This window comes from Neomonachus schauinslandi, chromosome 8 (assembly GCF_002201575.2).
Source record: "Neomonachus schauinslandi chromosome 8, ASM220157v2, whole genome shotgun sequence".
Lineage (NCBI taxonomy): Eukaryota > Metazoa > Chordata > Mammalia > Carnivora > Phocidae > Neomonachus > Neomonachus schauinslandi.
Window position 1 is genome coordinate 126,371,907 of NC_058410.1, and position 72,089 is coordinate 126,443,995.

Below are 72,089 nucleotides of genomic sequence, written 5' to 3' on the forward strand. Positions count from 1 at the left end.
GTAAAGGAAATACTGCCTGTTATGAGCTGAATTGCCTCCCCCCTCAGATTCGTATGTTCAGTCGCATCCCCCTAGTACCTCAGACTGTGACTGTGTGTGGAGATGGGGCCTTTAAAGAGGTGGCTGAAGTAAAATGAGGCCCTGAGGGTGGGTCCTAATCCAATCTGACTGGTGTCCTTATCAGAAGAAGAAATTTGGACACTCGGACACGAAGGGTAGGGTGTACAGAGGGAAGGCCACGAGAGGACCCAGGGAGAAGGCAGTCACCCGCAAGCCAAGGAGAGAAGCCTCAGGAGAAACCAGCCCTGATGGCACTTGATCTTGGACGTCCAGCCTCCAGACCTGTGAGCAAAGAAACTTGAGCCTGTGGTGTTTGTTGCAGCAGCCCTAGGAGGCCAATATGCTGCCCCAGATCGCTTTTCTGCGTGTGCCTGACACCACCGACAAGCGGGTCATGACAGGGTTTGGGGAGGGGGGAGGAAATGGCGTGGAGGGGCTCCTGCTGGCAAAGCACGCAGCGGAGGGTCGGGACGCAGTAAGTTCTCAAGAAGTGTCAGGGCTCCTACCGGCGTTCCTACGAGCATAGTTACCCTGACGGTCGCCACAGGAGAGCACAAAGCCCACGTTCCCAAGACTGGGCCCCATGGGTGACAGAGCACATGGCCCTCTGTTTGCCAAGCTCGGTCTGCCTTTGTCACACTGTCTTTCCCTCACCTCTCATTAAACGTATCTTTTTAGAATTCGGAGAAATAAGAAAGTGTTCTCCTTTTCTGTGTTTGTTTGGAAAAGCCAGAGATTCCCCTGGCCTAGGACTAGATGCCTGTGACTTGAGTTCTCTTTGGGGTGGGTGGGAACACTGGTTCATTTAAATGAGGTTTTCGGGGCGCCTGAGGGGCGCAGTTGGTTGAGTGTCTGACTCCTGGTTTTGGCTCAGGTCATGATCTCGGGGTCCTGGGATGGAACCCACAGCAGGCTCTGCAGGAGCGGAGAGTCTGCTTGAGATTCTCTCTCTCCTTCTGCCCCCCCACCGCCCCCCACTCACACGATGCACGCGTGTGCTCTCTCTCTCTCAAAATAAATAAATAAATCTTTTAAATAAAGTTTTCAACTCTGGGTGCCTCACAGTAAAATGGAGGCTGATGGCCTCCGTGCCCATTTAAATGGCAGGAGCCCTGTGGGGGACAGTGAGGTCGGAAGGACAAGCTCATCACCCGAGCTGTGTGGCCTTGAATAAGGCAGCTGGCATCTCTGACAGGAAGCAGTTTGACACAGTTGCTCCTGACAGCCCTTCCAAGGGGCACCTGGGGATTTTACCTGTGACCTTGGGGAAACTTGAACCACTTCTGGCCGTAGGAATCTAGGCATCCCATGGGTCCCTGGAAATGCTTCCAGATGGCCTCAGAGCCACAGGCCTCCGTGGGGCCAGCTTGGGTGACGGCATGGCCCTGAGCGCCAGACCCCAGAATGCCCTGCTGGGACCGTCGGGCTGCTCAGGCTCACCCACCCTCGGATCAGTGAGGCCGGGGTGTCTGTCACATGCCCAAGCAAGTTTCTGTCACAGGGGAACTGAGGATGGGAGTACAGATAAGAAGACGCATCTGAAGGGCGCCTGGGTGGCAAAGTCTATTGAGTGTCTGACTCTTGATTTCGACTCAGGTCATGATTTCAGGGTCACGAGATCGAGCCCCACGTCGGACTCCGTGCTTAGTTGGGGAGTCTGCTTGGGATTCCCTCTCTCTCTCCCTCTGCCCCTCCTGCTCGTGTTTTTTCTCTCTAATAAATGAATCTTTTAAAAAAAAAAGAAGGAGACACATCTGATCAAATGTGAATGCTCCAAATCTCGTGACTGTCTTGACTCCTCAGAGCCTCGGAAGGGCCAGTGGGCTTCCTTCAGCCTGGCTGAGTTCTCAGAACTGTCAGAGGGGTCTCTCCTCAGACTGGCTGTCCAGAAGCACCCCCATCTCCCATCTGGGAACATATGCCAAACAAGGCAGATACCCAGGCCCCACCCCAGACCTGCCGGCCCAGGATCTCGGGCTGGGGTTAGCCATCCGTGTGTTAACGGGCCCTCCGGGGGGTTCTGACCTGCTCCAAGTGTGACAATTAGCCACTTGACACCGGAACTGATCACTTAGCAGAGGCTCAGCCCCCACCCCCTGACCGCGAGTCTCAAACTTTGAATTCACTTGTAGCGCTGGGTTCAGAATGCAGATACCTGGGCCAGCTCCCTGGGATTCTGCGTTAGGCGTGGGGGATGTTCTGGGCGATTGCGAGGCATTTTCTCTGTGCGACTCTGTCTGTGCACGTGGATGTCTGTGTCCTCTCTCCGCTGGACAGCTTTCATCGGCTTCTTTGCCCTCTCTCTTCTGTTCCTTAAACACCATCTGCTTGGCTCCCTGGTCTGTAACGTCCTTCTTGCCTTCATCCTCTTCTCTCCAAAGTCCCCACTCTGTACTTGAAGGCTCAGCTCAAAGAGCGTCTCCTCTTGGAGCCTCCCGTTCCCTCCCTGCCCCTTCTCACCCCCAGCCCCAGAGGTGTTCCTGCGGCAAGTCCGCAGGATTACCGCGATAGGCCGGGCTGGCGTGGACGGGACCGTATTACGAGTCTGCGATTCCCCCAGGGCCTGGCACTCAGCAAGAGAGTCATACTTGTTTGTAGGCCTTTCAATTCAATTTATTTCAGTCCAATTCAACTCAATGCCATTCAACTTAATTCGTGTCAGCATCATGGAAGAGCCCGGGGGAGCCGCTTAGGGGCGCCAGCACGCGGAAAGCAGGCCTCGGGGCTGGTGGAGGGACCCCACTCACTGATCAGGCTTGGGGACTTGCATTCCCGGGGCGCGCTACTCAGCGCTTCCTGCTCCGGAGGCCCTGACACGTGCTAGGTTGCCCAGCCCCCTGCGAGGCCCCTCCTGGCCCAGCTCCTCTTTGACCATTTCCCTAAGATGAAACTGGAAGCTGCTAAGGTATGTGTCGCAACCATCCTGTTCCAGGGGCTGGTGAGCTCCCTTCACCCAGAGCCGCCGGTCTCCTGAGCTTGGTCACCATCTATGTAATGGGGAAAGAGCAAGCTGAGCTGAAGCAATCTACGGCTTCTTGGGTCATACAGTTCACCTGGTCCTCGCTGGCGGGTCCCCCCGTCCCCATCCTACCTGCTGGCAGGGGAGGCCCAATTTACCAGGATCTCTTCACCCAGAAACATCGCCCAAGAGCTGTTAGTCAGAAGCCACAAAGCCCTGGCCCCACAGCCATTCCCGGCCGTGACTTTTCAGCGGGAGCCGGGGGGACGATCCAGCTGAGCAGGGTTGGTGCGGTCCTAGGTGTCACAGAGAGCAAAACGGTGCAGAAAGGATGGCCAGTCTCCAGGACCCACACGTCCGGAGGGGTTTCCTGCAGCAGCCTGGGCGGAGTGCGCAGCCCTGGCCCCTGGATACGGGGACAGGAGAGGTTGATGAAGCATCAGTGCGTCTCCCTCCTTCTGCGTCTGAAACAACAAAGGGAGAGAGTGACCTCCTGAGAGGCTTCAGGACAGCCCTGGGATCACGTCCCTCCCCGCGGTGCAGCGAGGGGCCGGACAGAGGTGACAGGGCTTGCGCCCGCCTTCCCCCCCCGCAAGATGCTTCCTGCTTGTTTGGGGCCAAATATTTCACCCGATCAGAGACCCAGAGAATCTCCCCCCTGCCCAGCCTTCCCCCAGGAAGAAACAAATGGGAACATCTAAACGTGGGGTTCAGACTTTCTTAAATTGATCCATCCTGTGAGTCCCCCAAAGGAAGGATAAACATCGTGCCTCTTGACTGGGATTTAGTGAGACTTCCATGCTTTCGGTGAGAACCCGGCGTACACGGAAATAAGACACTTAGCCATGCTCCACGAGTAACGCATAAAAAGCCACGAAGCCCGATGCGGAGAGAGCTGGGGGGGTTTGCTTTGTAAGTGAACCAGCTCCCGATCCTTTCACTCATCCTTTCATTCACTCAGCAGCACGTGGAGCACCTGCACCGCGCCAGGCCTGGACCCGGAGCAAGAGGTGGTCCTTGCTCTCCCGGAGCTCGCGGGGCGGGGGGAGAGCGGAGGACAGGCACGCCACCACCAGGATTCAGTCAAGTCGCCCTGAACAGGGACCCCAGACCTAACTGTGGGTGCCTGGAACGGGGAGTAGGGAAGGCTAAGGAAGCTTCCTTCGAAGAGGTGACCTGAAAGCCGAGGCTGAATAACTAAGACCCCACCTTTCCCAAGTCGTCAGTACCAACAGGGCAGTAGTGGGACAAGCCAGCAGCAGCAGATGCCTCCTGACTCACTGCACTGAGAAGGTTCCACGTCACTTCTGTGCCGTTCCTGCCAAAAAGGCAGAATCTGAATCTGTTCACAAGGAGAGAGCACACGAGCTCTAGCTGGGGGACACTCTGCAAAGCCCGTACTCCTTAAGAATGCTTTAAAAGTCCGGAAAGACTGAGGGAAGGTTTCAGGTTAAAAGAAATTAAGGAGACGTGACAACTAAACATAACTCATGATCTACGAGCATCCCTGACACAATTCGTGAAGCCGACCGCCGCTTGTGGATGAGAAAACCTCGCATCGGGGTTACATTCCCTGACTTGGATAACTGTCATTTGGTTGTGTAAGAGCGTGTGTTTGTAGTCAGGACATAAACACCGGTGTGTTCGGGGGCAAAGGGGCATGTCTGCAATTCACTCTCAAACAGGTCAGCGCAAGTGTACGTGGGTGCATGTAGATCTATGTGGCGGAACGTTAACGAGTAATGATCAGGGTGAGGGTTAAGGCCATAGGGAATTTGTACTATTTTGCAGCTTTTCTGTAAGTTTGAAATGCTATCAAAATGAAAGGCTACCCCCAAGCTGGGCGCTCAGCCAGCAGGAAGGGGCCGGGTGTTGGCATCCTCCATCTGGGGCGAGGGCCGGGAGGTGGCAAGGGCGTGGTTGCGCAGGGAATAGGCAGTTCAGCCGGGGGGGGGGGGGGGGTCCAAGTTCAAGGTCGGGACTAGTGAGAGATCAGATTCAAAGGTCAGGTGTAGGCGAACAGTAGAGGATTGGGTCTTGGTCCTGCCGGCTGTGGGGAACTGTGGCAAGGTTTTAAGCAGGGGAGAGCGACAGGACCAGGAGGCCCAAGAGGGTGGGCTTGAAGGGACTAAGCCTGGCAGGACACTGGGTCAGAGCTGTCCCAGCACTGTGGGCAGTGGCCAGTAACCGCCCCCCCCCCCCCCCCGGGGGGGTAGCTGTGCTTGTCAAGGGCAGGAGCTGAGCTGAGAGGGGGGTGGTGAGAGGGGGGGGGGGGCGGGTACCTGTACAAAGGGAGTTTCCTGTGGCAGTGACCGCACCAACTGAGACAGGACACACTGAAGGAGAAAGTGGTTTAGGGAGGAAAATGACCAGTTCCCATGTTGAGTTTGAGGTGCCTTTGGGACACTGATGTCTGGCCGGTGGCTCTGACGGCCCCAGAAGAGGTCAGGGGCATTACACTGCCCGGGTCCAAATCCTGGGTGGCCTTACTATCTCGAAAGCTGGGTGACAGTGGGCAGTTTGCTTTCTCGATCTCTGCCTCCATTTCTTTGGCTGTAACACGATGGGATTAGAACCTTTCTCATAGGGCAGGGGGCCCTGGCAAGGACACGAGTGAACACAAGTAAAACGCCTAGAAGAGTCCCTGGATCACAGGAAGTGCTCAAAGGGTCAGGCACCGCCACCTTCAGCCGCCCTCTGGGGCATCCAGCAAGAGGGCAGGAACGATAGGAAGGGGCAGGTGAAGCAGCCCCATCTCCGTACAAGCAGAAGGAGAGCACGCAGGGCCTGGCAAAGCATCGCTGTCTGTGGTACAGTAAATGCCATCCTGCCATTCAGCGAGTCAGGGGCTCCCAGAGGCAACAGGGCAGATGGGCTCATTACTTTGCACCAGGCAACGCCTTCAGGTGGGACCCCTGGCTCTCCTGGGGCATGCCGCAGTATGCGGGAGCACTGGCTACGCTCATGATCCAAATACAGATTCCTGGGCCCCAGCCCAGAGCAAGAGTCAGAAGCGCTGGGGACGATGCCCTGAACGCTGCGCTTTAAGCGAGCCTCGCCCCTGCAATCTTCTGGGCAATTGCATTCACGAATGCTGCCTGAGGGCAAATAACTGTTGCAGTGATGCATTTTGGAGGGAGAGAACAAAGGGCAATTATTTCCATCCTTAATCACAAATATTTTGGACCTTGACTTTATTCAATAAAGTATGTAAGATTTTAAGTAGCTAGGTGTTTCCCATCATCTTAATAAAGACAGTGTTCCCTTGGGGGAAAAAAATGATGGGAATATTTTAGAAAAAAAAAATCCAGGTAGGTTGAAGTGGTTACTATTACTTTTTACTTTAACCTGGATTAAAGATGCCTTTTAACAAAGGAAGGTCTCTTCAAATACATGGACTATCTATCATAAGGGAAAGCAAGCAGATTTTTTTCTAAGATCATCTGGAGAGCAGAACTGGGACGCAGACCACGAGGAGGCTGATTTGGGTTGAAGAAAGAATTGTCTAATAGTTGAGCTGTCCAAGGATGGGAGTGGGCGCCTGGCCCAGCGGAGGTGTCCGTAGAGGGGGTTACGGAAGAGAGTCTTGCACTGGGCAAAAAGCTGGACACTTGACATAAAGGGAGGGCCATATAAATATTCATTGAATATTAGTAACTAGTAACTCCAGTACTATTATCCCATTTTACAGAAGCAGGCTGAGACCAGTTAAGTGGCTCGTCTAAGGTTATCCAGCCACTAAATGGGTGAGCCTTGAGTCCCACATCGGGTTCTCTGCTCCGCGGGAAGCCTGCTTCTCCCTCTCCCACTCCCCCTGCTTGTGTTCCCTCTCTCACTATCTCTCTCTGTGAAATAGATAAAATCTTAAAAAAAAAAATCGAAGACCAATAGCACGGATGTCCGAGTGAAAATACTTGATTAGTTCATCTGAAGTAAACGTGTGTGTGTGTGTGTGTGTGTGCATGCTGGAGGAGAAGCAGAGGGGTGCTTGGCCAGCACCACAGATGACGCACAGGGCTGTCTTGTACAGCATTCATCGTTCCACTGACAGGATCATTCAAATAACTTAAAAATCCGAATCATTTCATTGACATCTTAGCAAAAGCAGTATTTTTCACTTTAATTTGATGCTTCGTTTGGGGTGGGGGGTGGGGTACAGAGGCTGGTTGGGTTGCATCGGCTGGAGCAGTAGTTTGCTTTAGGAGAGAAAAATGCCTAACAGTCTGTCTTCTTCCCAGTCCTTCTTCACCTTTCTAGCAACGCCACGGGCAGCCCTGCTCAGGAACCCTTCACTGCTGTACCAACTCTGAGCAGCAGAGGGCAGCAAAACACACCCATGCAGACAGGTATCAAGGCTGGCCTGGGAATAATGGTTACACTTTCAAGGGTTTTCCTATCATTTGGAGAATTCCAGAAGAAGAGTACTACTGATTTAAAATTATGAAACCCAAAACACAGAAGTAATTACTTACTCCCTTATTACAAACTTAGTAACTAAAAGGATCTCAACACAGCTAGTCTCTTGACATGAAATACTACCTGAACAGGGCTTGTACTTCTATCTTCTTCAGTCTTTCCTCACGGTGATCTTGTAATGGTTGGTGAGCAGCTTTTGAACACCTACGATAGCTTATTGAATTGTCTCAACTTGGTATGATTTGCTAAGTTATACAAAAAAAATTTAACAAAAAAATATTTAAGGTTATGATTCACTCACAGTTTGGGAACTGACTTCATTTTGAAGCTACAGCTGTGATTTCCCTATTGTTTCGCTTCCTTTTCTAGAACTCACCTACGGGATTTCACATGAGCCACACTTACAGAAACTCTTGGGCACTTGCTTGCCAGTCTCCTGAGTTTTGTGTTGGTAAATGCTTCCTGCCGGAGCTGCAATGTACAAGCAAGAGGCCATTCTGGCCTCTTCTCTAGAACCCTCCAGGTGTGGTTGTCTGCCACATGAGCCTGGAAGTCTTGTCGTGTCTGTACAGATGAAACCAAGACTCGGGCACAACAATTCAACCTATTTCCTCCTGGGTTTTCGGGGAATGGTGACCGGGCTCCCACCTGGAAACCTTCCATATCATGAGGGAGACAGGAGAATCATGCGAAGGTTCTGGACACAGACATGTCTGTGCTCTGGTCTCAGCTTTGTCACTTAGTAGCTGAGAGGTTTTTAGTAAGTTACTTGTGTATTCCGGTTCCTCGTTTACAAAATGAGGATATACCTACTTCACTGTATGGCTGGGATAATAATTCATATTTATTAAAACATTTGTCAAGTGTCAGGTACTATTTTAAGACTTGGTGATCTGGTAAATACAATTCTTCAAACGGGGGTGACAGACAACGGAAGAACAAGGTAGTTTCAGATAGTGGTGAGGGTAGATGGACAGTTAGAAACTGCTGTGGCGCAGATGCTTGAGTTGATGCCTCGGACGAGGGGAGTGGGTCGGGGAGGACGGACAGGCAAGGATCACGTGTGGGTGGGGACCTGGGTAGAGGGAATCATGGCCAAGCCTGGGGGCCAGCGGGAGCAGCAGAGGAGGGGTGAGAGGCAGGGGAGGACCAGATCCCTGTGGACGACGGTGGTCTCCATGTTCACGGGAGTGTGACGGGAGGCCAGACGAGGGGCAGGGCTGGACTCACTGGGTCAACGTGGGCACAGGGACTGGGAGGCAAAGGGTGGGGCAGGAGGGGACGCACTCAACACAGTGCCTGGCACAAACTCAGCTGCAGATGTAGTTGATTAATTAAAAAAAACAACTCATGGGAAACTGGAGTTCCTTTAAGGAAAAAAGGAAAAATACTCTCAAGGATATTCCACCAATAATCTTAATTTTCTCTGAATATGTAAAGTCACAATACATCCAAGGTTTTTAAATTGGCTCATTTTCTGAGCTACAGCGAAGCTGCCCACAACCATTGTGATTATTATACTCATTGTAGGAGGCTCAGATAAATTTAACGTTTCCTCCATTATAAAATAGAAGCATTTTGAACATTTTTGAAAAGGAAAAATAAAATCTACCACCGTACCACAAAAACTGCTTTAGCATCTTGTATATATATTGCTCTTCGGACTTGGGACTAATCTGACATTTAATACTGAGTGTTCCAAGCATTGTGGACAAGAAATTAAAAATGCTGGTTCTTACTGTCCTAATATTTTTTGATTCATTTTTTCCTTTAGGAAAGACTAAAAACATTACATAGCTACACTGTATCTCCAAAGTTTTTTGGAGCTCTCCATACTTTTTCTATGAAGAACACATTCAGCTCTATTGCTTACAATAAAATCTTGAAAAGGAAATTCTAGGTACTGACTCATCAACATAGATGAGGAAGTTAAATCAAAGACATCTCTCTCTGCTTGTTTAAAAATGTTTAAAATTAAGATCAGGATATGCGGTCTGTACAATTGCTGGGAACCCAAACTCTCAATATGTGTGTGAGTATTGGGTGGAGGGGTGTCTTACGACCATCACCTGAAAAGTCAACTAGCTGACAAACAGCACAAATAAAAGTCATCTTAAATCATCTTTACTCTAAAACAAGATTTTGTTACTTGAAATGTCAGAATTTTAAAAGCTTTTAGAAAATGTGTGAGGCTTTTTTCTTTTTACAAATCCCAGGGGAAAATTAAGATCAATATTATACTACTTTTTTTTTTTTTTTTTGCTTAGTATTTCGGATTCACTTTGTGCTTCTAACGTTTAAGACCTAGCAATAATATGCAGTACCATTTTAGGTGTACTGTGTACAAATACTTTCAAGACCAGCTTTAACTGAGGGATATGTAAATTTAAAAATGCATTTTACAGGACAGCAGACTAGTTTAGGTGTGTTTTGCTAGACCAATGGAAATAACAAAGAAGAGGGGTACTACTCTTGGGTTTACCAAACTGGAAAAACTGTGATTTCCAGATACTCACAGAGCAGGAACATTTCTCAAAGGCGCACAAAAAAGTTATGGATTAATCAGGCCCACTTTCATTAAGTAGTCCTGAATGACAGCCAGAGAACATCCTTAGCCACCAAATAAAGCCTGAGGAAGAAAGCTGTCATAAATAACCTGATGAAAATATGGCAGAAATCACATTCCAAGTTTGAAAGCACTAGAATTAAAATAGCAAACCCAAGACCTCCTGCAATGAATTAGGAAATATAAAAAAATTATCTGGAACCAAAGGTATTTTGCCTATAATGAATGAGTTCAGATATCTTTGAAGTTCTGAAATTGTTAGATTATGAAGTGGAGAGAACTGCAATCTAATTTAACTCATAGCAGAGCTAAAATTAGTAAGAATTTATTAAATGCTTATGTGCAAATGACTGTACTTGGACTTTTTAAGATTTCATATTGGACAAATGGGAGCCATGTTACTGGAGAATGGCGAGAAGTTAGATTGGGGAGATTTATGGAGGGAAATAAACATTTGTGACTTGTTTGGGGTTACAATAGAAAGTTTAAGTGAAAACCAGTCACAGGCAGTTAGAATGGCACCAGGAAAATAAGTGAGGACTAAGGTAATAAACAGCAGATAAAGCTCTCCAATGCGAGTAGAGAGAGAAGGACAAAGAGCCTGAGTTTGGGGTTAGTCAGTGGAGATAAGAAAAGGAGGCAAGAACATCACAGAAGTGAAGAGGAACTTTTGAGGGGGCTGGTGGTCAGTGAGTTAATTGCACAAGTCAAGGCCAGAGAATTCAGAGTGCAGAAGGATGGCAAATAGGGAACCATGAGATCCCGAGAACAGGTTTTTGGGACAGAAGCTAATTAGAAAGAAATTTAAAAGACTGAAAGCCTAGTGAAGAAAAAGCAGCCAATAGCGTTGAGATACTTTGACAAGGAGAGAAAACAACAAAACAGGAATGCAGTGAGAGGGGCAAGAGTATCATGTAAAAGACTTAAGACAGGAGGGTTTTTGTATAGGTGTGCACAAAAGGAAGAAAGTCAGAGATGGTGAGGACGATGGGAAAGGGGGTGCACATCTGGAGACAGAAGTCTCAAGAATCTGAAAGATAGGATTGATGACAATGAAGAAGGCCCTGTAACAGCTCTGAACGCCTTGTGTAGACAGCCCATCCAGGATTTTTCCTTGAAACCAGACTATCAGGCCATCAGCCACGTGAGAAGTCACCATAGTGACCAAAGGGTCACAGGATCTTACCAGTGGTTCCCGAAAGGAGATTACTTCCAGGTGGAGGCTTCAGTCTAACCAGATGTGGGTTACCCAGGTGGACTTCAACTAAGGAGTCAAGCTAGGCCACTCTCAGACTACCGCGTGGGGTCCTCCTGCCACTACCATCTCTGCAGACGGCTTCAGGACAGGCAGACCACAGCCTGCTCTAGAGCTTGTTTCCCGCTGAGTGGAGACACACAGTGCCGGCAGCTGGCAGTGGCGAATGGAGATACATCACCATGATTTTTGGCCATGAAAAGCTCACTCGATTATGAACAGTTTGAGGTATTAAATACAAGACCTTAAAATACACGTGACTCTAATAATAAACTGCTCAGGAGAGTTCAAGGGATGAAGTCCTGTTTTTATGTGTACTGAGGACCAACGACTTTAAATCTTTTACCTTGGATGATGGCAACAGGTCCTCTTAAAAGAGCCACTGTCCAGAGTATTGATAAATCTATCTTGACTTTTGGCTGTGATAGCACAAGAACATAAGAAGGTATCTACCTCAGAGAAAATATCAAGCAAATCCTAAGCGATGCAACTAGAACACAGGTAGGTAGATTTTGTGTGTGAATGTGAAGGTGCTCCCTGTCCGAGGATTCACAGGTCTTGTTCCAACAAAGCTGGAGACAGCAATGGACCAAATCTGCACCATGGGTGCCTCTGGGCTCCTTGAAGTGGTTGCATCATGGATAATGGGGTTAGCTGGGGTAGTTGTGAGGATTGAATAAGAACGTATGTGGTAGAACACAGAGCAGATGTTTGATGTACCTGCTCAATGTGAACACTATGCTTGATGAAAATATTTCCCACATTCCTTTCTAACATGCTTTTAGAACATCAGCACCTATTTTGACAAATCTAAGATAGATGATCAAATGGATTTCTGAAAATACACAAATAAGACTGATTCTCTTTGGGTAGCTCTGTGTGAAGCTCAAAGAAATTCTGGGAGGAATTTAAAAAAATGTTTGGAGTAGCAGCGCCATCGCTGGAGAACATGGCAGCCGCCCCAAGCTCTGAAAAAGGTAATTCTCAGTTTGATGGGCAGGCTCGAATAGTTAAAATAAAACCCCCCTTGGCGGCCCTATTGCTCTGGTTCCTTATTATATCCAGAGAGCTAGCCACATTACATGTCCATCTTAAGACTTTCACTCTTTAGCTAAAAAAAATATCACTATTTAGCTTTCCTCTACAGAATTTGACTACTATCCATGTTGAAGTCCAAAAAGTACCATGTACACCTCCCACTCATATGCTTCCCGGGATGTTACAACAGTATGGAGCTTTACAACAGCAGTAGCAATCACTTACGTAGCTTCTGATGCGCCAGGCAAAGTTCTGAACGGCTAACAACTCTAAAAGGTAGGCACCCAAAACTGAAGTCAATGAGATGATGTAACTTGACTCTAACCAAGAGAGCTGGAATTTGAACCCAGGCAGCCACAGAGGAGTCCATTACATACCTTAGTTCTTTCTGGGTTTGCTAACTAAATTTAAGAATCATTCAATAACACTGTATTAAGGGTTTGTAGGTAACAATCAATTTGGGACACTTCAAGTATCTCTCAATTTAAAAAGAACACATCAAGACTCCACAGATGAGCTGCCTTCTCAAGGTCACACTTTAGTGGGCAGGGTGGACTATATTCCCAATCCAAAGGCTAGCAAACCATACCATCTTTGTTCAACCTCACAGAATTGCCAATGATACTGGGTTATCACCAAGAACACTTCTGAACACAATCCCATGGAAGAATGACAAAGAAAACTGGCCCACATTTTCTCATTCTTTAAACACTTGTGATAAGGCTTCCACATGAAAACTGCAAACTAGAAACTGGGGATAAAATGCAAATAAGATGCAGAACTCACGGTCCGCAGAGAGACAGACATATCACACAAGGTGACATATCGTTACAGGTACTATAACAAAAATCTACGTAAGGGTTGATCTTCAAGTTTTCTAGAGGATACTGGATTTTCTTTTCTAATGCTCCACGGTGCCTCTTAAGGGAAATCCACACTTGAACAGAAAGAAGACAGAAGCCTAATCTACAATCCCGGTTTTGTGTAGTTGTATAACCCAAGAACGAGTACAGTTGACCCTTGAATGTGGGCTTCAGGGTGCTGATCCCGGCACAGTCAAAAATCCACATACAACTTTTGACTCCTCAAAAACGTAACTACTAATAGCCTACTGTTGACCAGAACCATTACCAATAATATAGTTGATTAACACACATTCTGTATATGTATTATATATGATATCGCTACAATAAAGCTAGAAAAGATTAAGAAAATCGTAAGAGGAAATACATTTACAGAACTGTATTTATTGAAAAAAATCCATGTATAAGTGGACCCATGCAGTTCAAATCCGTTGTTCAGAGGTCAACTGTACTTCACTCTCATCTTTTAACATGAAGATGAATCTTCAACCCTTTAAAACTTGAAAATCCGCCAAACTAGCATATCAATCTTAAAATGTTTTTGAAGACCATGATTTTATTAATCAAGGGTATTTAAAGAGGTGTCATTATCAAGATTAAATAGGGTACTGTGGATAACTGAATTATATAAAAAATTTCAAATTATATGTATACACCAAACACACAAATCGATTTATAACAGCTCAGAAGACTCTTTGGGGTTATTTTATAGTATTCTGGAGTTGAGTGGCATTTATATACTACTGTATAGTACAAGTAAAGATACAGTATATTAAGTACTGAGTTTATTGGACCTTTTCAGTTGCTGAATTCTGGAAAACCAAGTATTTTTAAGCTGCCCAAATGCTTGGTTTCATAAAATTTCCATCTTAAACATGGTGCAGGGGAAAGAATGTGGGAGTTTTAGAAATAGCTCTGAATCTAAATTCAATATGTAACACCTTGCATAAGCTACTTAAATTCAGGAGGTTTTTTCCATCTATAAAGTGAGAATCACCTTCCTTCAGTTGCTGTGAAGGTTTATTAGAAGATGAATGGAAAGGCCCAAGAGAACACAATCCATGGCTGATGTTTAATAAATGAGTTCCTTTTCTACTGCCTTTAAAAAAGCTGCTAAATGGTACCAGAACCTCAAGAAATAATTCCCAAGTCTGAAAAAGGGAAAACTCCAGAACTTCAGATTACATACAGAATTAATTACTATGAAAGTCTAGGCTTTTGTGTAAACAAAGAATAAAATCATACAAATATTAACTGGTACAGTTCTCTAAGAGGCCTAAAGAAACTGTTGAGAAGTTTGCAGGTCAGTTCTGTTCTTGCCTCGTACTATCCGAATATTCCGCTTTATGCTAGTAGTGAGGGGCTGACAGGTCAGGCTGCTCTTCACTAAGCTGGAAATATTAGTTCAAAGTAGGATTTTATTTAGTAAAACTGTAACAAATGTATTATTTTACAGCTATAAGTGATGCTGTCCAAAAGTGTGGCAAATTATTTCAAGTGTACCTGGAAATACAGATTTAAATTTTTAAATTTAAGCTAACATCTAATTTTGGAACTAAAATAAGGAAAAACCAAGGACCTATCAAAATTTTGGTGAGAGATAATGTGTACTGCCAAGTTCAAGGTAAAAAAAAAAAAAATTAAAAATTACATCATTATTTAAATGCACTAACCAAGTTTCTTTTTTCTTCCAACCAAGGGTATGGCTATTATTGTACCAAAAAAGATGAATGCTGTATGAGAGACTGACATATTACATTTACCTACTACTGTACCTCCAAAATAATGTTAAGTCATTAAACAAAGATTTCAAGGTCACATTACCACTATTAACTACTCCGCAACAGAGGCAAAGACAATTATAGGCTAATGCACTGCAAATACACCTTTAAGGCAGTGGCTTTTTAATGTCGGTTTTTTTTTTTTTTTAAGACCTAAATTTGCCTTTTCCTCCTATCAAAGTCACTATCTTCTGAAACTTACTTAAATTTAAAAACTACTAAAATCAAGTCTATGTTCCTTTTCTTCTGACTTCTATCTTCCTCAGGATCTTGCAGGTCCCATTCCCGCCCCACCACCCTGCTCAGACAACACTTCAGAGGGCAAGGGTAGTCTGAAAAGTCACTCACTACATAAGACCGTGAAATGAATGATGAAGCTATACAACCAAAGCAAGATCCATGCTTTATGAACACATTATTCTCACATGTCTGCGTGACAGGTTTGATATACAAGATTCTTGGTTCATTTTACAGATTCTGAAACCAATTAGCTCAAAAGGTGAATTCTGAAACCATGGTTGGTGTAGCAAATGAATATATCAAAACAAACTTTAAAAACTTCATCCAAATATTTACATTTAAAAAAGACATTTAAAAAATAGGCTACTTATTAAGTGTGCTTGAACAAACCATGTGTGGAATTGAATTCCATTCATTACGGAGTTAGTTTTCTGCTAAACACATACTGATTCTATAGAAGACCCTGGCAGTTGAGGATTTAAGTTTTCAAATGTTCCCAATGGATGCTAAAAAATAAAACGTGACAAAGGATTTCTGAGGCACTAATTTGAACCTCAGCAGTGGAAAGGCTAGCATGTAAGGCAAATTCCTTAGGAGTGAGAAGGGCCGGCACCTGTAACTCAGTGTGGCTTTGCCAGTGCCTAAGTCCCACCAAGTACTCCATGAAACGGTCTAGAAACCATTTAAATTGTGTAATTACACCTCACTGCGTTATGTTCTAATAGTTTCACAAACTTAGGAATTCACAAAACAATGTTCTGAAATATATTCCTTGAGAAGGAATATAGGAGGGTCTCCTATATTACATTAAACAAAAAACATGCAGTTTTTACAGCTCATAGAGCTTTTTCAAAATAAGCTACTGATCATACAGCCCAATTAAAAACTCAAACACTTTATATTACAGGTATAGAATGCTTATAGTTCAGCAATACCAATATAGATAATTTGACACCTTAGCCCCTACTTGCAAAGTGATTAACAACTATACAATAATAACTTCTATTGTCATAGGCTTTGGCTCAGATGTTTAAATACTTAAAGAACTTGGTAAGATTTTTTGTGTGTCTTGTTTTGCTGTGGTTTCATGTGGGCATGGGTGGGGATTATAAAGACATGAGGGGAGGGGTCAGTTCATTGTATTAAGACAGATCAGGAATTAAATAGCCACTAGAATTTCATTTACCATTTCTTTACAAAATATATGTGGGAGAATATGGCTTAAAAACAGAGGGGAAAGGCCTCTTATCTGTTCGTACTATTTTACTTTACCCTTTATCCAGTCTGACAATAATGCCAAACTTAATTTACTACCTAGGACAAGAGTGACTCTAACAGGATTTTATGAAGTCCAATTTAATTTTGGTTCTGAGATCTTAAGTGCTTAAAATTTTGGAATTCTTCAGATTAACTAAAAAAAGTTTCTCTGAACAAAATACCCAAAAGATTAGATAAAAACCCAATTGCTTAACTACTTAAAAAAATAGCCAACTTTTTTTTTTTTTTTACAGATTAGTATTACTTGTAATTTATCTCTGCCCCTATAAACTGACTTTTTGCTTAAGTCTATAGACAAAGGCAATTTTTCTCAAGCAAGATACTATTAAGGAAAAAATATGATCTCTTAAAAAAAAGAAACAAAAAGAACTAAGTGGGTCAGAAATAAAACAACAATGGATAGCACAACTCAGGTCCCACAAATGTACTAGTTTCTTTAAAAAAAAAAAAAAAAAGGTAAAAAAAGAAAAAGAGGGTGAGGTGGTTTTATATATCAAAATCAGAATTCTCATGCTTCACAATTTTGTTGCTAGAAATCCCCAAATTCCTTGGACTCATTTGGGAAGTTTTCTGAAGGTGCGCATTATAGTAAACAGCAGCAAAATACCAAAACAGTTCTACTGCTAAAAAGCAGCTACTCCTGTTTGTGCCTTTAGAATACTAGTTGTAAAACAGCAACAATAACAAAATACAAATTTGCGCCACCAAATGGATTTGAGCAATTCTAAGAAAGAAACAAACTGTTTTCTTTAAAACAGTCTAAGGCAGGACATTGACCATCATATTGGACAAATATTGAGTTTTGGGGGAAATATGAGAAAATGTCAAAAAGAGACAACAGCATTATATTTAGTATTCTAAAGGCAGGCTTCAGGTAGTTCAACAATGATTCTGGTAACACCAACTGCTCACAGACATACACACGCACACACATATATTTTAATGGCTTAAAAAAACCCAAATTTGTTACTTTAGAAAAATGAATGCAGTGCATTTTCAGTAATATTATCGCCACAGACTCTGATGGCTCAGTCCACACATAAGCAGTAGTTGCCTTCTATGGTGATATGGCTTCTCTGCACTAACTCCCATCAGGCCGAAAAACATTAGGGCAGGTTAAGTAAAGACTGAATTGTTGCACAAAGGGACATTTACTCATCAGATCCCACTGATCTCTTCTGTGCCCGTTTCCTGGGCAACCTTCTTGGTGAAGCTTTATCTGGAAGAAAAGAGAAAGTTTTAACTTGCTTATTGTAAATATGATGGATTCAAAAGACCTTTAAAAAGGCATTTTTCTTCAACTTTACCACTAAGTTAAAAAAAAAAAAACCACACATGCAAAAAATACCCTAGTAATAAATGCCTCTTATCTAGTATAAGTTGTTAAACTAACCTTTAAAATAATCCTTCAAGAGTAACTCAATGCAAATAAAACTTTGTGTGATCAGGGTGGGCAAAGGTTTAATCTCGGTTACTCGAATCCTGAAGCCACCAGCAAAATCTTAAATTCTACAATTTAATATGTTTATATGTGCATAAGTAAATGCTTTAGAAATAGTGTCAAAGGTATGAAATTTGCAGCTTAAAAACACCTATACTGGCTACAAATTAATATTTATAAATGCAGCCATGCAGTTTGCATAATTTTTGGCAATTTCATAAATTTAGCTGGAATGAACAGCAGGTTAAAGGAAATTTTTAGACAGAACCAAACCATCCTGCATACACAAGCCTACTTTGAATACTTTTTTCTTTTTATCTCCTTACATTAGATTCCTAGTGGGTTTTATTAAACAAAAGCTAAATTGGTGGTGAGTTTCTACTCCTATCCAGTACAAGGAGTCACCTATGTTTCTTTCAGTAAGGATATCTTCTTCTCTGACCACTACTTTTTTTTATTTCTAGGAGCACTTTACATATTAGGAAGTTAAGCCCTTTGTGGTACAAGCTACAAATTATAATTAGTTTTCCAGCTTTAAAAAAAAAAAAAAAAAGGGGGCTGGAAAAAATATTTAACACCAAAAGTATGGGGTTTATTTTGTAAGCATTTCATGAACAATGGGTATAAAAAAAAAAAATTTACCTAGAAGATCTTAATTTTTATTTTCTAAAATTGCCAGATCACCATAACTGTATTTTAAAAATAGAGTAAATGTTTATCAAGAGTATTTAGCAGCTAAATTCTTTTTAAAAAATATGCTTTAGAGTTAGTGACTATGAAATATTAAGACTGAGTCTGTAAATCACATGAAAACTGACCTTATTAAGATAGGTTAATGATGTGTTTGGGGGGGCTCAACTCACCCAAAATTGAGCATAGAAGCATTTTTCTGATGGAGAAAGCCTACAACTTTCATCAGATTTCAGAAAGGTTAGACTAAAACTACTGCCTTTATGCAACTGACCAATTACTAGATATTTTAAAATAAACAATACACTGAATATGATCTTTGAGGATTCAAAAAGTACTTTAAGTAGGCTCCACGTGGGGCTCAAACTGAGATCAAGACCAGAGCTGAGATCAAGAGTCAGATGTTTAACCAACCCAGGCACTCCTCAAAATGTACATTATTTATTTTTTTAAGATTATTTGAGAGAGCAAGAGCACACGCAGGGGGAGCAGCAGAGGGAGAGGGAAAAGCAGACTCCCCGCTGAGCAGGAAGCCTGACATGGGGCTCAATCCCAGGACCCTGAGATCATGACCCAAGCCGAAGGCAGACACTTAACTGACTGGGCCACCCAGGTGCCCCAAAAATTACTTTAGAATTGAACAGCCATTTTTTTTTTTTTTGCTGTCTAGTCATCCTACTTCTGACTTTACTTGTGGTGTGACCATATTCATTATAATCTCAAAAGAGAAAAAAGACCTTGTAAAAAAAAAAAAGCAAAAACAACAAAAAAACAATCTTATTCCGAGCATTCCAGTAACTTTTTTTGTGTATGTACTTAGCTGTACTATAAGTAGTTGGTTTGTATGAGATGGTTAAAAAGGCCAAAAATAAAAGGTTTCTTTTTTTCCTTTTTTGTCTATGAAGTTGCTGTTTATTTTTTTTGGCCTGTTTGATGTATGTGTGAAACAATGTTGCCCAACAATAAACCGAATTTTATTTTGCTGAGTTGTTCTAACAAAAAAAAAAAAAGAATTGACTAGCCATCTGTGTGAATGTAGCAGTTACTATGCAGACTGAAGTCAGTAATCAGCACTTCACAACAATTTCAACCACCTGTAGCAGAGTTTTAAGTAGGAGAATACATGAAAAAGAGCCGCAGAGGACCTGCAATGCCTGTTTCAACACATACCAGTTGGACTCCAGGAAGGCAGCCAACTCTGCCTAACTTAACAGTGAGTCTAAAAACTTCCATCACCTGCTCAGCACAGCAGATAGAAGCAGATAAGTGAGAAACAGAGTAAGATAGCATTCTAGAGTCATTTGGCTTTTGGGAAAATGGCTCCAAATTCCTCAAGGGCCTTAAGCAGCATTTTACTTCAGCAAAAAACAGTAACAGATGTGTGTAACGATGCTTTTGGGCCAAAGAAAAAACAACCCCCCTCTTACCACTTGCCCCACCAAAAACCCTAAAAAACTATTTAAAAAAAACCCTAACATATTATTTAAGGCCAAAATATTTTAGCTTTTAAGAACAACGCTTAAACTATATGAAACAAGAAATCACTTAACTGAAAGAACAAAAAACACTGGAACATGATGTTAATGAGATTCAGTAAATGGGGCAGATCTGAAAATGCCCATCCTGCCCTTTTAAAAGAAAGATGTTACAGAAAGCCACCTAATTGTGGAAAAACTGCAACTTTTTTCATTTTTAGAAAAGACAAAGGCAAAATGTTAGCAGAAACTTAAACTAGTCCCTCACCCCACCCCTCAGACTGCACAATCTATCCTATTTCCTATCACACCTGGGGGAGTCATACTATATAAGTAGCCATCAGATGGATTTTTTAAATTAATGAGATAAAAATTGCAAGCTTTCTAATGGATCCCCGAGTTAAAAGAAAGTCAAATTACATGAAAGACTTCATCCTTATAAGTTTCTGATTAAGGTTGCCTTATGCATACATTTAAAACACTAGTATTAAACAAAAGATCTATAATTTTCTATTAAAATCACTTAACCTGTCATTTACAGTTAAAAAGATTTGAGGGAAACGGAAGCACCCTAATCTGAAATGCAAAACATATCAGGAAAAAATGTATTAGTAACAGGCTCATATCATTTCAAACCACCCCTCCTTCCTTTACATTCTGATGAGTGAGACGGAGACGAGAAAAATCTCTTGCCAAATTAAACAGTGGCCCCTGAAACCTATTTGTCCTCACACTACCCCTCTCCAAAATTCCTGGAAGCCCGAGAGACTTCCACTACCATGCATACCTCCTGCTCCATTATCTTCAAAATTTCTCTTGGTTTTCTCCATTCCGTCCTCAAATATGCAAAGCACATGTCTTATCTTTGAAAGAGCTGGCTATTTTTTCCTAAATTATCTTCAATTTGGCTCAATGCCTTTACTCTAAGAAAATCATGTTCAAAGGGTGGTTCTCAAAGTATGGTCTGGACCAGCAGCCTCAAAAATCACCTGAGAACATGGATTAGCAAATCCTTGGGCCTAACCCAAACCTACTGGGTTGGAAACTCTAGGGGGTGGGGCCTAGCAAGGGTAAGAAGCTAGCTAGGTGGTTCTGGTGAGTGCCACAGTTTGAGAACTACTGCAGTAAGGAATCAAGTGTTAAGAGAAACAAAATACAAGCATACAAAATTAAGTAAAAATATTATTAAAACTGAACTGAAAATATCAGTATGATTTCAGGATTTGAAAAAATATGTATTGTCTAGCTCAGTTCACAGAATGGACCTAGAAACAATGTCATCCAGTATCAATGACATTCCTAAAGTCTAGATTTTCATTTCTAATATCCAGGAGTCCTTGGAGAAACAGCTTGCTCCACGCTTAGAGCAAGCACAAAATGTCTAGATTATCTTGTTGAGCCAGCAAGGAAGGGATCATTCAAAGATCCAAAGGGTAAGATTGGAGGCAGTTCAAAAAAGGCAATCAGTAAACCCTTCTCAGCCTTTTGGTTGAGATCAAGCATAAAAAGGCAACCAGTAGTCAAAACTGTACAATATGAACATCAAAAAAGAATACAGCTGACTAAAATATACTGATTCTATGAAAAACTGAGTTTATACATGATAATCAAAAAACAGAGGAGAAAATTAGAAAAAACTCGTTTGTCACACTGGGGTGGCTTTTAAACTAACTCTTTGAAAACTGGAAAATAAAGGGAAAAATTAAGCACTTATCCTCCTTTTCCTATAGGAACTGTCTCCCATAAAGTAACCAAAAAGTCCCAGTTGATGAAGGAGAGCTCTACTTCATCAAAGAACGGCAGTTAGTAAAAATCAAAGAAATTTCAATTAAAAATCATCACTTACAACTTCTGAAACATTACTGATTCATGAAAGGATTATCAACTGGTGAATGGTTTACAGAACTGGGTATCTGTGTGATGCCAAAGTAGTATCAGAGATAACTTGTAGGTTGCAAGCAGAAACAACCACCCTTTCCTGGTTACATGGGAAGATCCTGTGGCTACTACCCTAATCTAGTGCTCAATTTAGCATCATGAATGATGGGACAATCAGATACTGTTTCCTGATGTGATGCAGGGAGAAGTACTTTTGATATATGCTATCAGCCAAAAATGATTCAGTCTAATCAAACCTATAGATTTATCTTCCAAGTTAAAGAAATTTTAACTAAAAGGCACGAGGAGAAAACAGAGAAATCTGGAACATGGCACTTTCCCAAGTCCCATTCCTCAGGGTGATAAACGGGTCAGCAGCACTGGCATCATCTGGGAGCCTGCCAGAAACACCAACATTTAGGCCCTAGCCTAGAGCACCGGAATCTGAACCTGGACCATAACAAGATTTTCAAATGATTTTACACATATTAAAGTTTGAGAAGCCACTTTCCACAGGTCAAGTGGCCAATCTCTTGAGCTGCTATACATTAAAAGGGAATTAAGACAGAACCACCAGATACAATGCATCATCCTATATTGGAAAAACCAGTTGTAAAGGATATTTCTGAAACCACTGAAGAAATTTCAACATGATTATTTATTAATAAATAAAATAAGTCATTAGTCTTTAAATGTGATGTTATTTCTGTCAGGAAAGAGTTATTTCCTTGTAAATTGAAATTTTTTTTAGAAGTAGCATGTCACTGTAAAAAAAATCTACACTCTAAAAGAGCAAATAATCAAGAGTGCCTGGCTGGCTGAGTTAGAAGAGCATGGGACTCTTGATAACAGGATTGTGAGTTTGAGCCCCACGTTGGGTGTAGAGATTACTTTAAAAAAAAAAAAAAAGGGCAAATAATCAAATTTCTACTAATCACATGTATTTTTTCACACCCTTCTTCCTCAACTTCTATGCCCCCAATTTTAAAAAATTTATTTTATTCAAGTTAAAATTTTTTTTTTTTAATTTAAATTTTAGGTAGTTAACATACAGTGCAATCCTGGTTTCTGGAGTAGATTTCAGTGATTCATTACTTACATACAACACCCACTGCTCATCACAAGTGCCCTCCTTAATGCCCACCCCCCACCCACCTCCCTCCATCAACCCTCAGTTTGTTTTCTATCATTAAGAGTCTCTCATTGTGCCCCCAATTTCTGAAATGGACTCAGGACTCCTTTGATTTCACAGGATGAGGCTCCAACTACGACCTCTTAGCTCCGAGGCTTTGCTAAAAGTAGTAATGGTGAGAAAGGACTGATTATGTATGAGAGTGTTATCTGCCTTCCAGCTATTTTCAAATTCCAGTAACAATTTATAAATAACATGCCTCTCAAAAAGCCTGTAGAGAGCAATGCATCAAAACCCTGAATTTGATAAAAACTTTTATCACCTTAATTGGAAAATCAGATTATCTCAATGCTGTTTAGAAACTTTACTGTTGTTTATGAAGTTTCTTCAAAATGAGGGGTTTCATGTAAATGGAAAAAGGAATAATACAACTGTATTTGGTGGTAAGACATGGTCCTAAAACAAAATCAGATTTTGAGCAAGAACGGCAAGTACCATTAAAAAGCATTTAGTGACTTTAACTCTATCCATCTTTGAGTCTTAAGTTTTCCTGGGAAAGCAAATGGGCTTCAGAATGAGACAATCCAGCTGTGAATCTTAGCAAGTTATTTCCTCATTAGCAATTTCTCATCAGTAAATAAAGACAGCACCTCACACCTTGCAGAGGGAGAATGCCCGGTACAAGCAGGCACTCAACAGAAGTTCAATTCTTCCCTTCAACAAGGCCTCCCTAGATTTTAATACGGTCCCCTTTCCTAATTCAGAAGTTGTCCGTATTATTCACTCTATCACATATCACATACCATCTCTGATTACTCAAATATTTCATAAATGTGCTTTATCTTCCTCAGGTAGAAATGTAAACTCCCGAAAAAACACTAATATTCTTTTCATTATACCCACTCAGAACCTAGCACAGTGTTATGACAGACTAAATACTTGACACTTGGCGATGAAAATACAATCATAAATACAAACACTCTGTAAGTGTAGTAATTCTCAGCTTTAAAGTTCATGAACAACAATGTCAGGGAGAAAGATACTATAAAACCACCCCCCCGCCCACAATCTATTTGTCATGTAGGAATTCTTTGGGAGGGGTGGCTCCACAGCTTAGAGTGACTTTACTTTTTAACTGTGACTTTTAATGCTTTTCAAAGTTTCAACCAATTCTGTATAAGACATTTAAAATTTAATTATTTTTGAAGAACCTTTATTTTAAACATACCAGGCTGCATAATTTTTTTAAGTTTTTTAAAAAAATTTATTTATTAGAGAAAGAGAGAGAGAGAGCATGAGAGGGGGGAAGGTCAGAGGGAGAAGCGGACCCCGTGCCGAACAGGGAGCCCGATGTGGGACTCGATCCCGGGACTCCAGGATCATGACCTGAGCTGAAGGCAGTTGCTTAACCAACTGAGCCACCCAGGTGCCCCAGACTGCATAAATAATTTTGATGCATTATAAAGAGACCACAGTCTACCCTACAACCCAATTCCATATTTTGCTATGAGGAATATCAGGATAATATGGAAAACTTGTCCTTAAAGAGAAAAAATTATTTAAGGATTTATTTAAATTTTACAGTAAATGATTTCACGGGATCTCAGCTACCACCTACGCTGTATGTCCCAATGTCTCCAAATCTGTTAATTTAATTCTATTTTTAAGTAATCTCTACACCCAAGCAGGGCTCGAACTTACAACCCCGAGATCAAGAGTTGCACACTCCACAGGCTGAGCCAGCCAGGTGCCCCCATCAATGTCTCCAAATCCTGTTTCACCTCTGCTCTAAATACAATTTTCGAATGCTTACTGGACATCCTTATCTGGGCTCCTTATGATCAACAGATCTAGTTCCAATTCCTCTCCCCTCATGCATGTGTGCTACTCTTCCTATATTCCCTAACAGTAATGGGATCATCTTCCATCCAGATGCCTAAAACTCAAAATTATTTTTCCCTCCTTCCTCCTTCGAACATCCAAAAAGTTACCCAAAGCCCAATCTGCTCCAATTCTGAAATACCTTTCTAGTTTCTTTTCCTCCGCGTCACTACTGCTTTAGCTTAGGCCCTAAGGATTTCTCAGATGTTTTATTGAAATCATCTAACTGGTATCCCTACTTCTAGAAGCTCCTGCTTGCTAAACCATACAACACACAACTATGATAATTTCTTTTAAAAATAGAAATTTGTTATTTCTCTGCTTCAAAGTACTGATAGCTGCCTTTTACCAAGAAGGAAAGCCAAGTCCTTAGCACAGCACATAAAACTCTGAAGATTCCTTCGCACCTAACTTCTCAAGACTCTGGTCAAAAGTCAACTTTTATCAATGACTCCCCTACTCTCTCCTACAGGAAGAAGGCCCCTCCTATGCTGTTATTGCTTTGTACCCACTTTTAATAAAGGAACTACCACACCATAATTATGTTTCAATAGAGAAAGCTCCCTGAAAATGATAATGAAAACAATTCACTTTGTAACCCTGGAAAGGACATGAACAGCCCATTCACAAGAAAGATACTAAGTGGCCAATATATATGTGTAAAGAAGCCAAACCTTATTCTTTTTTTTTTTTTTAAAGATTTTATTTTATTTATTTGACAGAGAGAGAGAGACAGACAGCTAGAGAGGGAACACAAGCAGGGGGAGTGGGAGAGGGAGAAGCAGGCTCCCGGCCAAGCAGAGAGCCCTATGCGGGGCTTGATCCCAGGACCCTGGGATCATGACCTGAGCCGAAGGCAGACGCTTAACGACTGAGCCACCCAGGCGCCCCGCCAAACCTTATTCTTAATTGTAAATGAAAGACAACATTTTGTACCATACCGCCAAATTAAAACATTTGGTAATACTTAATACTTGAGAAAGACTGGTGAGAGTGGAAAAGAATTAGGCAATATTGTACATTGCTGAGAACATAAACTATCTTTTGGAAGGGAAATAGGACTCTTCACAAAAATAAAAATAAAAATGTACATAACCTTAGACCTATTTTACTTTTTTTTAAAAAAGATTTTATTTATTTATTTGACAGAGAGAGACACAGCGAGAGAGGAAACACAAGCAGGGGGAGTGGGAGAGGGAGGAGCAGGCTTCCCGCGGAGCAGGGAGCCCGATGAGGGGCTCGATCCCAGGACCCTGGGATCATGACCTGAGCCGAAGGCAGCTTAACAACTGAGCCACCCAGGTGCCCCAGACCTATTTTACTTTTAAGGAATTATGTATCCCAGGTAGGGGGGTGGGTGAAAGGGGAGGAGGAGGTCAAAAGGTACAAACTTCCAGCTATAAAATAACTAAGTCATGGGGGTGAATGGATATCATGATGTCTATAGTTTTTAATACTGTACTGTATATTTGAAAGTCTGCAAAGAGAGCAGATCTTAAAAGTTGTTACAAGAAAAAAAAAGATTTGGGGTATCCAGGTGGCCCAGTCGGTTAAGTATCTGCCTTTGGCTCAGGTCATGATCCCAGAATCCTGTGATCAAGCCCCGTGTTGGGCACCCTGCTCAGCAGGGAGTCTGCTTCTCCCTCTCCCTCTGCCGCTCCCCCTGCTTGTGTGCACGCACTCAAGTAAATAAATAAATCTTAAAAAAAAAAAATAAAAGATTTTTAACTGTGTGGTAACAGATGGTTAATTAGACTTACTGTAGTGATGATTTCACTATATATACAAATACTGAATCATTACACTGTACATCTGAATCTCATATTATATGTCAATTATCTCAATTAAAAAATAAGAAATTATCCCATAAATATTTATATAAAAACATTCATTATAGTTTTAAGAATGAAAAACTGGAAATAATAAGCATCCTTCAATACAGAATAGGTTTAACTTATCACGACACATTTATATAGAGGAATACTATCCATTTAAAAAATGAGGTAAATAAGTCACTATCATAAAAAAAAAATCCAAGACATGAAAACTTGGGAGGTAGAACAGCATATGCAGCACGATGCCATGTGTACAAAATATTCACAAACAACAGACATATGTGCTGGTAAATGTACAGAAAATACTTAGAATAACAAACACCTATTATTTATAGAAAATGAAATTAGTGGAGCCAGGTGGTGATCTTTTCCACTTCTGTACTATTTATTAATGTTTGTAATATGAGGTCATACTACTCTTACAATAAATGTTTCTAAAAAGTCCATTTACGGGGCCCCTGGGTGGCACAGTCAGTTGAGTAACCGACTCTTGGTTTCAGCTCAGGTCAAGATCTCCGGATCCTGAGATCAAGCCCCACATCAGGCTCCACACTCAGCACGGAGTCTGCTTGAGATTCTGTTTCCCTCTGCCCTTCCCCGCACTAGCTTGCTTGCTGGCTCTCTAAAGTAAATAAATCTTAAAACAAAACAAAATAGTCCATTTACAATTGGAAGAAAAAAGAAAAACTGGAGATGTCCTTATACCTAATACATAAATCTATAGCAAAAATGCTATTATGAGAATGAGGTAAAGTAAGTTATGGAAATTAACACTTGAGCACTAAGTACATTCTTTCGTAAAGATTAATATTTTAGCTAATCTCATACATGATGAAACTAAAATATATGTTAGGTAAACCACGAGGCAATGTCTTAGGTTTATTCTTTGAAACTACAGTGGGTAGTTAGTAGTTTTTCTAATAAATACAGTGCTAGGAAACTGTTCCATTACTCATTAAACTTACTGTAAAGTATTCATATGCTATACAAAATCCAGTACTATATATAGCAAACACCATTAAAAAAATTAATTGCCTCACCTCTTCTACTCTGCACTGAAGCAACAGAAAAAAAGAGACAGGAAAAGATTAGGAATATAGAGAATTCACACATTTGTATATAAAACTGCAGATCTGGAAGCATTCTAAATTAAAGCATAAAAATACTACTCAGAATAAAATTTTAAAGTGTTTATTAATATTACACTAGATTCTACAGAAGTAATGGAGAAGATGAGTGTTAAGTAGCATTGACCAAGCATTTTTATATCTAAAATACTTAATTTGATTTCCATTTAAGGGAAAAATTTTCCAGCCAAGTTTATAAGAGTACTTACTGATCTGATTCAAAGTTTCCTGAGGAATCCAACTCATGTCAACATCATTCTGACTTGATGTACCCATCTCTACCTTCTGTATGGGTCTCTTGCGCTAAGAGAGCATAAAAACATTATTTTAAAGGAGTTCTATTATAATGTTCACTATAAAATTAAAAAAGCATATTAAGCTACCTAATTTAAATATCTTAAACAAATACGTCCTCTTCAAAACATATTCCTACTTAAATATTTTATTAATTAGAGAGAGAAAATCATGCCTAACACCAATTATAAAGAATAAATGATAAGGAATAAATCTTCACAATGATTCATTTTCAGGTTTTAAAGGCCTTTTCCTTTGCTATAAAAAATTCATAGGTCGGTGGGCTGGTGGACCAACTAAGAACTTCTATTTATATAATGATTTTCTTTCCCTTTGGGAATCAAATCAAAGAATAAATTTATCTTAACATCCAACAAAATTCAAGATAATTACTGAAACACCGCATGCAGGCAGGTAGATTTCTGCACTGTTGGCATAGATAAAACAAAAATTTTAAATCTCATTTAAGCTAACAACCTCAAACTCTGTCCCTGGAGTATATGCAGCAAAACCGCTAGGAAGAAAATGATTCAATTCCTTCCTTAATCTTGCTCTTAAACAACAAACCTAATCATTTACGTAAGAGTATTAGGTATACAGTCCAAAAACTGGGCTCTGAATACACGAAAAGTAACTAAAAATGGCTTCATTCAAATAAAAAAACAAAAACTGAAGATGTCATTATACCTAATACATAAATCTATAGCAAAAATGCTATTACGAGAATGAGGTAAAGTAAGTTATGGAAATTAACACTTGAGCACTAAGTATTTCTCTTTTAAAGAGCAAGTACTTAATAAAAATTTGACACAAATCTTGTTATACTTTCCATTGAGAGGAATAATATGGGTTGTTCCGTTTTTTTTTTTTGCAGGGAGGACAGGGAGATAAAGATACAGTGAAAGAGAAACCATGATTATAACAGGTGCTTCAGTGTTTCCATTTTACTACCCTTACAAGAAAGCAGAAGTTTGATAGAATACAGCCAAATTTATTCTTTCTTTTTCAAATGAAAAGACTCATTTAACTGCTAACTGGAAATTATCCCTAGAGTTAAGAGTATTAAAGCAAATATAAAAGCTGTGTTGCTTCTAGGTTGAATAACATATCCATGAAAAAGTATAGTAAATAGAACAATGAAATCTTATGTCTGAGTTTAAGGAATAAAAATTCTAGCATGATTTAGAATTACAATATAGAAGTAAAGATCATTCTGGAGGGTGTAGCCAAAAGACCCTAAATGCATTTGTGTATGGAAGTCTGAACAGATCCAAGTCACATATCCAAGGTTTCATCTTCAGGTTTTATTTTAAAAAGGTATAACAAATGTATAAATACACAAGCCCACAGTTGAGAGCAAGAAGCCACAAATAACTAGATTATACTTAGCATGGTAACAACTTTTGAAGTATGGCTAAGAGTCATTCATCTAGAATTACCTTTCTAGATTCCAGGAGTTGGTGAAGGCCAACAACAACCAAGAGCCCAAGACCAGCAAGGAACATATACATAAAGATTCTGATATAAAAGGAGAAAAAACAAACTGGCTTTAATTCATAAGAAACACCACAACTAATTAAAATTGTAATTCTGCTCTAACTCAAACAATACCATAGCTATAATCACAACTATAATTTTTTTAAAGATTTTCTTTATTCATTTGAGACAGAGAGAGAGAGAGAGAAAGCATGAGCAGGGAGAGAGGCAGAGGGAGAGAGAGAAGCAGGCTCCCCGCCGAGCCAGGAGCCCGATGTGGGGCTCGATCCCAGGACTCTGGGATCATGACCTGAGCCGAAGGCAGACGCTTAACCATCTGAGCCACCCAAGTGCCCCTACAACTATAATTCTAACACGATATACGCTTTCCAAATAACCTGGGGGACAAAGGAAGAAAATATTTTATATTCAACTTAAATCTAGATAGTAAGTTTCACAGATTTACTTTAAGAACAATTAGTCAAAAAAAGCAATTATATGATCTAAAATGAATAAAATTTCCTTATAATTTATTACACTCAAGCTCAGTTAAAATAATTGCACTAAGTTTTATCTCCCACAAATATTATATTTTGCATAATTTGACTTAAAAATTGCTTTTGGTCAATTACATATAGGTATACAGTGACAAATGACTCATCCTCATTCACCAAGAACACAGTTTTTAAGATAACATCTAGTTTATATTTTTAATAGCAACTGAAGAGGTATATAACTTAGATGACGCTGGTGATCAGCTCATGAGCATGAGGTAGAAAAGAATTTAGAAAAGAGGGGACATTCAGAAAGCTAACTATCTTTTTATTTTTTTTTTAAAGATTTTATTTATTTATTTGACAGAGAGAGACACAGCGAGAGAGGGAACACAAGCAGGGGGAGTGGGAAAGGGATAAGCAGGCTTCCCGCTGAGCAGGGAGCCCGATGTGGGGCTTGATCCCAGGACCCGGGGATCATGACCTGAGCCAAAGGCAGACACTTAACGACTGAGCCACCCAGGCGCGCCCAACTATCTTTTTAAAACAATTTTTGTCATTTCCCATTATCTTTCCTAACTCACTATTAATAGTTATAAAAACCACCTAAAATATGGATTTATATAGAAAGGATTTCACAAAAATCTACAGTCTGGTCCATTTTCACTATTAAAACAAATGTTGACAGGAGTAAGCCTTCCAGGCCTGCCCTGTGAGATCAAGATCTACATATTGCAGATTTCACTTACGTTTCTCCATCTAAACCATCCTCTCTTTCAATAATCGTAACTGTTTGATTGAAGACAGCATCTTGGAATACATTGCCCTATTAATAAAATAAATCACAAAAATGTCAACAGCATTGAAAAAAATAAAAGATTTTAAGATTTCTTAAAACCATTACCCTAACAGATAAAAAACAGCTTTCTCATCACTTAGGTAAGACTCAAAAAGTCACATGTAATTACACTCACTCAAAGTCAGAGACTCAACATTATAATATTACTTTCTTCCACAAAATAAAAAATGCCTCCAACTTTGCTAAAGTTGTCCTCTGCTTTCGTGAGGGCAGGGAAGGGGAAATGTGTGAGAAACCAGGGAAGTAAAATAAAAAGGGGTAAATGCACAGAAAGAAGCAAAGCCCACAGAACACCCATAAATTAGAAGCCATAACTTCTGTTGTGTATAATCCTCCAAAAAAAGGGGAAGAGCATGAAAATATATATAGTAGCAGCTGCAGTAGCAGATTTAAGAACTACACTTGAACAGAAGTCAAATCCATGTTCTAAATTCACAATGGATTGGGAAATCAATTTACAATAAACGCAATTTTCAGTACCAAAATATTTTTCTGTTGCGGTCTTGGAATAATTTTGTCAGTTCAACACAGCTTCAGTTTTCAAATATAAGAATCACTGGGACAATACACAGATAGCTGTTTCCAGTGTTTGATGCTTCACACTAAGGCAGCACTTCTCAAAACTGTCACTTATTGCTAAACTATAATTATGTAAGGTTTACTTCAAAATCTTTGCACCTGCATTCCTCCAATGATAATTCCAGGAATCAGAATACACTGATGATACAAATTAACATTCAAAATGGTACTAAAACTGCACATGTGTCTGTTGGATTAAGTTTAATTCTGCTTGAAAACAAGACAAAATATGTAACCATTCAAACTGCTTAACTATAAAGTTGAGGAAGATTAATATACTTTGAAGGATGAAAAACTCTTCCCACTAATTAAAAAAAAAAAACTTAATTGCAGCATGAGAAATTTATCTTAACATAAGTAAACATGTTGACACTACATGAAGAAAAGGTTGAGTAAGCGTCCAAAAGAGGATGAAATTTCCTTCTCTGAAAACTTTGAAAAGGAAATGGTTTAGATGTGTTCTCATCTGAAGGATGTAATAGTGGGCACCTACAGGTCAACTCCCAGCAGTAAAATTCTAGTGGGCTTCTCTCATTCATATATGTATATGAATGAATAATATATATTCACATATATTCAATATATGAATATTATTCAATATATATTCAATATATATTCAATAATATATATTCATATATATATATATGAATGAATAATATATATATATATATATTAAAAACCACAAGACAACAAAGCTTATATTAGACTATTTGGTTCTCATAAACCATAAACCTCACTGCTCTATCCTAAAAATATCTGATTATATTTTTATCTACGAGCATATAAAATGATGGAAAAACAGTACAGAAAGCCCTTAAAACTTACAAATAAAAGCAGTAAAATGGGCAAAATGCAAGCAATGAATGGAGGTACAAAACAAACTACTCTATATATTTTAACATCTTAATAAGCAATAGACTCCACTGTGTGGCTTACTGTTCTTTTAGGCTCAAGCTCAAGTCACATCCACTTTCCTACTACAGCCCCTAACACTCATCTCTAGTATGTATCACTTATGCTGGAATATCACCTGTTTGTATCTATCTGCCCCACTGGATTCTAGACCTGAAGACAAATACATGCAACTTATTTTTGCCTCCCTGTTGCCCATCACAGTTCCAACCATAAATAGGCACTTGAATGAATAAATACAAGACTATTCATCAAACAATGTAATTGTCCTCATCTAACTTAAGGAAAAAAAAAGAAGGTTTAGAGGGCCTTACATTCAAATCTTTGTAGTTCAGATTGATGACTAGACCAAAGGGTCGTCCACCCATGGGCTCTGCAGGAATGAAGGAATATTCAAAAGTTGCCTGTCTCTGGGGTGGTACTACAGTGTTCAGAGGAAGAGCTGTGAAATTCTGGATATAAAACTGGTAGTCCTGAGGATAACGGAATGAGGCATCTAAGGATTCAACAATAAAATCTTCTGTACCCTTGTTTGTAAAGCCTACTAGGAACTTCACAATGTTATTAGCTGGAAAATCTAAGAAACAAACAAAAAAAAGAAACCAGAAGATTACAAAATGTTCAAAGCACACAAAATAAATAGACATTACTAAGGATTTGGGTACCCTTTTCTACAAGCGGACTTGGTTTCAGAATCTTTCTCAGTAGTGCACTCCAGTTACCAACTAGTAACTGATTACAGTTGGTGTATAAACTGAAACCCGTCTGTACTCTAGCATTCTAACTTCAGAACTGAACGGAGCATCTCAATGTTAGACTATATACTTCCACGCTGTGTGGTCTAAGAAAGAGTTGTGTACTTTTAGCAGTAAGATTATCTTGCAGTGGGACTACTTGTCTTGAAGTCACTTCCAACTTATATCTGTTATCTGTGCAGATAAGAATGACAGAAAGGTAAGTCTAAGAGGTCCACCTAAAAATCATAGCATCTGTTAAAGTATTGAAAAAAAAAAAAATTAGGGGCGCCCAGGTGGCTCAGTCGTTAAGCGTCTGCCTTAGGCTCAGGTAGCCCTGCTCAGTGAGAAGCCTGCTTCTTCCTCTCCCACCCCCCCTGCTGTGTTCCCTCTCTTGCTGTCTCTGTCAAATAAATAAATAAAATCTTTAAAAAAAAGAAAAAAATTAATGAGGTAACCCATACCACTTCAAGCAATCAGTCAAAACACAAATTTGAAGGTACAACCCAATGAGGAAGCTATAAAAAAAAGGAGGGAAAATCTCTTAATCAAATCATACTTTTTGTAGGCATAAAATTCCAATATATGTGGGAATAAAACAAAACTTGAGAAGACAAAGATAATTAATAACTTCAAAAAGAAAAGTCTTCTATAATTACATGTGGCCTACAGAGCTGAGTTTCACCCAGTTTAGCAGAGGCTTTGGGACAGACACATCTGGGTCCGTCTTCAAAATCTATTTACCAAATGAGTAACCCTGGACATGTTCTTCACCTCTCTAAACCTCAGTTTAACAGTAACTATCCTCAGACGGTTTCTGTTAAGATTAAATGAATGCACACAAAATATTGAGAACAGTGTTTGTTTATAGCTCTCCATAAATATAAGGCATCATATTTTCTTTTAATGAAACTAAGCTCTAATCCAGGCCTAATCATACAGATTTAATATTTCACGAATATTTACACTCAAATTATGAGTCAGTTTACTGTGGCAATTTGAAAGAAGTTTTAAAACAGTTTCTTCCAAAAGAACATTTAACTTCTAATTAAAATAGATAGTATTTAATTTCCCCCTTAGTTTAAATGCCAGGAATACTACCTTATGGATATGGGTAATCACACATATAAGAGGATTTTTTTGAAATACGTATTTATACCATACTTGTAATGTAAGAAAGAGGAAGATGAATAAAGATCTTAAGCATTACTAATGCTTCCCCAAAAAAGTGAGCTTGTCATTTGAAAAATTCCTATGTCTGAGTTAAAACTAACATTTCTCTATTACCTTCTCCTTTCACAAACAGGATAGTTGTATCTGCACTTGGTGAAGCTTCAGGTTCACCAGATACATCTTCTTCCTCTTTATCTTCAGCCTAACAAAAACATTAGAAAGATAATTATGGAGGAAAATACATCATTTAAAAATAATGACTTCACTAGATTTGGGACAAAATACTTCTTCTCCAAGACTTTGCTGGGATTAGTAGCGGTATGAATTTCAGTGTATCTCATCAGTTAACACAGAACTTTCAGAGTGGTGCGTCTCAAAGAATAATATGCGTACTAATCCCCTGGGGATTTTATGCAGCTCTGATACAGTTCTAGGGAAAGCCTGAAATTCTGTATTTCTAAAAGCACCCAGGAAATGCCAAGGCTACAGGTACTCAAGCCACATTTTGGAACTGTAAGGTTCTAGAGCATGGTTGGTAAACTTTATCTGTCAAGTCTGAAAAAAGTTTAAAAACAGTGTCTTTCAAAGGAACATTTAATTCGCAGTTAAAACAAATAGTATTTATTTTCCCCCTTAGTTTAAATGCCAGGAATAGTACCTCACAGGAAAAAGTCTCAAACTTAGTCTTCCTGCCCGCCATCCTCCCACTAGTGTGAAGGAAACAATACTCTGAAAGCAGCACCAACCCAAGGACCCAGATATCAAATATTTTTGGCTTTGGGAACCATGGGGTCCCTCTGGCAACTACTCAACTCTGAGGTGTCAGTATGAAAGCAGCCACAGACAATATGTTGAATTATAAGGACAACTAGACTTAGCCTGTAGCCATTTTGCCAACTTCTGTTCTAGTGCCCATTGTCATCACCCCAAAAGATTTCTATCCCAATTAACAGAACAATTTTCCTGTGAGAAGATGTCACACAACTTGCAAGAAGTGGTTTAAAAAAAAAAGTGAGCAGGATCATATTGGGATGATGGAAAGGTCCTAAAATTCAGAGTTGCTCAACTTGGTACCTTTACTATGGATTGTTGAATTACATGTTTAAAACAGGTTAACAGTATGATATGTAAATTATATCTCAATGAAGTTGTTACAAAATGTGAACAAATTTTAATTTAAAATTTTAATCCTCAGGGTGCCTGGGTGGCTCAGTTGGTTAAGCGTCTGCCTTCGGCTCAGGTCATGATCCCAGGGTCCTGGGATCAAGACCCACATCTGGCTCCCTGCTCAGTGGGGAGCCTGCTTCTCCCTCTCCCTCTGCCCCTTTCCCCCACTCATTCTGTCAAATAAATAAATAAAATCTTTAAAAAAAATTACCTTTAAAAAAATTTAAAAAAAAATTTTAATCCTCAGTGCAGCACTTCTATAGGCATCAATGAGGATTATCATTTAGGAATGAGAGATATTCATACACTTGAAGTGTTCAGGTCTTTAATAAATTGAGATGCTTAAGGGCACCACTGTTTATTGGCATTTCGCTTTTCTCACTTATGTAAAACACTCTCTCTCCCAATAGACAGACTTCTCACGGGCAAAGACTGTCTTATACTTTAAAAATTCTTCACACCCAGCTCATACACTCAAGAGAAGACACTCAGACATTTGTTCGATGACTGTGCAATCGTTTGATGTTATATGTTAAGTACCCTTAATGATACCCTTCATTTAGTAAGAGTTAGTGAATTTCTACTTTTGAGAAGAGACCCACAAATAGGAAGAGGCCAGAGACAAGAAGGCAGGAACCATAAGCTGTAATAAGGAGGAAAGAGTATACTTGAGAAACGGTTAAGAAAAATCACCCCGAAGATTCGATTAATGGGTTGTGGGATAAAAAGAAATGGAAGTCGTAAGGCAAGAGCTTGAATCACTAGAGCCATATCAAAACAGAAAATATTTTATGGAGGTGGGATGGACGGTAAAAGCTGAATTCCATTTTGAAGATATAAAATTTCAGGTATGAATGGAGTATCCGGATGGTGCTATCCGGCAGAGAGCTGGAAATAAAGGTATGGAGTTCAGTAAGGTAAACAGCTAGAGACAAGATCTGAAGGTCATCGGTAAAAGGTGGTGCTGGTTGAAACCACGGGTTTCATCAACATTAAAGAGCCAAGCAGAGGGAGAGAAGGTAGTAGAGACCAAGCAGCAGCAGCTGGGCAGAGGAAACTAAAGGGGTGGGGGACAGAAGCCAACATGAAGAGACTCAAGGAAGGGGTACTCTGCAAATGCTGACAAGAGTTCGAGTTCGAACAGGTTAACAATGAAAAACAGGCCAGGAATTTCACAATTAGGTCAGTGGTGACTTAGCAAGAACAGTTTTACTAACTACCTCGGACCAGACCACAGTATAAATGTGAAGTAAGTAGAGTGGGAGAGCTTACTCTTTTTAAGATATGTGCTGGTAAAGAAAAGAAAATATGTAGCAACTTAAAGTGGAGGAATAAGGAAGTGGCATATTATAAGCACATGCATAACTTAACAGAATCAAGTCACTGAGAAGGAACAATGAAGTTACAGAAGGAAAGAATAATATAAAATCCCACAGGACGAGATGAGGACAAGAACACAGGTGGTAGGGCTAGCCTTAGAAAGAGTAAAGACAGCTATTTTTAAAGGAGAAAATGTAGAAAGGATGAGTGAATAATATATTCAGAAGTAGAAATTTGATAGAGTTCACACTTGATGGCCTTCGTTTTCTGACACTGAAGGCAATGTGTTGCTAAGTCTGTGAAGAGGGTTGATTCTGGAGTTTAAAAATTTGTGCAGGATAAATTATAGTCCAAGAGAGGAAATAAAACTAGCTAGAAGCATGCTGAAATGATCTTGATTCTAGCCCAACATTCTTACTGTTTTACTGTAATTTCATAGTAAAAATTTCAGAACTGGACTTTTAAGAGATCTTCTCTAAGCCCCTTCCTCTTCACAGGACACATTTTATATACTGTTTACTGCCTGCTCCTCACTTCCTGCCACCAAAACACATATATATTGCCCCAAGAACAGAAACTCCATCAGACCAAATACCTGGTTTGTTTACTCCAGCACTGGGAAAAGTGCCTAGCACATAGTAGGGACCCAGTAAATATTTGCTTACTGAATGAAGGAAAAAAAGATCCAGAGAGAGAAGCTACTCAAGTCAAAAAGCTAAGTAGCATGCATCCCAAATCTATCAACACTGATCCAGTGCCATTCCCACTTTGTACCCTCTTAGACTCATGTCCATATGATCTTTAATTGTTCTGTTTCATGTCTCCCTCCATGTGCAAGAAAATACCACGATCCATCCTCAATCACTGCCCCCTTTCTCCCAATTTCAATCCACTGATCACAGTAACAAACCTGGAAAATCAAATTTGTCTATAAAAAGATGAATTCTAGGGGTGCCTGGGTGGCTCAGTTGGTTAAGAGTCTGTCTTTAGCTAAGGTCATGATCCCAGGGTCCTGGGATCGAGGCCCGCATCAGGCTCCCTGCTTAGCGGGGAGTCTGCTTCTCCCTCTCCCTCTGCCCGCCACTCCCCCTGCTTGTGCTCTCCCTCTCTGTCAAATAAATAAAATCTTAAAAAAAAAAAAAGGATAAATTCTAGAAATGATATGAACATGAATTACATTGTATAGAACACTAACCAAATCTGTAGGTTCATCTTCTTCCACCTCTGCTTCATCATCTTCATCTTCAATTATTGAATCTTCCACCGTTTCTTCATCTTCTGTAAGATCCTGAGCTGTAGCTAATGAGCCTAACAATAAAATACAAAACAAGCAGTTAACCTTTACCCCTGGCATACCAGTGCTTTTTTAGTCCCAGGTATAGGCAATACATTTTTCCCCTTGGAGTAATTCAATTTCCCAGTTCCCTTGAAAGATACCAAATTACAATGCATCTAGAATATTCATGATTTTATCTTATCGACAGTCTTACCAACAGTATGTTAACTTTAATGGGAAATGCTTTTTAATTTTCAAAAGCACTTAATTGTTGGGAAAATGAACTGCTGAAACTAAAGATGCCTTGAAGCTCAAATAAAAAACTTGAAGTTTGTTTTAAAACTAAGACACTCCAGGGGTGCGTGGGTGGCTCAGTCGGTTGGGAGTCTGCTTTCAGCTCAGTCATGGTCCTAGGGTCCTGGGGTCAAGCCCCACATCACCCCCCCTCCACCGCCCCATTGGGCTCCTTGCTCCAAGGGGAGCCTACTTCTCCCACTCCCTCTGCCCCTCCACCCGCTTGTGTGCACATGTGCGTGCTGTCAATAAATAAAATCTTATAAAAAAATAAAAGCAGCTCCAAAATTTAATCCTATTATTAACCATACAAACAAAAAAAATCCCTTCTCAAATTGAGAATTAGCAAAATTGAGAAAATAGCAACCCCAATAACTAGGCAAGAAATATTTATTAAAGTTGACAACAGCTCCAACTCTTAGAACTTGATAGCATGTAAGTCCAAGGAACAAATATTTATACGGCATCCACGGTAAAAACTAGCTTGCATAAAGCACATCTGGTAAAATAAAAACTATACCGGCAACTTCAGGGTTGATAGCATTGAAAGCATGCATCTATTTTTGCATATGGCTTCAAACATGTTTTAAGTACTTTATTTCCCCTACACTTAAAAATTAAGCATAACTGAGGCGCCTGGGTGTCTCAGTCGTTGAGCATCTGCCTTCGGCTCAGGTCGTGATCCCGGGGTCCTGGGATCGTGCCCTGCATCAGGCTCCCTGCTCCACGGGAAGCCTGCTTCTCCCTCTCCCACTCCCCCCACTTGTGTTCTCTCTCTCGCTGTCTCTCTGTCAAATAAATAAATCTTTAAAAAAAAAATTAAGCATAACTGTAAGGCCAAGAAATTATAATTTTATAGGCAAAAGTTCTCTAAATAAGTCATATTAAATCTCAGGCAAGACACTCAAAAGAAATTTCAAAGTTCTAGTGACTCTTCCAACATTTCTCAGAAAGAATGATGATGTGGCAATTCAGGAGGGGAAAAAATGTGGGAAAGGAAGCATGTGTACATGCTGAAATACCCAGGAAAAACAGTATATGTTAAGGACTCTGCATTTTAAGCCTTTTCCACTTCCTTGAGTTTTTACCGGCTAAGATTTATGTAAAACATTAAAGAACACTAAACCACACATTATGAACTAAAAAACAGCTTCTACTGTTTGCTGAACAAAGATAGTGCATTCATAATTTACAAGTCATTTTCTAAAACCAATAAAAAAAAATACCTATCCCGACATAATTTTAAGTTGGACTTAAATTTCAAGACTAAATATGTACAATGGCTTTTCACCCTACATTTCAGTAGGTATTAATATTAACCAGTAACAATTTTGTGCCTAAAAAGTCTAGCAATTCTCAATTGGAAAATTAAGAAAAAATATCCTTTGAAAGAAAGACCATTCCTCACAAAAAAATGTTTAAAGATATCCAGTTAGGTTTAGATACAATTCAGGTTTCTTTTTTCTTTTTTTTCCTTAAAAAAGAAAATGTTTTCAAACCTGAAAAACATATTCTGGATTCTAAAAAGTACAACTATCAAATTTCCTTTAAAAAGCCAAATAAAAACAAACCAACAAGCAACTCATAAAGGAAAAGAATCCCTCTTTAAACCTGCAAATGAATTCATTAACAGGTCTGGTTAATTCTCTCACTTGGTTTTCTATCCACTAAAAAGAAACCAGTCTCACTTCACTTTTCTTTGCAAAAGCACTCGTGGATACCTGTCACTATCATTCGTTTTGCCACACAGCTTGCTTAAACTTACAGAATGAAAGGAATTCTAGTGATCGTTTAGTCAGACTTTTACAGATTAGAAAACTGAAGTTCATAATAGAACCAGGGCAAAAAGACAAGTTTCCACACCTTTAATGTTCTGGTATTTTCACACCAGATTAACTGTTGGAAAAGAATAAACCGAAATACGCGTATAATGTCGAATTCGATCCCCCCCCCCCCCCCAGGGCAATGCGATGCTTCCACAAAACAAAAAAACAGTTATAGAAAAAAGGAAGAAGAAAAACGAGGGCTCAAGTAACAGGCAGGATTCCTCAGTCGGCCTGGGAGTAGAGGTGGACAATGAAGGCGAAGATGCGGAGTTTTTCTGAAATGAAGACTCCTGGTAACACACAGGGGTCAGGTGCTGATAAACAGGGAGATGACCAGAAAGGGGGTCGGGGGGCGGAGATGCTCTAAGAGTTTAAGTGTGTAGAAACCACGGGTTTCAGCAAATGAATGAAGAAAGACTCCCAACGTGGAAGCTAAAGACACGTCAGCCCAGAGCGGATGGGGGTGGAGCGGAGGCGGCCAGAAGAAATACAACGGGCTGCAGCGCGCTCAGGGTGCAGCTGTGCCCACTGCCCCCTCGCCCTCTTCCCCAAGCCGAGGACCCACCAACTCCGGCCACAGCTGCAGGCGCGGGTCCCGGGACAGGGAAGAAACCCAAGGCTAGGGGCGGTCACCAAGCAAGGTCGCCCGGCACTACCCCGCGCTCCGCGTGGAAGGGGCAGAGGCCCCAGCGGGGTTCGGCCCGCGCGCGCTGGGACCCCCCTACTACAAGTCGTGGGACGGGGAAGGGGTGGGGAGAGGCTGGCGGGACGGACGCTGGACCCAGGAGCCGCTGCCGCCTCCAGCTTCAAACTTGGCTGTCGCTGGCGTCTCCTTCCCGGCCAAGACCCGCCGCCCACCCCCTTCGCCTCACCTCCAGGGCCGCTGCGGAGCAAGAGGGTAGCGGGGAACACGAGCAAGAGAAGCAGAAGCAGGCGGGAGAGGACTCTCATGGCGCGACCGGTCCGGTGTCCAGTCACCGCCCGCCACTGCTCTCCGCGGCTCCGGCGGTAATGGCGTTACTCTTCATCCGGGCTCCGGGAGGGGGCGGGGCACGCACCACGCACGGGCCCTTGCCACGCCCCCTCTTCTACCCGAGGAACGCCGCCAACGTGTCTTCTTGGCTCGGAGTGGTGGGGAGCGCGGGCAGCCCCGGGAGTCACGTGACCGGCTGCCCGGGGCTTCCGACTCTGCCAGCGAAAGTCCGCCTCCGCCAGTAGTCGCGGGCTGGCCACCTGCAGTTTGTTGCTCGCCCCGCCCTGCTCGTCCTTAGGTCCCAATTAATTAGCGTCGTAAGTAGTTTCCTTTATTTGAATGACGATCCGCCTGGTGCCCCGGCGCGGTAGTCTTTGTATAATTTTAACTAATAGTGATAGAAGGGACATGAACTACCCGTGTGTGGCACTGAAAAGCAACAATGTTTTGTAATATATATTTGTTCAAAAAACGCAAAAAGCCTAAAAAATGGACAGTGGAAAACTTTGGCTCCTATCTGCCCACACCCTCACCCATAGTTAAATAGTGAATGCTTAAATTCTTGACATTCCAGAATTATAAATCGTCTGGAACGGTGCCTGGCATATTGTAAACATTTGGCAAATATATAATAGAGGCAACAATGGCTGTTCAGTGTCCTTCACTTTCCTTCTCTTCTAGTTGGACTTTAGGTTGCTACCAACACTCTGGTATTTCATGCCATTAAACGGTGTGAATACCAAGTACTATTGGGCTGGACCGGTGTGAGATATCATACGGATGATGAAACAAATAAACTAACCTTGATTGCATGCTTACTTTTGTGAATCACTATCTCTTAGAGCTGTGCTTTCATGTATAATTTATATAATCTCTAAAAATCCCTATGAGCTGGATATTATTTACTGAGAAGAAAACAGACACAGAAAGGTTAAAGGCTTAAAGGCTAGTCAAAGGCAGATCCTGGCAGTCTGGTTCCAGTACCTCCTCCATGGCCTGAGCCATCTGCTGTTCTGTTCCTGCACTGGCTCTGCTCGAGGCCTCACTGGCCTGGGGACCCTGTATAAGAAGCGTGTGGCTGCTGTTGTCACTAATTCTGTCTGCTAAAATCACAGCCTGACAGTGCTGGGCTGAACCAACTCTGGTCCATGCCACACCACCGGGCCACCAATGTCACTGCCACTGTCGCTGTTAAGAAGAAAACTCACAGGTCCAAAATGGCATCACTTAGGCCAGATCACCAAATCTGTACTTGATACACAACGTAACTGCAGTTTCAGCTTCCCCCAGAAACGGAGTCTTAACCAGTCAGTCGGGAATTTTCTGATCAGCATCAATAAGGAATCTTGTCACATGGGCCCTTCTCCAACCTCCAAAAGAAGGCAAGGTAATCAACCTAACAAGGCAGCCTGTCCTTCCCGCTCAGGGGCAGGTGACTGTGCCTGAAACAATCCTTTCTTTTCTTTTGCTAGTAACTTCTTGCCCCACCCTCCTTCCTATAAAAACTTTCCATTTTGAACAACTCCTCCTTGGACCTGCCCTCTACGTGCTAGATGGGATGCTGTCCAATTCATGAATCACAATAAAGCCAAGTAGATCTTTGAATTTACTCGGTTCAGTTTTGGTTTTTTAACATGGCTGGGGCAGCCACTCTGCTGCTGCCTCCATTTCTGTGGGCCACGTTGTGCTAAAGCGACCAAGGCCACGGCCACGACTTTGTGGCTGAACCTTGGCGAGTACTCTACTGGCAAGGGAAGACTATCCCTCCCCAACTTTCTATTTCGTGAGTTTCAAATCAGGCCTTTTCTGAGTTCCTGATGTCTGATATCAGGCTTCCTGATATCAAAAAAAGAACGCGTCCTTCTATTTAACTTGCGGCAGTCTCCTCACACCAGGAAGTGTGAACCGTGTAACAGAAAATAGATGTTATACAGTGCTCAATATCACCTCTTCTCTCCTTTCTGGACCAAGGATATCTCACTGACTCCTTCCCCTTCAGAGGATTGACTTCCAGTGGGGAGGATTCTCATTATAATCAAAATGAGATTCCTAGTAGGTCCGTCTCCCCAGTTCTCAGAACATCTTTAGACATAGCCTGAACCAGTAAGGATAATCCAGTTTAGGCTTAAACTGGGACTGCCACACCAGGTATCAAATGATTACTAATGGATTTTATTTGGGACTTGAATTTTAGATAACCAGCTGCTAAATGCTCATCAGGGACAAATAAAATGTGCCTACTCTGGATGTGACTGAGGTGCAGAATTTAGGGAAAATAAAAACGTGCAACCAGAAAACAAACATATGTGACTGTGCAGTTGGTATAAAAATAAAAAGTAGTTGCCTGTGGATCAGGGAAGTAAAATACTCACCCTGATCTGGGTGCTCACAAACCTTGTATTATGATGATCTACATTCTCCCTATAATAAGCAGCTTTCTCTTGGTGCCCACCCAGAGCTCTCCCCCTTAGTTGGTTCCAGTCCTTGATTCATGGAATTAAGAATCTATCTATCCACTAAGCACCTGGCTGGCTTAGTCAGTAGAGCATGTGACTCTTGATCTCGGGGTTGTGAGTTTGAGCCCCATGTTGGGGGTAGAGATTACTTAAAAAATAAAATCTGTAAAAAAAAAAATCTAATTTATTTAGGTCTTTCCAAATATTTCCCCATGCTCTCCCTCTCTCTCACCTCTGCACCTATCTCTCTAGAGATACTCGTTTTCCAGGAATATACCACATCCGGTTATTCTCCTTTATATGGCTCAGGCAGATCTACAGTTGATTTTCCACTTTTGTCATTTTATTCCCTTGGAATCTGTAGAAGCAGAGCCATCTCTTCCTCTGATTATTTAAGAGTTCCCCTCAGCGTCGTTGGCAAATGGGATCATTAAGCACCAGTTTTTGTTCTGTTATATTCCTCCAGATTACCACATAGCTGAGGAACTTCCTCGTGCCCCTTAAACTTTTGCTCAACTGTTATCTTGTTAGTGGGACTTACCTTCACTGCCTAATTTAAAATCACAACTCTCCAACCTTCCCTCCCCCACACTCTCTATTCCCTTCCTTCTATGGCACTTGTTACTTTCTCACACAATATATATAGTTGATTATGTGTCCTGTCTGGAAACATCTGGAGGCCGGGGATCTTTGTGCCTTTGAGTCAGTGTTACAGAAGAGTACTCTCCATGGTAACTCGGAAAATATTTGTTGATGTCGTTGTATTGCTACAAGTGACATGTTTTCTCCACAAATTTGCGACCTCAGTTTAATTGTAGGCTTAATAGGAAATGAAAAAAATATCAAAAAAAAAAAGAGTGTGTTTATTGCATGCAAGCAAAGACTTAAGTGTTCTTTCACCTAGCAAGGGCTGAAGAAAAGAATTGGTTTCTTTGTGCTATCCTTTACCTCTGAAAGAAAATCCTCATGGAAAGGGGGCACTACAGGAAAAAGAGACAGAAAATAAGGAAGACTTTCAAAGGAGTCCTGGCTCCTCGCTTAGAAGGAGGGCTTATATTCTCTCCCCAGCCTCCCAGGCATTCTTCCCATCTGGTTCTCTTTCTGCGCAATTCACAGACCTCCCCAGCTCAGATTTCCTTGAAAAGAACCGATGGACAAAAGCACAGTCACCTGATCGCTGTCCACAAAACCTGCCACTTACCTCCATCTGTACACTTGGGCTCTGCCTTCCTTTCTGTTACAATAAAAAATGTTTATAGGCCCACAAAGGGCATCCACCATTTGTGCTCCGTGTCCTATTTCCTGCTCAGAAACGTGTGATTCTGAGAATAGCTCTCTCCTCTCTACCTCATAATAAATTTCTACTTCTCCAATTCATTGTTTCTATCAACATACAAACATACTGTAATGTTGCCCATCTTAAAAAAACAAAACTCCCTGTGGCCCCTGTTCCTCTTCAGCAATAGCCTCATTGCTCTCTGACACAGTAAAACTTCACTATCTCACCCTTCAATTTTCTTCTCCACCTATTCCAACTAGGCTTTTATTTTCACCGCTAAAACATCTCCATCTTGCTAAATCCCAAAGTCTTCATCTGAGCCCTGCCCCCACCCTTCTTTCACACTTGTTTTTCTAGGCTCAGTGACAACCTTACTCTTCTAGTTTTCTTCCCACTTCACCGGCCCCTCCTTCTCCTCTACCTGGCCCCTAAAAGTAGGCTTGTTAGAATGGATATACTACGTAGGGCGGCCTGGAAAACACTCCATCTACCGAATCAAGAAGGAATGCACAGGTGAGAAGGGTTCCAGCCTCTCCGAGACCAGTGGTGGCTGTCCTCTGGAGCCCAGGCTGAGGGTTAGAGACGCTGTTACAGAACGGGGCTGATTGCAATGAGGACGAGAGGATGAGAATGAACGGAGGCCATGTGGCACCCCTTAACCATCAGAAACAAGGTAGGCTTAGTTATCACCATGAGCTGCAAAGTCTGAACAGGGGAGAGGAGTGGAGAACAGGCAGGAGGAGTAACCTGGAGAGAGGCAATAATTACCAATATTAATAATACTACCAACTTAGTGTTAAGAAATCAAGAAAGATCAAGAGGAGGCTGAGGGCAGTTGCCCAGTAAAGCCACAATGCCCTCCTCAGCTGGGCATGAGCCAATTCTCAATTCCAGAATTCAGTAACTGAAGAGAAGCCAGGGTGCTATGATGAGGAGCCCTGAAACACAATTCAGTAGTGAATCCGTCATCTTTCTTCAAGGGGACCTATGGACATTTGCTCACAGTAATCATGCATTGAGGAAAGGGGAACACGCAGACCTTTGGAGGATTGTTGGAACAAGTTCTAAACTGATGTTATATCCAGGACCTAAGTTGTCAACACAGCCCCCTTTTAGGGTAAAAGTATAAGGGAGCCAGGCAATAAACGGAGTCCCAGCCTGGGTCCAGCCAACAGTGGGTCCTTTAGGTTATCAGACCCACCCATATTTGGTCCCTAAAAGTACAAATGGAATGGATATACTTGGTGGTTGAAAGAACCCTTACATTGGTTCCTAAGGGAGCCATCAGGAGTATTATGACAGGCACCTGGGTGGCTCAGTCAATTAAGCATCCGACTCTTGGTTTCAGATCAAGTCGACCCCGGAGTCAGGCTCCACGCTCAGTGTAAAGTCTGCTTGAGATTCCCTCTTCCTCAGCCCCTCCCCCATTCATGCACACTCTCTCTCTCTCTCTCTCTTTCTCAAATAAATAAATAAAATCTTAGAAAAAAAGAGTATTATGATGGCTAGATGGAAGCTTCTCAAACTGCCACTACCACTCCCCTTCCCAACAGAGATAGTAAATTAAAGCACACCCAATCCCAGGGGAAGGGGAAGGTGTGTGCCACTCTCATTGTGACGGTGGTCTCTGTCAAATTCCAATTTAATTTGCCAACTGGCCCCTCCAACAGCTAGATGGATCATGGCAGATAACAGTGAAGTACTCCAAAAAGTAACCAAGTAGCAGCCTCAATGCCTCATGCTCAAGCCCAGCCGCTGATCACAGTGTGTCCCTACTACCCCTTCTCTTGTATGTTCCCCAAGAACAAGATTGACCAGAATCCTGAGGAAATGGGGGGAGAAAGCAGTGATTGACTGCAAATAGGCTGGAGAAGATTTGGGGTATGTGTGATGGAAATATTCTAAAACTAGATTGTGGTAATTACTGCATGACTTTAAATTTACTTTGTAAATCACTGAGTTCTACACTTAACAACAGAGGACTTTTACAGTATGTAAATCATCCTTCAGTAAAAGGAAGAGTATGTTTAAAGATTTTATTTATTTATTTGTCGGGGGGGGGGTGGTCACAAGCAGGGGGAGCGGCAGGCAGAGGGAGAAGCAGGCTCCCACCGAGCAAGGAGCCTGATGTGGGACTTGATCCCAGGACTCTGGGATCATGACCTGAGCCGAAGGCAGAAGCTTAACCAACTGAGCCACCCAGGCGCCCCAGGAAAGAGTATATTTAAGAAGATATATTTATTAGTTGTAGCAGTTCCTTGTGTATTTATGCTCTATAGTTTTTATAACTATTTGTGAGATAATAGAAAATATATATACTGGTCTCTGCCCTGGCTCCTGGCATAGAGCACCTGAAACTTGTATATTCCTGCGTTGGGCTCTGTGTTCAGAACAGACTCTGCTTGGGATTCTCTCTTTCCCTCTCCCCCTCACCCCCAATAAATAAATAAAATCTTAAAAAAAAAAAAACCTTAAAATATATATATTCTAATTGTTCTTCGTGCAAGCTTGGCCTTGCTAAATGCAAGAGGATCTGTGTTCAGTTTCACAACTCATCCCTGAGATACGATCATGAATTCATACTGACTCCTAGAGTCCTTTGTAAACATTTCAGAGTGGAGCTGCTAGGTTTGAATTACATATGTCACTTGCTCATACCCAGAGTTGTGTTTCTGTGGGCAAATATCACTACCTTTTAAAGATAGACATAATATACAAAATATTTACATTTTTACAATAATATTAACACAGTCCTATAATTGTTCTTAACATAACGTGTCTATGAACTCAGTTCTCACAACAGCTATTACGGAGGAGCCGGGTCTTGAACCTAAATCTTATGATTCCGTGGTGAGGGCTCTTTTTCCTGTAGCATCCTGTCTTCCATGTGCTGTAGTTTAGAGAAGAGTGTGCTAAATACCATTAGAAACTCTCAGGTGAAATAGAGGAGGGGCACCAGGCTGGCTCAGTCAGTGGAGCCTGTGACTCTTGATCTTGGGTTTGTGAGTTTGAGTCCCACATTGGGTGTAGAGATTACTTAAAAATAAAACCTTTAACAAACAAACACAAATAAATACACTTTCAGATAAGGATGAGGGTGACATTTAAATTAGGCCTTGAAGGATACAAATGTGTTAAATATGAGGAACTGGTGGTTGGTGGGGGTGGAGAAGGGAGGAAGTTTAGTTGAGTTAGGGCAGGGAAGGTCATCCCCAGAAAAGGTAACAAGATGGGCAAAGTAGTGTGGGGCCAGAGCATGTAAAGCAATAGATGTGGGACTACAAAGTAAGAATCTGAAACCATGTCCTTAAAATGTAATTCAGTAAATTATGATACACACACACACACACACACACACACAAACTCCATGAAATATTATACAGCCTTTAAAAATGAGACTGGCATATTGAGACTGGCAATATGGAAAAACATTCATCAGAAACACTATGAGTTGAGATGCCTGGTTGGTTAAGATCAAGTGCTTTGTAAACTGTCAATCATTTCTCAGAAGGTATAACAGGGCCTGAAAAGAGCAACCACGATAGCTTTAAAGGGGAAGAGGACTGCAGGCAGGATTTTTTTCGGGCAAGAGCAAGAATTCAGTGACGAGTTACAAACTAAAGGTGGGAGAGAATCAAAACAATTGATGGGGCAAGTCCTGAAGAAGATGCGATGGGTAAGAATCACAGGAGCGAGGAACTAGAGGGAAGGAGAACGAAGTGGAGATAAAAACAGAAATTGTGAGGCAGAGAGGAAATTGTACCTCCTTGTCATATCCTGTGGTGAGAGCCAAAGCTTTGCTCCAAGGCAGAGGCTGTGCCTATTTCAAACCTTCGCCTCTCCCCTCCAGCCTCCAACTGCAAGAAGAGAGGGAAGCTTTCAGCCATGAGCTCCCACTTACCACGGCACAGTCCCTGGCTGCCTTGAGTATGCCTGTCCTGATCTCCTTTCCTCCAGGCTCAGCGGAAGAGGTGTCCCTCTTCCTATGAGGTGCTGGTGAATCGAGTCTCTCTTTCCTCCCCTAAGACCTTGACTCATCAATTAACCCTGCTTATCCCTTTATCTTTTTTTTTTAATTTTTTAAAGATTTTATTTATTTATTTGACAGAGAGAGACACAGCGAGAGAGGGAACACAAGCAGAGGGAGTGGGAGAGGGAGAAGCAGGCTTCCCCCTGAGCAGGGAGCCCGATGCGGGGCTCGATCCCAGGACCCTGGGACCATGACCTGAGCCGAAGGCAGACACCTAACGACTGAGCCACCCAGGTGTCCCATCATCCCTTTATCTTTAGTCCCTTCCCTGGCCACTGGATCTTTCTCTGCATGTATTTAATGGCTTCTTAAATATCTGCTGGATGTTTCACAGCAACCTCACACTTGTGCTATCTTTCCCTGCAAACCAGCTGTCCCTCTTGTGTTCTCTACTTCAGTTAGGACAACACACCCAGTACCCTGCTGGGCTTCCCAGGTTCCTCAGTCCTCACCCCTGCGGTTAGCCAATTACCAAATCCTTTTCACTTTACCTCTGACATTGCCGGACATCCTTATCTTCCTCTTTATTTTCACTGCCACGATTTTAGTTTCTGGTATCACTTTTCCTTGCCTGGAGCACTGTAGCCGTATCTCAACAGGTGCTCCTGGTTCTGGCATCACCCATCATCAACCTACCCTTTACACCACTTTTAGGGTGATCTTTCAAAATGCATATCTGACCACATCACTCCTCTACTTAAAATCTTTCAGAGCTTCTCATGAGGATAAAGTTCACATTTTTTGGCAAGGCAATCAATGCTATTCATGATCGTCTTCGTCTCCTGCTATATGAAGAACGTGGGTTTTATTTATTATTATTTTTTTTAAGATTTTATTTATTTGTCAAAGAGAGAGAGAGAGAGAACATGCAGGGGGAGTGGCAGGCAGAGGGAGAGGGAGAAGCGGGCTCCAGACTGGGCAGGGAGCCCAATGTGGGACTCAATCCCAGGACCCCGGGACCATGACCTGAGCCAAAGGCAGACGCCTTAACTGACTGAGCCACCCAGGCACCCCAAACGTGGGTTTTAGACACGACTTGTGGTTCAGGGGATATAACACAGCGCCTATCGGGCCTCCATGCTTTGAATGTGCTCTTGCTTTCCCCTTCCATCTGTCTGGGGAATATCCAGTCAGCAATAGATCTGGCTCAGGTGTCACCCTCTGTGGTTGAAATCTTCCCTGAGTTTCCCCGCACATAGTCCTGGGCCATTTCATCTATGCTTCTAGACCACCCTGGGCAGGTACACCAGCACCCCACTCTAGAACAGAGTCTATCTCCCTCGGTAGATGATGTAGTCCCTCATGATTTTTGCCTGATTTTACATTGTGTCCTTGGCATCTAACACCGAGGCTGTCACATAGTTTATTGAAAGTCACTAAATGTGTATTGAACGAAGCACAGGCTTAGACTCTGTATCCTTGAGTCACGTACCAAAGGAGGCACATTCATTTTGAGACTACCTGCGGGAAAAAGATCATAAATGTCTAATAATATACATGGCAAACATAGCGCTTATGCACGCGCTCCTGTTTGCAGACAACCTCTCCTAATCCTTCCTTTCCAACTGCTTCATCACATTCGTGTGCGGATTCCAGAACTGCATTAGCCGTCGTTACGTTCATATTTGCCTTTCTCCTACCATATTTTAATTTTCCTTAGAGGATCCCCTAAAACTATTAATAATAATGTATCTTTTTAAACTTGAATCACTTCCAGAACTTTCAGCGCTTAGTTTTCTGAAACACAGCACTGTGATAGGTGCAACAGGCTGTGCATTTCTCATCATTTGTCTTCAACAGTATTGCAATTTGCTGAATTTGCGAAGTTAAATTTTCTGTTTCAAAATTCACGTAAGATTTGTCTTACAGAATTCCTCAGCAAAATGACAATGATAATAATAGCTTTTATTTATTCAGCACTTCCTTCAAGGCCAGATATATATTCTCCCTGTATTTTCCTCTTGTATTTACCTGAGGATTTAAGTGCAAAACTAGTATCAGTGAGCTAAAATCATTTATTCCCTTCCAATAGTTGATTAAACAGCTACCTCTCCTTCCTGGCTCTGGGATTTATCAAAGGATAATATGTATGTATGTACATTTGTTTTTCTGATACATCTCACAAAGTCAGTTGTCACTGGTTCCTTTGTTTAAATTCAGAAATAATTGCTCAAAACTGTGTTAAAATAGATTTATGAGGGTTACATCTCAGACCAGTCCTCTCCTTTCATCTGGGTTTTAATTCCAAAGGATTTCAGAATTAGTGTCTTAAAATTTGGTTGGTAGTAGGAAGAGCTTGCCTGCTTAGAGAGAAGAAGGATGTCCTGCAAGGGGGAACAAAAAGTTGAAATGAGATAAATTACTATTTTTATGTGTCATTAAAGGTTTGATATATGGAAGTGCTATTCTGTGTGAATGAAAATACACATTTGGAAAAGAAGCCACTGTATTCCCCTGTTTATGCTAAAGTAGACTATGTTTCATTGTTCACGGGAGTAAATTAGAAGAAAAGTAATCACATTTTTTGGAATGTAAAATTTCATCATTTATATAGATTTTAATGTATCATTTGTATGATTGACCTGAGTTCTATACTTAGTAATAATGACTCTGCTCCTGGATTGGTTGACAAAAATGATTAATGTTTAATCTTCAGTCCTGTTTAATTTAAATAATTTCTATTTCCTTCTAAAACATCTGGCATCTAAAAATGAAAGGAAAAAAATGTATCTTTAATTTTTAGGAAACACAGGCATTCAGTGACAGAACAGCTGATTCTTGATTCCATATGGAATTCTTGCTTACATATGCAATTCTTATTCCATAAACAGCTAATTCTTAAATACACATGGAAAAGGGGTACAACCTATAGATAGATGAACTTCTCAGATAATACCAATACTGTATTTTAATAAATATTTTTGTTTGTTTTAACCTTTTTCCCATTAAGGAACATGACAAGGAACAAGGATGGTTGAGTTTCATCTTCCTTGGTTTGGTTGCCCCCTGGCAGAATGAAGAAAAAGGAACAGAAGCAAGAATCTAAGTGATTCATGAAGTGACTTATCAGCACAGTATAACTAAGAATTGGTAGTATTAGTATTAAGGTATTCTCATAACTCGACTATTAGAACAGCTGGGGCTCAGTGGGGCATATAGAGACATGCCCTTTGATTGTACCCCTCTTCCACAAGGCTATGCCACATATAAGCCATGGGTTTTCATGAATACATACCCTTGGCCCAGGGTGGGACAAGGGCAACAGTGGCTGTATCTTCTATTAAGAATTAATCCAGCATGGGTAGCATTGGTCCTGGGTCCTGAGTCTGTCTAACACTGCCTCCTATTTCGTACCTATTATGGGATAGGTGCTTGGGCACACCATAATGAATATGAGACAAGCCCTGCGCTAAAAGGGTTCTAGTCAAGCTGGAGCTTGAGCTGGCAGGTAAGTTTGTGAGGTGGGAACTAAAATAAGGGGACACAAGGAATTGAGAGAGAGCATTCCTGGCAGGGGAAGCTGTATGGGCAATAACAGGAAGGCACAAAAATAACATAGCATGTTTGGAAAGTGGCAAGTGGTTAGATATGGTTGGGTGTATGATGGTGAGAAGGAAGCAGTGAATGAGAAGACTGGGGAGGAAGGTGAGGGCCAGCTCATAGAGGACCTTATATGCTGTGTTAGGGAGCTCCATCTGATCCAGAACGCAGTGGGGAACCACTGAAGGGTTTTATGTAGAGAAGGGGCATCATCCTATTTGCTTCTGAAAGATCATGGTCTACTTGGTGGAGGATGGAAGAAAGGGGCACTAAACTAGAGGCAGAAACACCAAGTAGATGACTGTCATAGGCCAGATAAGAAATAATGAGGACCTGACATGAAGCAGTAGCTGCAGAGATGAAGTGAAGACACTGATAGAAGGGAAATTTCAGAGGGAGGGCTTCCCAGTTACAGGACGTACGATGATCAGAGGCCGAAGAGGCCTCATCTGAGGACAGAAAGGAAAGCTAAGCTGAACATTCCTGAAATTTAATCTTGTGCTACTGTGGAATTACATGGAAGTATAACATTCTTTATAGTGATCATCAATATGACCTACCATGGTCAAGGACTTCGGATGATTTTTTAATCTTCTGGGCCTGTAGGAGAGAGAAAGAGAATGAGGTGAAAAACCAGGGTGGTGGCGGTGGTGGCTAGGAGGGCTAAAACAGTGAACCTAGTAAACAAGGACACCATTATTTAATAAATTCTTGCCCTCAGTTGCAAGGAGAAATTGCCACTTAGGATAGAACTATGAGACCCTAAAAGATCAAGCTTTTCAGTGTGTGTAATATATGGATCAGTCTCATTGCAATTGAATAAACATATTGAGCCACAGTCTTGCTGTGTTTTAACATTCTCGTGAATTTCTTTAGGATAAGATTCTGGCTCCTTGAAAGGGATAAAGAACTAGAGACAAAAAAAATCTGAAACTATTAACGTGCTGTGCTCGCTTCTATCTCCTTTTTCCCCAGTCTTCCACTCCTGAAGACAACTGGCACCAGGAGCATCATAATTCTGAGATGGTGCAGGGGTAGTCTAAGGCACATTCCCATTGTTGAATTTACTGAGGCCCATGGGAAGCTTCGAGGATGGTGGCTGAAGGCTCCTGTAAGTCTCCGGTTTTCTAAGAAACAGCCTTGATCAGCTGGAAAGGGCCTTGTGAGATCTTCAGCTCCAGCTCACCCCCGGGCTTCAAAGCCAGTCTAAATCTATACAAAAGGGCCTCAAATCCATTGTATAATTGGCTAGGTATCAATAAACAACTATCCGGACTAGTGAAATGTGTGAATTTATATGCTGATTTTCTTATTTTAAAATGATCCTGGGAAAAAATATTCCACAGTTTCTGTCAGCAACTCAGAGAAGATTCATAATTAGTTTAAATCAGCAATTACTGAGCATCTGTAATATGCCAGCCATCAGATCATATTCTTTCATATTAGGAATAAAACCCCTCATAGTTAATCTATCACTTTGCAAATACTAGTATAAATCTGCTAAGGGGGTTTAATTTTCAAAACATAGTTGTATTGCAAATGGTATGCCGAACATTCATGACTCACGACATAGTCAATATGCAACTTTAATGTCTGCCTCCTGTTTCTACTTTAGACTTTCTTCACTCAGGGGAGCTTTTCCTTTGCCATTGGCTGAATATGAAACAGGCCCAGTGAGGTTTTATGCTTACTCTAAGATAAGGTCAGTCCTCACTGTGAAACATGCATACAGTCTCAATTCGATAAGCAGAATGTCCAGTCTTAAATATTAATCCTTTAATCGTCATTCAAAAGTAGGATTTCTCATCCCCTTCTCTAAGCTAAGCCTTGTAGTTGGTGGACACCACCTGCCACTGGAGGTCAATTTCCGCTCTCTCTTGGTTCTCCACCTTCTCCATTTGCAGGAGGAGGGAGAAGAAGTAAGGGGATAGGACATTTTTACTTGGCTTGGTGGCTTCAGAGTCTCTGGGCTTGGAAAGTAGCTTGGAAAGTAGCTAAGCTGATTCTCTCTCTGCGGAGCTTGCCGTGGCGAGGGACCTGTGTCCTATAGTTGCCCTTGACCGAGGCTGATGCATCTCTCTTCTGGTGGTCACTTGATACTCCTTCATCAGCCCCTAAGAATCTGGCATTCCCTTCCAGCCTCTTGCTGCTGGTGTCCCTCCAGGCGACTTTGGGCAGAGCCCAAGATAACTCAACTCCCTCCTGCTTGGTTCTTAACAAACTGTCACACACATCTTTTGTCCTGGTGACAAACTCAGAGAAAACAGGCCCCTCTGTGGGGCTACCACAGCTTGCTTTAGTTTTCTCAGGCATGGGGCATCACTGATCCCCTGTTTCCCAACTTTTAGGAAATGCAGATCAAAGTTCTCCAGGCGATCTTCTAGAAACCCTCTCGCCAGGCTTTAGATAAAAGAGGTAGAATCATTTGGGGGCAATGGGAGTCCACAACATGACGGATTCAAAGAAATTTCTTCTCCAGTCTTCCCTACTCTCTTTTTATATATTGGATCTGGCCAAGAGATACGAGTCGTGAAACAGGTTCTTTGAAATTTCCTTCAGAAACTCTGCACACGGGGGAAACTCACTCTCACTTTAAGAACTGGCAACTGTTTGGGTGCCTGGGTGGCTCAGATGGTTGGGCGTCTGCCTTTGGCTCAGGTCATGATCCCAGGGTCCTGGGATCGAGTCCCGCATCGGGCTCTCTGCTCCTTGGGAGCCTGCTTCTCCCTCTGCCTCTCTCTCTCTCTCTGTCTCTCATGAATAAATAAATAAAAATCTTAAAAAAAAAAAAAAAAGAACTGGCAACTGTTTTATTAACACCTCAAGGACTAGGCCACGAAGAACCCCATTTTAACATCCTGCTATGGTCTTAATCAACCCCATAGGGTTTGTGCACATACCATGTAGTATCAAATCTACAGAAATAATGGATGGTAAGTTTAACGTTAGTATAAGAAAATCTGGTCATAAAATACATATATAAGCTGTTTTGCTGTAGACAAAAATCTTAGCTCATAATCTTTATAATATCTTCCTTAGAGGTGATTGTAAGTTCCACGAGGGCAGGTATTCTGGCTTTCCAATTCAAGTTCTACAAAAAACTTTTATGAAGCAACTATTTTATGCTAGGCAAAATACCAAGCACTTGCATATAGTTTATCTTAAATTAAAAGAAGGAGAAAAGATGTATTATTTATATACTTATGTTTTAAAGTTAAAGACATTATTATTTAGAAAAAAAGAGAAAAACTTACTGTGGTTTTTTTTCTTGCTCTCTCTCTGGGCCTAATTAAGTCTTCCAAATGTTTATTTCTCTCTTCTAAACTGGAGGGAGAAACAATTGAATTTTATGACTAAAATTGACTTTTCTAAACTGATATTTTGTTGGACTCACTGGAGGATTTGAGAAGATGAATATAAATGGCAAATCTGGCTTTTTGTCAAAGTCTCTCATCCATCTACCTCACCATACGACAATTTGGGATTCTTTTTTTTTTTTAATATTTTATTTATTTATTTGACAGAGAGAGAGCACAAGCAGGGGGAGCAGGGAAAGGGAGAGGAAAGAGCAGACTTCCCGTGCAGCAAGGAGCCCAACGTGGGACTCAATCCCAGGACCCTGGGATCATGACCTGAGCCGAAGCCAGCCGCTTAACGGACAGAGCCACCCAGGCACCCTGACAATTTGGGATTCTTTCCTAGCAACTCCAATAATTTAATCAGTTTTTCCCTTTAGGGGTTCCAGTGGTGAGGAGGGAAAGTAGACAGTAGTAAACCTATAAAGTGACAGTTCAATGTTCTATTCATTTACACAGACAGTGGGTAGAGAACTGATCCCTGGTTCCCTGATTCCCCATGAAGAAACTCAACATCATCCTGGGGGTGTGTGTAACATGTTAAAAACACAGCCCCTGAACTGTGAGCTGCTTTAACATGGGGAAATGTGTAATAGTGTCATAGGAAGGATCATAGCACTCAGATGCCTGTTAGAGATTTACTTGTGTTTTACTTTTATGGCTTCCAACAAGAGAGATACCAGCAGGTTCCCTTTTTGCCTCTAGGAGGTCAAATTCAATTAAAATAGTCTCTTCCCAAACTTGCTTTCCCATCCAGGGACAGTTTGTTACTTTCCTGTGACTGCTGTAACAAATTACTACAACCTTGGCTTGGAACAACACATATTTATTTGAGAGGTCAGAGGTCTGAAATCAGATGCACTGGGCTAAAATCAAGGTGTCAGCAAGGATGTGCTCCCTCCAGAGGCTGAGGAGGAGTATTCTTTGCCTTGCCTTTTCCATCATGTCTGGCTGCAGTCCTAATTCCTTGGTGCCTGGCTGTCAGCACATCGCCTTTTCTGCCTGATTGCTTGCTTGATCACATTGCTGTCTTGTCATCAAATTTCTCTCTGCCTCCCTCCTACAACAACAGTTATGACTGCATTTCGGGCTCCCCCGAATAATCCAGGATAATCTTGCCATCTCGAGATCCTTAATTTAATCACATCTGCCAAGTCCCTTTTGCCAGATAAGGGCACATTCTCAAGTTCCAGGGAATCGAACTTGCATCTCTTTGGGAAGCCATTACTCAGCCCACCACAGAGATAGGAAATTCTCTTGCAGGAGTCATCACCTCAAATGCAAATGTCTATGGAAGACTCAGTATACAGAAATACAATTGATTTTTGTATATTGATCTTGTGCCCCCCAACTTTGTTAATCTCTTAATAGTCCTAGTAGCTTTTTGTAGATTTCATCAGATTTTCTACACAGATGATCATGTCATTTAAAAAACAAATTCATTTTTGCTTGTTCATTTTCAACTTGAATGTCTTTTAGTTCTTTCTGATTGCATTGGGCAGAACTTCCAGTACAATGTAAATAGAAGTCTTATTTCTGATCTTGAAAAAGTATTCAGTCTCTCATTATTAAGTATGATTTTTAACAGTACTTTTTCTATGGATGCTGCTCATAATTGAATGAGTTCCCTTCTATTCCTAGTTTGTTTGGAGTTTGTATCAGGAATGGCTTTTGTGAAGTGTTTTTTCTGTCTGATCACATGCTTTTTCCTTTTTAATTTTTAATATGTTGTCTTATGTTAATAGGATTACTTCACATAGAGCTGACTTCCCCCTTTCTTTTGCCCATATAAGGTAGCGTTCACAGGCTTCAGGGATTAGGACTCGGATATCTTGTAGGGAGCCATGTTTTCTATATGCCATAATTATTGTTCTGCCCTTTACTTTTACCTCTCCTTTTTCTCATGCCAACCCTTTTTCATTAAAAAAGAAAAAAAGTCAAAGAAATACAATGGAATTATGACTATAAATAGAGCAGTGAACCATTGTTCACTATATTCTCTGTGATCAAGGTATTTAAACCATGGATTCTAAGATTTTATTTATTTATTTATTTGGCGGGGGGAGGAGCCGTGGGAGAGGGAGAGAGAGAATCTCAAGCAGACTCTGTGCTGAGTGCAGAGCCTGACACGGGGCTTGATATCATGATCCTGAGATCATGACCTGAGCCGAAACCAAGAGTTGGACGCTTAACCGACTGAGCCACCCAGGCTCCCCCAAGCCATGGACTTTTAATAGCATGTTCAAGCCAAGCAAATATTGTTGATCACCCTGTACTCAGACTATAATGGAATTAGGAAGAAAGGTTATGGATTTACACTCTGGGATTTTCTGTGACTTCTGATTTGGTTTTGCATGGAAAAACATTTGTGGGGACTTCACGTGGGTAGAAACCACAGTTGCTATGAAAGGGCAGGAACTGTTATCTGTGAATCCAGTGTTCTCTGTAAGAGACATGGCCTTGGAGATATTCTTCGAGGACTCAGGGGGTACTCTATGGGTGGTAAATAGTGAATACATTAATGTAAAGGACACTGATAAGTGCCCTTAAAGCCTGTGTAGTACAGTCCATGATGGATAGACAATGAAGTGGAAGATCACCTAGAATAACAAGGTAGCATGGCTGGAGAAGATGGGAGGCCAGGACAGGAAATGAACTGAGACTTTTTTTTTATTACAACTTTCAACCCATTACTCCATGGATATTTTATTGTGCTCCACTTATTCTTTAATCTTCCAATAAGGACGAACATATCTTCTCAAAGTTCATGCACAGTTTTTGTAGGGAACTTTTGTTTGCTATTATAAATAGAGTTTTAAAGCTTGCATTTATTTACAGTGTGTTGGTCATGTACAGAAATTCGGTTGACTTTGGAACTTTTTCTTTTAATTGTCATTTTTACTAAAAATATCAGTAATATATCTGTAGATTGTTTTGGGCTTTCTGTGTAGGTAATTATATCATTGGAAAATAATAACAATTTTGTTACCTTCAGACCAACCTTTATAACTTTTCTTTCTTTTTTTAAAAAGATTTAATTTATTTATTTGCGAGAGGGAGAGCATGAACAGGAGGGGCAGAGGGAGAGAGAATCTCAATCAAACTCAGTGCTGAGCACGGAGCCCAAAGTGGGGTTCAATCCCACAACCCTGAGATCATGACTAGAGCCGAAACCAAGAGTCAGATGCTTAACTGACTGAGCCACCCAGGCGCCCCTACAATTTTTCTTTCTCTCTTCTTATGGCACTGGTGAGGACTGCTAGGATATTGCTAAATAGAATTGGCAACAACCATGGGTTTATTCATCTTGTTCCTAATTTTTAGATGACGTACTTGGAGTGTTTCAGTTGATTATTATATTGGCTTTGATTTTTTTGGGGGGGAAGGTGATGGGAACATAACTCTTAATCAAAAAGTAGAAGATTCCCTTACTTGTATTTTTGTCATGAGCTCTCCAAAAAAAAAAAAACCAAGCCAAAAAAACAAACAAAACAAAACAAAAAACTTTTAATGTATACTGGTGTAGAGTTCCTGAACCTACTGAAATATTTTCTCCCTTAATCATTTAATGTGGTGGATTTTTAATAGACTTTCTAACATTGAACCTTTCATTGCTGTGATAAATTTAATTTGCTCAGGATGCACTGTTGTTTTTTTCATTGCTGGGTTCAGTTTGTTTATAATTTTTGTTTAGAATTTTTGCATATTTATGATGAAATTAGCTTATCATTTACTTCTCAGGCTGTCCTTGTCTGGTTTTAATGTTAAGATTATATTATTTGTCTATCTTTTGAAATAATTTGCTTAAGATTGGGTTTATCTGTTTATTAAATGCTTGGGAAAAGTGTGAGTATTTTATAGTTTTCTGAGTATAGATTCTTTGTCTCTTTGGTTAGATTTATTCCTAGGGATCTTATGGTTTTGGGTACAATTGTAAATGGGATCGACTCCTTAATTTCTCTTTCTTCTGTCTTGTTGTTGGTGTATAGAAATGCAACTGATTTCTGTGCCTTGATTTTATATCCTGCCACTTTACTGAATCCCTGTATAAGTTCTAGCAGTTTCGGGGTGGAGTCTTTTGGGTTTTCCACATAAAGTGTCATATCATCTGCAAAGAGTGAGAGTTTGACTTCTTTGCCGATTTGGATGCCTTTTATTTCTTTTTGTTGTCTGATTGCTGTGGCTAGGACTTCTAATAACTATGTTGAATAGCAGTGGTGATAGTGGACATCCATGCCATGTTCCTGACCTTAGGGGGAAAGGCTCTCAGTTTTTCCCCATTGAGAATGACATTCGCTGTGGGTTTTTCATAGATGGCTTTTATGATATTAAGGTATGTGCCCTCTATCCCTATACTCTGAAGAGTTTTGATCAAGAAAGGATGCTGTACTTTGTCAAATGCTTTTTCTACATCTATTGAGAGTATCATATGGTTCTTGCTCTTTCTTTTATTAATCAAAAAGCTGCTTTAATATGCTTAATGGTAATTCCGATTTTCTTTCTTCCCTGAGTCAATCTGAAAATATTTTTTTTGTAGGGGCACCTAGGTGGCTCAGTCAGTTCAGGTCAAGGTCATGAGATGGAGCCCTGCATCAGGCTCTGCTCTCAGCAGGGGAGTCTGCTTAGGATTTTCTCTCCTCCCTCTGCCCCTCACCCCTGCTCGCTAGCTCTTTAAATAAATAAATAAATAAATAAATAAAATCTTTAAAAAAACCTTTTATAAAAATTTTTTTTCTATAAAAATATTTCTACAAAAATTGCATTTCACCTAATTTTTCAAAATCATTAGTATAAAGTTTTTATTATATCTCTTTAATCTCTGCTGCACCTGTTGTCATTTCTCCATTTTCATTTCATTTTGAAGTTTCCAATAGTAAAGTCTTATTGTCAGTAAATGATCTATGTTTTTGTCTGAAATTCCTGTATCTCATCTGCATTTCTTCAAGAGTTCAAGTGGCTAAAACATTCTCAGTTGGCACTGATTCTTATCAGCACTTTGCAGATGGTATTCCATTCTCTTCTGGCTTTTATTGTTGCTATCAACAGGAGAGCTGTCAGTCAAACTGGCTTTCATTTGCAGGTACCTCATTTCTCTAAGCCTGGGTTTTTTGTTTTGTTTTTTTTTATAAAGATTTTATTTATTTATTTGACAGAGAGATAGACAGAAGAGCACAAGCAGAGGGAGTGGCAGAGGGAGAGGGAGAAGCAGGCTCTGCACTGAGCAGGGAACCTGATGCAGGACTTGATCCCAGGACCCTGAGATCATGACCTGAGCCGAAGGCAGACGCTTAACCATCTGAGCCACCCAGGCGCCCTCTAAGCCTGGTTTTAAGATAGACTTTTATCTAGTTTTCTTTAGTTTCACAACAACACTGCGAGGTCTTGGTTTCTTTACATTTATCCCCTTCAGATTAAAACCTTATTCTGAAAAATCCTCCATAGTTTATTCTCCACTATTCTATTCTCTTTTTCTAAAATTTCAGATATTTTGGATTTTTCTACTCTGAGCACTGTTTCACTTGACCTTTATTTCATGTGTGTCTGTGTGATACAGTGTATGGATTTTTTTTCTCTAACTCACTAATTCTTTCTTGTTCTGTGACCAATCTGCTGTCTATCCTGTTCATTGAGTATGTATTATGTACGTATGTATGTATTTCTGTGACAGCACGGAACTGGAAGAAGGGTCATGTTAGATAGTGTGGTCGTAGAAGGCCTTCTCTGAGGAGGTGACATTTGAACAGAGACTAAAGGTCGAGAAGGATAGAGTGTCAGCTCAGGGGAAAACATTCCAGGCAGAAGAAAGAGCACGAGTGGATGCCTGAAACAGGGCAGTCTTGACAAGTTCTAGGAACTAAAAGGAATAATGAGGTTAGAGAGAAACAGTACAAGGTAAGATTATGTAGGGTTGGGCGCCTGGGTGGCTCATTTGGTTAAGCAACTGCCTTTGGCTCAGGTCATGATCTTGGAGACCCAGGATCGAGTCCCACATTGGGCTCCCTGCTCAGCAGGGAGTCTGCTTCTCCCTCTGACTCTCCCCCCTCTCATGCTCTCTCTCTCAAATAAATAAATAAAATCTTAAAAAAAAAAGATTATGTAGGGTTTTAGAAGCTGTAGTGGAGTCTGCATTTATATTGAGTGTGGAGGGGAGCTATTCAAAGATTTAAAGCACTTTAAAATAGTGCAATCTGACTTGTGGTTTTTAAAATAATTTTTAGAGAGGTATAATTGACTAACATTTTATATTAGTTTCAGATGTACAACATGTTTTAATATTTGTATATATTGTGAAATGATCACCACAGTAAGTCTAGTTACCATCTGTTACCATATAGTTACAAAAAATTCCTTTCTTGTGATGAGAAATTTTAATATTTACTCTCTTAGCAACTTTCAAATATGCAACACAATATTATTAACTATAGTCACTATGCTGTACATTACATCCCAAGGACTTATTTTATAACTGGAAGTTTGTACCTTTGACCCCCTTTACCCATTTCACTGACCCTCCCCACCCCCACACCAACCAATAATCTATTCTCTGTATCTATGAACTTGTTTTGTTTTGTGTTTTAGATCCCACATATAAAGGAGATCAGATGGTATTTGTCTTTCTCTCTCTGACTCATTTCATTTAAATGATGCCCTCGGGCGCCTGGGTGGCTCAGTTGGTTAGGCGACTGCCTTCGGCTCAGGTCATGATCCTGGAGTCCCTGGATCGAGTCCCGCATCGGGCTTCCTGCTCGGCAGGGAGTCTGCTTCTCCCTCTGACCCTCCCCTCTCTCATGTGCTCTCTCTCATTCTCTCTCTCTCAAATAAATGAAATCTTTAAAAAAAAATAAATAAAAAATAAATAAATGATGCCCTCAAGGTCCATCCATGGTGTCACAAATGGCTGCATTCCTTTGTTTTTATGGCTGAATCATATTCCATTGCATACATATACCATGTTTTCTTTATCCATTTATCCACTGATGGATACGTAGGTTGTTTCCGTATCTTGACTATTGTAAATAATGCTGTAATGAACATGGCGGTGCATATATCTTTTTAAGATAGTTTTCATTTTCTTCGAATAAATACCCAAGAGTAGAACGGCTGAATCATACGGTAGTTGTATCTTTAATTTTTTGAGGAACTTCCATACTGTTTTCCACAGTGGCTGCACCAATTTACATTCCCACCAACAGTGCACATCTCCGCATCTTAGCCAACACTTGTTACTTCTAGTCTTGTTAATAATAGCCCTTCTAACAGCTGTGGGGTGATTTCTCATTGTGGTTTTGACTTGCATCTCCATGATGATTAGTGATGTGAGCACCTTTTCATGTACCTGTTGGCCATCTGTATATGTTGAACTGGGATATTTTTGTGAGAGGATCCACCTCTCACCATGATGTTGTCACAGATGTCATGGGGAGTAGGGTAGAGAGAACAAGTCTAAAATTTCATAGAAAAGTATTCCTGAACCAGGAGTGTATGGAGCAGGGATTTCTGTATCTGAAACTGATCTGGCTACAGGTGTTAACAGAGAAAGCAGTGTTTGGGGGAGAGATGCATGATGACTTCAATCTCTGCAGCATTGTGGAAAAGCTGCTTTACTCAGACTGGGAAGAAAGTGAATGTATCTCTGAGGAAAGGGCATTTGAGTGGGGATTTGAGGGACAGTAGGAGATAACTGGGGTGCGGGTAGCCTGAGCATTCCAGGTAGAACAGCCTATACTAACACCATGAGGCAAAAGGGAATGTGATGCATTTGAGAAGCTATAATATCTCCAGTGTGGCTGAAAGCAAGGCAGGGAGGGGAATGGTGAGATGGGGTTGGAAAGGCAGGAAGAAACTGTATCTTGAAAAAACTTGTAGGCCATGTTAAGAATTTTTGCCTTTATCCAAAAGCGATGGTTTGTTTCCCCCACCCTTCTTTACCCCCCTCCCATATGTTCACCTGTTTCGTTTCTTCAATTCCACATATGAGTGAAATCATAAGGAAACAAACTGTAAGAGACTCTTAACAATAGAGAACAAACTGAGGATCACTGGAGGGGAGTTGGGTGGGGGGGATGGACTAAATGGGTCATGGGCATTAAGGAGGGCACTTGTTGTGATGAGCACTGGGTGTTATATGTAAGTGATGAACCACCAAATTCTACTCCTGAAACTGCTATTGCACTGTATGTTAACTAACTAGAATTTAAATAAAAATTTGAAAGAAAAAAAATAGGAGCAATGGAAGAAATCACTAAAAGTGTTTTAAGGGGCAGATCAGATTAATATTTCACAAAGATTACTCTGACTGCATGTACAAAATGGACCTCACCAGGTTCCTTCTTTTATTTAGTCTTTTAGAAAAGTCATATACCATTAAGGGCTTTTATAAGGAAGCAGCTGTTTCTAAGATCCAAGGCATGTAAACTGAAAACTTACAGAATATCCAGTGAAAATATTTGAAGAAAGATCCTTCAAATACCCCTAAATTTTAACAGAATACACTAGACCAATTGAAAGAAACATTTCTCTAATGATGTATTCGATAATTTTTGAAGCAGCATACACCTTTTAATAAGATCAAAGCTAATTCACTGTAATTAAAAACTATCTTCATGAATATAATAGACTATATTTGATTAAAAAGATGACAATCCTGATCACTTAAATCAATTCACACGATTTGCGGCAGGGGTTCTTGAACTGTCCAGACATTCTAATCTCCTGGACAATACACTGTTGCCCAGAACCCATGTGATATTTTAGCTTATTGGATTGGGGAGTAGAGTCTGGGCATTGGATGTTTTTTAAAAAACATTCAGGGGAATTCTAATAAGCAGCCAAAGTTGATAACCATTTTAGTACAATTTATAGAACTCAGATGTCAAGTCTCTTCTTGAACACAAACTGGATAAGCCAGTTTTCTGAAATACAAGTTTAATAAAACAATTTGAATTTTAAAAATAACTGGGGCAAAGCAATATGGCCTGAGTGATTGTTTGATATTGTTTTAGAAATATTAGGTTATTCATTATTTTTATATTTTATGAGCCCATGATGATTGAACATTGGCTGAGTTTTCTTGGTAATAAGTTAAGGAGGAGCCTTATTTTACTTCTCTTGAGTGTATAATAACATCTCCCTCCTCCAAATTTAAAACTTGTCAATGTCAGTCTGAAAAACCAGAAAATTGTTTTAACATTCATTTTGCTTAGAAATAATAGTGAAAAACAAAAACAAACTTCCCAAGGTACAAATACCCACACTGTCTTTCAATTATCTTGTGGTGAGTTACCCTATAGAAAGTTCATATTTGGGGTGTCTTTCTATGTAAGATTAGACCTTTTGCTTAAGCTCTAGTGCTAGTCAGCACAGTATAAATGAAACTGCAGGAAGGATGAGGAAAGAGCATATGGGAAATGAGGATAATGAGTGAAAAAATTTGTAGAATTTAAAATTTTTGGAGTGTTTTCAAGCTGAATCTCATTCTAATGAGAGCTTAGTTGGTTCTTGATAAACGTACATGTATGATTCATTTGGTGTGCATTCGAAAACATTTTGTGGATAAAGTCTAAGCATTGCAAGGTTATTTTACTTGAATACCATGGAATATCTTCTGAAATTTTTGGATATCTCTCACTAATTCCATCACCTCCCTCCTCGCTGAAATCAAAGGGAGCTCTGAGAAAGGAAGATGAAAATCCACTTATTCAAGTAGTCAGACATTAAACAGACTCTTTTATTGAAAAAAAAGTCTTAATTTATAAAAACTGCACTATTTTCCTCTTCCTAGGAGTCTAAGAACAGAAACTTGGCAAGCCAGAGAGCAAAATAAAATATGAGTAAATGTTTACAAAATTAAAAACTAAGCTTTTTCAACTTACTATGCAATCTGGGAGTGGGATATCTCGAGTCTTTGGTCAGCACATTTGATTATTTCTTCATATGAGGTAACCTTGAAAAAAGAAGCTAAAAATTATTCTCTGATAAATTGTAGAATTTTTATTTTTTGCTTAAAAAAAAATTCTCTACACACTGACATTCAATTATGTGACTCCCACCAGTAGTTTTACAGTAGGCAAAACATCTTCCTTACAGTTTGAAATCAGGAATATGAATAGAAATAAAATCATAAAGTGCCTACTCATCATGAAGGAGTGAAGTGTCAGAAAGTGGACAACCTCAGTGGGTCAACTATAATCCAGTTGTCTTCCACACAAATGGTGGATGTATCCGCTGAGGGTTAGAGCCTGTTTGGTTAAAGTTAATGCAGCTTTGAGGAGGTAAACTACAATGTTAGGTTGGCAACATTTATAATTAGTCTCAAAATGAAGTTGCAATACTAAGACCTGAAATTGCTGATGGCAGAGGTAAAGATACACACAATGTTCTTTGCTAGGTGTCAGCTAAAAAAGCTAATGGGAGCATTTATAATGTCATTAAAGAAGTAAAAGGAATCAATATAAATATGTTCCATCATTCCTCAGATCCTTTGTAGCACCAAAATTCTATTATTTTAGTATTTGGCATAGTTTTAATTATTTTATTTTATTATTTTTAAAAGATTTTATTCATTCATTCATCATTCATTCATTCATTCATTCATGAGAGAGAGAGGCAGAGGCAGAGGGTGAAGCAGGCTCCCTGCAGAATCCCGATGTGGAACTCGATTCCAGGACCCCGGGATCATGACCTGAGCTGAAGGCAGACGCTTAACAGACTGAGTCACCCAGGCACCCTGGCATCGTTTTTAAAGACAAAGATTTCTATAAGAAAATTTGTACCTTATTTATTAAGTTGCCTAAATGTCTTTGATACTTGTCATTTTCTTCAATGAGTCTGTTGCAGTGGTCTTCTTTTGACTCTAGAAGATTTCCCAATTTTGCAATCTATGGAGAAACATCAGTAAAAATACTAACTTGGAAACTGTCATGAAAACCATATACTGAGAACAAATGAGAACAGTGACCTAAACTTTATTCCAAGATTCTCTTAAACCAAGTTGTACCATAAGTGAATCAATAGATGCTAATCCTAGTTAGACTGCATTTAGAACAGATAAGCAGAAATTATAATTTTATAATTAGTTATAATTCTCTCCAATTTAATATTATGAAACAGCTTTGCAAATAATTTAACACTTGTTAGTGAATACAAATATCAGCCCAAATCTTCACTACCTTCTTTTTTTTTTATGCTCTATCCATTTATAACCAATGCATAAATATATTTGATTGTCTCTGAAGTAAAGCACTGATGTGCTTGATGATGCATTTTCAGGTTTGATAAATATTCTCAACTTGCATTAATGATGTCAAGTTATAAAAAAAAGGTTCAGCTCTTATGTCGCGTTCTAAGATTCAATGTTTATTTGCAAAAAAAAAATAAGAATTAAAAATTTTATTTCTAAAAGTGACATCTTGGATTAATTATCAGGAAAGGGTATTCACAAGTTCCCTTAGCAGTTACCTTAATTTTCAAATCAATTATAGAAGAAAAATGACAGAAATGTCCCCATTAAATACCAATGTTAAGGGGCGCCTGGGTGGCTCAGTTGGTTAAGTGTCGGCCTTTGGCTCAGGTTGTGATCCCGGGGTCCTGGGATCGAGCCCCACATTGGGCTCCCTGCTCAGCGTGGAGCCTGCTTCTCCATCTGCCTCTCCCCACCCCCACTCATTCTCTCGCTCTCTCTCTCATAAATAAATAAAATCCTTAAAAAGATAAAAAAAAATACCAATGTTAAAGAATGGCCATCAATCTTCTGTTTTAGATATACTTATGTGTCTGTAGTGAAATCCCCTAGGAGAAGCAATGGCAAAACAAATTTGCAGCAGAAATAGCAACTTTCTTATTCTTATTTACTTAAAGATTTTATTTATTTATTTTAAAGAGAGAGAGAGCGCTAGAGAGAGAGAAGCAGCAGGGGAAAAGGGAGAAGCAGGCTTCCCGCCGAGCAGGGAGCCTGATGTGGGGCTCCATCCCAGGACTCCGGGATCATGACTCGAGCCGAAGGCAGATGCTTAACTGATTGAGCCACCCAGGCGCCCCTCTTACTTTTTTTTAAAAAAATATTTTATTTATTTATTTATTTGACACAGAGAGAGAGCATGTGAGCATGGGCAGGAGCAGAGGGAGAGGGACGAGCAGAGCCTGATGGGAGGCTTGATCTCACGACCCTAAGATCATGATCTGAGCCGAAAGTAAGAGACCCTCAACGGACTGAGCCACCCAGTTGCCCCTTATTCCTACTCTTATTAAATTAATGGGGACAATACCAAGTTAGTGGTCCTACTCCTCTGACTACACACATTATTTAAGGTAGGGAGTATAGCTATTATTACCATGATGTAACAGATGAAATCAAGGTGAAGAGAATCTAAAACTTTTTGAAAGGATATGTCTAGAAGTGAAAAAACTAAAATCCATATTTATCATCCATTAGCGTAGGGCTTTTCCCACTCTAGTCCTTTGCTTCTCCTCACCTGTACTCCTCGCCGGGAGCTTCCTATATCTCATGACCTCTTACTGAGGCATTATGGAATTGCTTCTCACTTCTGTTTTTCATTATAGACTTCATGGCAGGTTTTGGATTTCTTTAATGGCTTTCAAGATCAAAGTAAGAACCCTTTTAAGTCCTTGGATTGAATTTTTTTTTAAAGATTTAATTTATTTATTTGAGAAAGAGAAAGAGAGAGAGAGAGAGAGAGAGCATGAGAGGAGGGAGGGTCAGAGGGAGTAGCAGACTCCCTGCTGAGCAGGGTGCCTGATGCGGGACTTGATCCTGGGATTCCAGGCAGCCGCTTAACCAACTGAGCCACCCAGGTGCCCTGGATTGAATGTTTTAATTTGCTGACCTCAAATTAAAGGAAGAAGAGGAAAATATTTCTTAAGGAATATTTGTTTTAGAGATAAAGGAATAGCTCTTGTAAAGCAGTTTTTTGAATTACAGTGAAAAAGAATCAAAATTTTAAGTTTCTGCTGAAGCGTGTAAAGTTTAACTGCTTTAAGAGTATGACTGACACACGATAAATTGCACGTATTTCAAGAGCACGTTTTGGTAAATTTTCACGTATGTATTCAACTATGAAACCATCACCACAATCATGATAATAAACATATCCATCACTACCCCTCCTCTTGCCTCTTGGTAATTCCTCCCTCCTGCCTGCCTGTCTTCCCTGACTCCCACACTCTATGCCAGCCCCCAGGCAAATACCAATCTGCTTTCTGTCACTGGTGATTAGTCTGTATTTTCTAGAATTGTAGAGAATAGAAGCAAACAGTATTTCCTCTTGTCTGGCTCTTCTTGTTCCACACAATTTTGAGATTCATCTACATTGTATGTGTAGCAGTAGTTCATCCCTTTTTCATTGCTGAGTAGGAGTCCATCATATGGACGTGCCACAGTTTGTTTATCCAGTTCATCTGTTGATCAGCATTGGAGGTGCTTTCAGTTTTTGGCTATTATAAATAAAGCTGCTAGGGACCTTCATGTATAAGTCTTTGTATGAACATACGCTTTCTTTTTAAAAAATATTTTATTTATTTATTTGACAGAAAGAGAGAGACAGTGCATGAACGGTAGGGGAGGGGCAGAGGGAGAGGGGGAAGCAGGCTTCCCGCCAAGCAGGGAGCCCAATGCAGGGCTCAATCCCAGGACCCTGGGATCATGACCTGAGCCAAAGGCAGACGCTTAACGACTGAGCCACCCACGCACCCCTGAACATATGCTTTCATTTCTCTTGGGTAAATACCTAATAGTAGACTGATGGTATATATTTATCTTTTTAGGAAACTGCCAAAATGTTCTTCAAAGTGGCTGTACCATTTTACATTCCCATCAGCAATGTATGAGAGTTGTTGTTTCACGTCCTCATCAATCCTTGGTATGGTCAGTCTTTTTAATAGACACTGTAATAGGTATGTAGTGGTATTCGTTGTTTTAACCTGCATCCTAATGATGCTGAGTATCTCTTCATGTGCTTGTTTGCTATCCATGTATCATTTTAGTGAAGCGTCTGTTAAAATCTTTTTGCCCACTTTTTAAAAAAGATTGTATTTATTTTGAGAGAGAGACTACGTGCACATGACTGGGGGAGGGGCAGAGGCAGCAGGAGAGAGAGAATCTGAAGCCAACTCCAAGGTGAGCACGGAGTCCAACGCACAGCTCCATCTCACGACCCTGAGATCATTACCAGAACCAAAATCAAGAGTCAGACGCTTGAGCTGCTGAGCCATCCAGGTGCACCTTTTGCCCACTTTTTAAATTGGGTTATTTTCTTATTACAAAGTTTTGAGGGTGCTTTACATATTCTAGATACAATTTCTCTATCAATTCTGTGATTTTTCAAATGTTTTCTCCCAGTTTGTGGCTTGTCTTTTAATTAAGAGCTCAAATTTTAAAGTTTAAAAAAATATCCCAAAATAGAAAAGTTTTAGAAGACAGTGTATTAGAGTCAAATCACTGAAAAAGTCTAAAACATTCTCATGAAAGCATACCAAAAAAGTACTTTTTAGTATGTAAAGTAATATTTAAGTAATAATTTAAAGGATGGGGTGGTGGCAACATTTCTCTTTGGTAAAGGAAGATATTACAAAATAACCTTGAATGTGGCTACTTGACTAATATTAATGAAAGCTTTCCTTTAATGTCGTGTCTTTCCCTTGATGTCTCAGAGATGCTGTAATGCTTCAGAGCCAAATGCTAGGAAATCTGAACCCACTCCAAGTCTCCACCAAAAGAAAGCAGATTTGAATGAAGGGAGAGAAACTGAACATTAGTAAAGTGACTTTCTATGCCCTTGGCTTAAAATGGCAGGAAGTAGGGGCACCTGGGTGGCTCACTCTGTTAAGCTTCTGCCTTCGGCTCAGGTCATGATCCCAGGGTCCTGGGATCGAGCCCCGAGTTGTGTCCGGCTCTCTGCTCAGCGGGGAGTCTGCTTGTCTTCCTCTCCCTCTGTTGCTCTCCCTGCTTGTGCACACCCTCTGTCAAATAAAGTTTTTAAAAAATATGGCAAGAGATATAAGTCAAACAGATGACAGAACTCCCATTCACCAGTTCACAGAGAAGAGCCTTCCCTGGGCTCTATTGCACCTGGCCCTAGATTTCTGGATCCATAGATACTATGCCTTGGGCCACTGCCCCCCGACCTCCTATTTGGTCAGTAATTCTTGTGGTTTCCCTTTTAGGCCTTTCACATGACATTCCGGCATGGTTTTGGCCCTGTTTAGTTTTAGTCCTTTGATTTTGGCATCCTCTGTTGCCCCCAGTGAGGATCTCAGGTCTCATTGGGAAACTCCTCCCCTGCTCCCACCCCTCTAGCCTCCCCAGTCAGTCGCCATAACTAAGTGAAGGTAGAAGAGAAATCAGATTTGGGGACAAGCTAAATTGAAGAAGAAGAATCTTTAGATGAGTATCAGGCCCAGGAATATGTACTGTACAAATTTAAAACACTTTGGCTCGGAAAGCAGTTTGGAATCTGCACGTAGTGGATATTATTTATTCTATCACAATTCCTATTCCTTGAAAATATAATGCATGTGTTAAAACCTGTGTTAAATGACAATTGTTAAACTGTGCATATATTAAAATCTACAGGTGAGACTGTCCCACAGATACAATGGTAAAAGCAATATACTGAAAAATGTTCCATCTTACTGCAAGTATAAATTGAAAGGCCAATTGTTTAGAAAAATTTCAAGTGATAATATTTATTACTGGAAGGTTTTGGTGAAATAGTACCACAAACACACCGATATCTGCAAGGTAAAGTTTAAGTCTTTTGAAAATTCATTTGATAGTGTACATAAAGATCCACGTGCTTATTTATAGTTTTATTTTTTTTAAATGCATTTTTTTTTAAAGATTTTTATTTATTTGTCAGAGAGAGAGAGAGCACAGCAGGGGGAGCAGCAGTGGGAGAGGGAGAAGCAGGCTCCTCACTGAGCAAGGAGCCCGATGTGGGGACTCGATCCCAGGAGCCTGGGATCATGAGCTGAGCCGAAGGCAGACGCTTAACGACTGAGCCACCTAGGCGTCCCTTATTTATAGCTTTAAAAGCAGTAATCCCACTTTGATAATTTATTCTAAGGAAGTAACTCACAAAGGAAAAACCTTTCCAGATAAAAGTAAAAAGAACCCAAATATC

General features: G+C 40.6%; 2 protein-coding genes across 4 annotated transcripts in view; both read right to left on the reverse strand.

Annotated features, from left to right (window-relative positions):
- Window positions 1–2,654: 2,654 nt before the first annotated feature.
- On the reverse strand, window positions 2,655–41,352 carry SSR1 (signal sequence receptor subunit 1). 3 transcript variants are annotated; one of them, XM_021696919.1, is made up of 9 exons: window positions 41,192–41,352; window positions 38,119–38,231; window positions 34,551–34,638; window positions 32,844–33,106; window positions 30,929–31,005; window positions 29,649–29,727; window positions 28,125–28,218; window positions 17,612–17,675; window positions 2,655–3,483 (listed from the first exon to the last, which is right to left on the reverse strand). In XM_021696919.1, exons 1-9 carry the CDS (start codon window positions 41,268–41,270, stop codon window positions 3,459–3,461), a joined length of 882 nt encoding a protein of 293 aa, XP_021552594.1. In that variant the 5' UTR covers window positions 41,271–41,352; the 3' UTR covers window positions 2,655–3,458. The 3 variants fall into 3 exon arrangements, with proteins under 3 accessions (XP_021552594.1, XP_044773266.1, XP_021552595.1); XM_044917331.1 differs by lacking the exon at window positions 2,655–3,483 and having other exon boundaries at window positions 15,330–17,675; window positions 32,844–32,902; XM_021696920.2 differs by lacking the exon at window positions 2,655–3,483 and having other exon boundaries at window positions 15,330–17,675.
- Window positions 41,353–55,866: 14,514 nt separating this feature from the next.
- Window positions 55,867–72,089, reverse strand: part of CAGE1 (cancer antigen 1) — a gene marked incomplete at both ends in the record, with an annotated part of 61,936 nt that continues 45,713 nt past the window's right edge. The window contains 3 exon segments of the mRNA XM_044917235.1: window positions 55,867–55,921; window positions 65,826–65,896; window positions 66,726–66,830. Coding sequence (XP_044773170.1) covers window positions 55,867–55,921; window positions 65,826–65,896; window positions 66,726–66,830 — 231 coding nt within the window.

What these genes read in the sequence shown, in the direction of transcription:
- SSR1 (XM_021696919.1), bottom strand. Translation starts at nt 41,270, where the DNA reads ATGAGAGTCCTCTCCCGCCTGCTTCTGCTTCTCTTGCTCGTGTTCCCC. An exon ending in CCTGTTTGTGAAAGGAGAAG is followed by an intron (nt 33,107 to 34,550) that starts GTAATAGAGAAA and finishes TTTGTTTCTTAG; the next exon opens with ATTTTCCAGCTAATAACATT. An exon ending in TGAACTACAAAGATTTGAAT is followed by an intron (nt 31,006 to 32,843) that starts GTAAGGCCCTCT and finishes TTTTATTAATAG; the next exon opens with GGCAATGTATTCCAAGATGC.